Source organism: Ranitomeya imitator, chromosome 2 (assembly GCF_032444005.1).
Source record: "Ranitomeya imitator isolate aRanImi1 chromosome 2, aRanImi1.pri, whole genome shotgun sequence".
In the NCBI taxonomy this organism is placed as follows: Eukaryota; Metazoa; Chordata; class Amphibia; order Anura; family Dendrobatidae; genus Ranitomeya; species Ranitomeya imitator.
The window spans coordinates 273,948,275-274,020,363 of NC_091283.1; the positions used below are offsets into that span (position 1 = coordinate 273,948,275).

Below are 72,089 nucleotides of genomic sequence, written 5' to 3' on the forward strand. Positions count from 1 at the left end.
ATCTCCTCACTGTGGATTGTTTTAGAAATGTTCTTACCTCCCTTCTGAGTATGTTTTCCTGGGTCGTCTTTGTTCGAGTCTAATGTTTTTCTTCCCGTCCCCTCTTCTTCTAGTTTAACGCCCGCCTGATGAGTGTAGCGAGTCTTCTGGCGAATGTGTGTTTCCCAGGTTTGTTGAGGTGTAGTCCGTCTCTGGCGAGGAGTCCATCATACCAGTAATTCACACCGTGGTCCAGGAATCCAAATCCTTGTTGTCTGCACCATCGTCTTAGCCAGTTGTTTGCATCAAGGATCCTGTTCCATCTCCTGGTGCCATGCCCGTCTACTGGAAGGATAGAAGAAAAAACTACCTGTGCATCCAGTTCCTTTACTTTCTTCCCCAACTCTTCAAAGTCCTTGCAGATTGTCGGTAGGTCCTTCCTTGCCGTGTCATTGGTGCCAACATGTATCAGAAGAAATGGGTGGACGTCCTTGGAGCTGAAGAGCTTTGGTATCCTATCGGTCACATCCTTGATCATCGCACCTGGAAGGCAGCATACTTCTCTTGCAGTTATGTCCGGTCTGCAGATGGCTGCTTCGGTGCCTCTCAGTAGTGAGTCTCCCACCACCACCACTCTTCGTTGCTTCTTGGCTGTACTTTTTGCTGTCACTTGTTGCTGTGTGCCCTTTTCTTTTTTGCTTGCTGGTATTGCTTCATTCTTAGGTGTGCCATCTTCATCCTCTACAAAGATTTGATATCGGTTCTTCAGTTGTGTGGTTGGTGATTTCTCCATGGTCTTCTTGCTTCTTTTGGTCACATGCTTCCACTCATCTGCTTTTGGAGGTTCTCTGACACTTTTTGCACCTTCTGTGACCAGTAGAGATGCTTCTGTTCTGTCTAGAAAGTCTTCATTCTCTTTGATGAGTTTCAAAGTTGCTATTCTTTCTTCCAGACCCCGCTCCTTTTCTTCTAAAAGGGCCACTAGTCTACACTTCTGACAGGTGAAATTGGATTCTTCTTCTGGTCGATCTGTGAACATGTAGGATTTTTTATTTTTTTTTTACAGACTTGGAAATTTTTTTTTTACTTTTTTACTTTGTCCCGGTGGGGACAATACGTGAGCGTGGCCGATCGCGCTGGACGTAATATTCCGTCCTTGGGAATTAAGGCCCACCCCACATGGACGGAATATTACGTCCAATGGCAGAAAGGGGTTAATGATGTGTATGACCTGAGACTGAACACGCTGGGGGTGCAGCTGGCAAGTGTTGTGCAGGACATTGAATCTGTGCTGGAGGGCATGGGGCCCCTGGCGGAGACCTACAGGAACCGTGAGCGGTTCGCCTCCTATAAGCAGGACTGTGCTGTAGAGACCAGGACCCCTGATATTCAGGACGGGACCCCCCGGACACGGCCAGTGTTACAGGCTGCCTGCTTCTGCTTCCAGGAAGGGAAAAAACTGCAGCAGCAAGCAGCTGAGTGTGAACAGGAGCTTGCACTTCAGACTCCAACAGAGGCACCACAGGTCCCAGAATGCCCCACGCAGGAGCCTGACTGTATTTGTGAGACTGATTGTGCTGCTGAGGCAGCTGAGTGTGAACAAGAGCATACACTTCAGACTCCAGCAGAGGCACCACAGGTCCCAGAATGCTCCATGCAGGAACAGGACATTATATATGAGACTGTTTGTGCTGATGAGGCCGAGGCTGAGGCACAGGCTGGTGATGTTGTGCCCATGGGGTCGGGGGTTGGAGGGGTTTCACTTTCTGTTATGGACGTGGCACTGTCTGATAATGATGCTGCTAATGATAATGTGCATGATATGTGTGACTATCCCCCGTTACCATCTAGTCCACAAGGTATTGCAGTCCCCCTGCTGCAGACCCTCTCCCTGTCAGTCGGCCCAGTGTGACCCGGCAGGTGCCACCCAGAAATGCCTGGAGCCGCGGCGCCCCATCCTTCACTTCCAGCGCCAGGTATACCGGCCAGACATTTAAGCGCATTAATGTGGTGCGGTTTAAATACATAGGTGCCAAGGAGGATCTGCCACAGCACATGACATAGGGTATACGTGAGTTCCGTGACCTGGAAAAATTACCCCAACCCCCTTAAACAGACCTCTTAACAATCTAAAGAATAAACTTCTAACGTACTCAAAACAGCAGACGGAGACATATGTTGGATTTAATTGGCCACAGCAGCCATTTTATTAAATAAAAGATAACAGAACTTTTATAACAACCCAGAATAGGAGGGGCGGTCCTCGAAGCCCCAAAGTTATAAAACTCAGTATCCCAAAAACTCCACAATGTTCAGCCCAGGATGTTTACCCCCAGCCGTAAAGCACCAGCTCAGGGATAGATAACAACCAATCCTGGTCCACCGAACCCACCCCCATGCCAGGGGCCCATAAATCCACCTCACGCGGGATAACCGTACCGCGCCTTGTTAAATTCTCTCATGGGGTGTCCAGGACCTCTCAAGATCCCCACCCCATTGAACCACGATTTACCATTTCCACCGACTTCGAGGACCTCCACCCCCGCCACGAACACGAATGGCCTGACACCTTAGCCATTCATGTCCCTCCACACCTTCAAGCTTAATTCGATGCCACTACGGATAGCCAAACACCACATATCATTTCCCACCGCGTTCAGGTGCACGCCATCAGCTCTCCAGTAAGCTCCTTGACCAGATTCCAAGTCCACATGTCTCACGGCCAACGCGCCATTCCTCACCATAAACCGAGATATGGCCCTGTTTATTTTGATCCGGGCCCTGTGCACCCCCTTGTGTGATCTAGCCCCTCTCCATCTTTTACGCGGAATGATGTCGGACCACACCAACAACACTTTTGGAAACATGACCCAGAACCTCAGGATATCGAATTTAATATCCTTAATCAGCTCCCTACAAGACCGTTTAGCCAAATCATTCCCCCCTAAATGTATCACCACGATCTCCGGCACTCTATCCAGTCTAACCAAACGATGAAATTCAGGTAACCATTCCTTCCACACCATCCCCCTGTCACGATATGGTATGAAATATCATATAAGTTTAGTTGCTCTTCAGCTCCTGAGGGGGGCTAAACCCCCCCTTCCCTAGCTGACTCTCCTTGTTTCTCTCTGGGCTACAGACTGTATGCTAGAAGGGGGGTTTATTGCCCTGGGGTCGTAAATTCCAGGCTCGGACGAAAGTCCCTCACCCCTCCCACCTGCTCTGGTTAGAACTGGAAAAGTGGCTCCAAAAATTCATGAAAGATTCTTTGTTTAGTTTTTGTTAGATATTAGGCAAACGATTTAAGCTAGAAATACGAAAATATATATTCTTATTCTCACTCGGTGTATCTACACATCCCGCGAAACACGGGCTTCTAACTCCATCTGGTAAAGAAGTAGGGATTTCTCTGTAAATATGTATCCCAGATAGGACATATTTGATCTCATTAGAATGCCCACGTTAATCTGAGATGAATGATGAGTTTGTTAGAACTATGGCGTGTTTTGTAGTGAAGTTATAGAAATTAGAGAGAATAGTTTAAAGTTTAGGCAGAATGTAGAGAGAGGAGGGTCTGGATAAGCCAGCCTTTCTGTGATGTCACAGCCTTAATGTTTTAAGTGTCTGGCAGGCTCTGAGGAGTCACTTTCTGCTTGATTTCTTGTCTTCTCCTGGAAGAGCCCTGCTCACGTCCAAATGAGCTGGGACGTATGGGAAAAACTCCACTAGCCTGATTGCCTGTCATGCTTTGAACATGTAAGTGTTGCTTTTTTCTCATTTATTCCCTTTATGTTATAATTACCCTTGTACATATTTGCAATTGTCTCATTTATAACATCTTTATAAAATATTTTTGATAAAGCACTGCCTAATTTTTATGGGATATAATATTATATATTAGTCCGTTCTCCTGTTCTAAACCGTACCCTAAGTCTCTTGAAGGGAAAATACGCTACTGTTACTGTTGTGTTGGGTTAGCTTCGGACCCGTTTAATCAAAGCTGGTGGCAGCGAGAGTGTGCTGACTTTTGGGGGTTATGCTGAAGCGACTGCGGCATTGCTAATTATTGTTCCTGCTTGAGTGGGAGTAGTTATCGCGTCGCTGCAGCGTGCCCAATAGCCAGTACATAGCAGGCAGCCTTTCTGGCGACTAATTACCCAGGGTGCAGTACCTAATCTGACCTGAGAGTAAGGGGGCGCCAGAGAGCTGCAAGTGTTAAGTGGAACTGTAAGCGGGATATACATAAATCCCTGCAGTTTGTGGTATATTGAAAGCAGTGGGATACCTAGAATAAGCCCCTGCTGTAAGCTAAGAGGTCAATAGCCTTGTGTGTGGTTTTTCATCACATCGTGGAGTGGAGGGATAACTAAGATAAGCCCCCCTGCACATGTGATAGCCGTCTGTTGGCCTAAAGTCACCTCAATCCGTGACGTAGGGGTGACGGTCACGGTGTGAATCCTGACCCATTGGTGACAGCGGTCAGGGGAATCGTGACACCCCTTTTACCGATCCATCGTAAAGTCACTGTCTCTCGAGAAAGACCCAAATGACGACCGTCCGGATGAACCGCAGCACGCAACGCAGCCCATACAACAAACGAATGCCCCATGATCCAGACGAGCATCGGATCAGGCCCTGCAACACAGAAAGAAAGGCAACAAACCATTAACTTAACATAGCTTCTAACTCACAATAGGTTTGGGCGAACATACGACCGGAATCTTGAAGATTCCCACCTCCCAATTCTCCGAACCACATCCTCACCAAGGCCCCACCTAGCGGCCTCAGTCGCTGCCCCGATCCTGAAGGAATGACCACTATATTGTGTTGCAGGTAAGCCCGCTGCCGCCAAACATTTCCTAAAAACAGAAATAAACTGAAAACGGGACAAGAAAGACCCATTTTCGTGCACCAAGAATGGCTCGTCTAACACCCCGCCCTTTGCCATGTACTTCTTCAGGGATGCCACCGGGCACGCCGGGGATCCTTCAACATTGAACAACACCACTTTGCACCCTTTCCCATACACGTCCGTTTTTGAAGCCTTAATAAATACCACCACCTTATTCCCTTCGACATCCACGTTTTCTCTTAACAAAATACCTTTTTTACTAACGGGCGGGCTAACCAACTCACCTAACCGAAATGCCCCAAAGAAGGCCAAAGAAAAGGCTGCACGGAACAGAACCACTTCCCATTCGGAAAAACACACCTCCTGCAACTTCCACTCGATGGCTGAGAGCACCTCATAAGATACGGGTCGCCGACCGTCCGAAGCCTTCCAGCCTTTCTTCCAACCCCGAACAACTTGCCGAACCAAGAAGGATTTCGTTATATCCTTACCCCCCCTCCATTTAAGGTTGAAGGCTAGCCCCGCCAAAAACTTATTCAAACGTGTCACAGACCAACCTGCCTCCCAATGATGACCTAAAAACAACAACAAACCATACTCCTCCTCCATATCCTGATCCTTACTTGACATCCAGGATTCCCACAAGCTCCAAGCCTGATTATAATGAGACCAAGATGAATCCGCGAGCGATTTGGTAAATAACTCTGTTACGGCCTTCGCGGCAGGTTCCACAATTCCACTGGACAATCCCGGCCCGCGCTCTCCGCCTGTGGTGCCAAGTCCCGGAAAAGCTGCCACTGAAATTGAGAAAGAGCAACAACTATTGGATCAGGCGCTGACAAGCTAACTTCAGATACAATCCATAAGTTAAACTTAAGACCCAGGAAAACCAAGTGCTGCAAGACCTTCACTACTGCAGGCGTAGCCGCTGACAACGAGTTTACCGCCGTCACCGTTCCAACATGCTCACAATGAAAAGAAATCTTCAAATTCCTCAATTTGTCACCCCACAGGGCCAACGCAACTACCCTGGGGAACAAATGCAACAGTAGCCGGTTGTTTGTTAACCCCTCCTCCTTCCATTCTTCTGGCCAAGCCGCTGCTGACCAGCTACCATGAAAGAAAAGACCAAAGCCACTCATTTCAACGACATGCACCAAAATGCCCAAGGAAGTAGCATCTGCCACAGGCTGAATCCACAGAGATCTGCCATTGTACTCGTCAAGAAAATCCGCCCACATCTTCAAATCGTCCCGAAACTCTTTCTTTATCCTGATGAAATGCAAAGGGGACTTTACCCCTACTGTTGCCAAGGATAGGCGGCGGCAGAACGCTCGACCCATCGGCATGATCCTACATGCAAAGTTCAATTTCCCTAACAACGATTGCAAACTGCGCAAATTTATCTTCTTCAAACCGATCGTATTAACCACATCTTGGCGCAACGCGGTAAGCTTGTCTGCAGGTAGCCTACATTCCATTGCTACCGTGTCAATTTCAATGCCTAGGAAGCTTAACACTGTCACCGGACCAACTGTTTTATCCTCCGCTAAAGGCACCCCAAAGTTTTTTGCCACACTCTCCATTGTATGCAACAAAATCGAACAATCCGCTGACTCCGCTGGCCCTATAAACAAAAAGTCATCCAGATAGTGCGAACATGAGCGTATCCCAGACACATCTTTCACCACCCATTCTAGGAACGTGCTGAAGGCCTCAAAGTAAGCACATGAAATCGAGCAACCCATGGGAAGACAACGATCAACAAAAAAGCCGCCATCCCAAAAACAACTTTCACAGAAAGAAAAAATGTACAACCTTGGGTATAAATATTTTAGAACTCACAGAAAAAATCCCAAGAATTAAAAGTTTAACTTTTATTGATACTTCTTAAAAACACTAAATATACCAATACGTGCATAACTACACCATCACCAAAACAACAACATCCCATAGGAAAGGCCAAGATGGTGCCAATCCCTAAAATCACTAATAACACCCTACCTACCACCGGAGGTTGGCACCCTATAACACCTGCGCAATGGCGCCCCCGCTCGTCGTCGACTCTCCCTACTAGCCCTGATATGCCCTATTGGAACAGGGAACGGAAAAATGACAAACACTCAGTGCCCCTACAATGAAGATAGTGAGTCAGTGGCAATGACCCGGCATTACTATCTCGCTAGCTGCACTAGTACTTCCTATCAGCGGGGGTCGGCACCCTAGAAGCATGCAAATGGTGCCCCCGCTCAACGACGACTAACCTAGTCTGACCCTAAAATCTAAGGGTAGGCAGGATGTTACCTAGACTCATTAGAACACGTAAACAATCAAGAGGATAAACCCGATTTTAGTAATAAAGTGTCCTCTTCCTATATACAAATACCCATAGAATGTGCTGATCGTTCATACTCCACACAGCTTATAGTTATTATATTCACATATATATAAGAAGAAAATACCAAGATATTATGCGGGTAAAATAATCTCCCAGATCTAGACCAAGTTGATCAGAGCATAAACATATATCAAGAGGACACACTCCTCCCAAAGCAAAAAACCATTTAGTTATCACGGCATAACATTCAAATACACCAGGTGCTCCCTTCTCCAAACTCAACGCGTTTCCCCTCCTCACATAACAGGAGGTTCATCAGGAGTTTATCTGATACAAAAAAGGGTTACTTAGCTTCCTTCATGGATGGTGCAGATAAATCAAATGGTCTGTAACACCGTCGGGTCGATACCTCGTGGATATGGTGCTCCCAGACAAATGCCACAGTGTGTGCGTTTTAAAGGCAGGTAAATTGGCTTAGACACAAACAGCTGTTCTCCGGCGTGTGTATACAAAGCACTTCCGGTATCACAGTGCAGTGGAGGTCATGTGTAGTATAGCGTCTACGTCTTTTGCGCCGGCCCAAAATCGATATACGCCCCCTATTCTCAAGTGAGGGTTCGTAATTACCCATACCTATTACTGCGCACGCTCCAGAATCTCCAGCATCTCTTACGTATGTAGCGCCGGTGACAAACATACACGCCCCTTTCTCCTCAAGCAAGGGATCGTACTTATTCGTCAGTGTCACTGCGCACGCGCCAATTGTGTAGCGTCTCCTGTGCGTACTACGCCTGCGCCAAATCCACCCATCCCTTATTCTCAGACGAGTGTTCGTAGTTATACATACATGCCACTGCGCACGCGCCAGACATGACGCGGACAGCCCCCAGACGGATAACCCACATCATTATCTACACGGAGTGCCGCTTTGCAGCTGATTCACCGACGTGGGGACAAGTACGCATGCTCGATAGTCATATTACAAAAGAGTGCTACACAATTGTATTATCGCAGATATAGATTGAGCGCACACGCGCAGGGTACACATGCATAATAATAACCATAAAAATGATAATACCATGATCACATTTACAAATGAACAAAAAACCGGCGCTATAAACAAATACGTCCGGTACACAAGTCCTTCCGTTTTAGCAAGCTGTAAGGATACTGATGGTTTGTTATGCCTGCATAAAAATTGCAAAATGCAAAAAGGGAAGCCTGCTTTAAAATATGTACATATATACATGTCTCGCTAGAGCGGTACCCCATAACGACACCCCATGAGTGCCAAACATGGGCGTATAACAGTTGAGCATTAAGCAGATCCCTGATATGGACTCATCCAGAACTGCAGATACATAAATCCAAATATATCAATACAATCATTGTTTATGCCATAGATTGGCTAGTACACTTATATTTATGAAAATGCAAAATCAGGGAACATACATTTAAAGTGACCAAGCTGAAAGAACGCACACACTGACAGATTATTCCCGTGGACAAGATATTGTTCACAGGTACTAACAGATGCCTACTCCAAGAGATCAGGACAGATATTATAAACTAGACTTGACCCATTTGGGTCGATAAAACAGATTTTCTCATCGCCAAAAATTGAATCAACCGATAAAAGAGTCATAGATAGCAGCCAAAGTTCATTTGTTCGTTCAACCCTTTTGGGAAGACCGTATCCAGTCTATGGATCCATTTTAATTCCTTTTGTAAGATCTTCCGATCCCAATCACCGCCCCTGATAGAAGGGGCTACCACTTCAACGGCACAAAAAGTGAAGGACGCGAGATCACCCTGATGTACCATCCGAACATGCCTAGATATTGGGGTATCCCTGGCATGTCTAATGTCACCCAGGTGGTCCCCTATCCTTCTTCTCAGTTCCCTCCTTGTTTTCCCCACATAATTTAATGGGCAAGTACATTTAAACAAGTATATGACTCCACTCGTTTTACAATTTGCGAACTGTCTGCTCTCAAAAACCTGTCCTGTACTAGCACTGGAAAAACAATTTCCGGTGTCCAGATGTCCACAGAAGGAGCAGGTACCGCAGCGAAAAGTTCCAAATTGCCTCTTATCCAACCATGTACCACTCTTTTTAGGAGGAGAGAAAACACTGTGCACAAGTTGATCCTTAAGAGATCTCCCCTTTCTGTAGGTGATCATAGGTGTCTCAGGTATACAGTCCTTTATGTCTGTATCTGCCAATAGTATAGCCCAATATTTTTTGATGATATCTCTCACCTCATGGGAACAGTCATCAAACATACCGATGAGTCTCAGAGGAGGGTCCTCATCAACCTTATTTGCGGGATGTAGTAAGCTGGTTCTAGGGACTGTTTCAACCTGTTTAAAGGCCTCACGCAGTACCTTCATAGGGTAACCTCTCTCAAGAAATCTATTTTTTTTTTTTTTTAGATCCCGTGTCTCAGTATAAAACGAAGCATCAGATGAACAATTTCTTCTTGCTCTCGTGTACTGTCCTTTGGGTATCCCCCTCCTGAGCCCATATGGGTGATGACTGTTCCAATTCAATAAATTGTTTGTAGAGGTGGGTTTTCTGTAGATGGAGGTGGCTAGATGCCCATCCTCCTCCTTACTGATTGTGACGTCCAAAAAGTTGATCCTGTCACCATTAATCTCGGAGGTAAAACTGAGACCCATGTTGTTATTGTTTAAACTTTTGACAAAGATATTAAAGGATGCCACATCTCCTGACCACAAAATCAAAACGTCATCGATATAACGCCCCCAGAAAAGTATCTGGGGGCCCCATCTAGACAGATTCTCTTCACCAAAGACGACCGTGTCCTCCCACCAGCCCAGGAGCAAATTCGCATAGGTAGGGGCACATGGACTGCCCATAGCTGTGCCCCTGAGCTGGTGGTAGAACTTCCCCTCAAAGAGAAAGTATCCCAAAAACAACCCAATAAATGCAAACTGTCGGGATGAACTGGCAACAAGCGAAAGGCCGCTTCGATGTCGGTTTTTGCCAACTTAGCCCCCTTTCCACAAGCTCGAACCCACGCCATCGCTGAATCGAATGATAAGTACGACACCGAACTCAACCTGGGATCAATACCATCATTAACCGAAGATCCCTTCGGGAACGACAGGTGATGGATTAACCTAAATTTATTAGGTTCTTTCTTAGGGACCACGCCAAGAGGTGACACCCTCAGATTAGCAATCGGGGGGGGGCGACAAACGGGCCTGCCATTCTTCCCAGAGCAACTTCCTTATGCAACTTCTCCGACACGACCTCCGGGAATTGTAATGCCGATTTCAAATTTTTTCTTTTTAAACTAACATCCTGCTCAACATAAGGAATTTTGAAACCCTCCTTAAAACCGTCACGCAATAAAACTGCAGCTGACCTATCGGGGTATCTACTTAGAAAGGCCTGCATCACGGCCCACTGCACCGGAGTCACCCCTTTTGTCAGCTGAATCTCCAGCTTTTTGCCTGTTACCCCTGAAACATTTTGAAGCACTATGCACCCCCCCGCAGGATGAACACTCGTGCCTATATTTACACTTGCTCCCGAATCTGCATACTCCATCATTGAAGGCGAAACACAGTCCCTTCTGCAAAGCCGCCGAGTGTCCTGACTGCCCTGAACTCCCGGCGCCCCCGTGAAAAGGCTGGCTGGTCTGACCTAAACGGGACGGAACCATAACTCTCATCCACAACGCTATGTCCTTGTGATCCCACCTGATACTTGGCCTAAAAGCCTTACGCTGACGAAACTGTTCGTCATAGCGTAACCAACCCTGTCCCCCGTAGGTCCTGTAAGCCTCCCCTATGGCATCTAAGTAACAGAATAACGCCGAGCAATTTTCCGGGGCCTTCTCCCCGATTACGCTAGCCATAATAGCGAAAGCCTGCAGCCAGTTTGCAAATGATCTGGGAATCAGCCTATATCTCCGTTTCTCCTCACCTTCTTTTTTAGAGTCCTCCCTTCTAGGTCTATCCAAATTAAATCTCTCTAGGGGTAAAAGAGAAAATATTTCTATATACTCCCCTTTCCAGATTTTTTCCCTAACCTCCTGTTTTAAATGTGCCCCTAACGGGCCCTCGAAGCAAACATAGACCTCCCCCCTAGCCGCATCGTCTAGTTGTGGGACATCCTCCTTTTCCTTATCCTGCAAAGCTCCTTCACCTGATGCATCAATTCCTGACCCGGGCCCTGTGGATAGCGCTGGTGCTGTTCCGTCCTTTTCCCTTGATGAGCTCCCAGTGTTTGACGCAGGACCCGCACTGCTGGATGTACCCGTAACCTCAGACAACTGTCTGGACCCCTCAAACGACCCCGTATTTCCCAACCAAGCAGCTGACGGCAAAGACCCCCTGCTAAGACCAGACCCCCACAAGCCCGCTAGCTCCCCTAAACCTCTAAGGATTAAACCCATACCCCCGCTATCAACTCCCGAAGTAATGTCAGTATTCCTAGCTTCAGGGGAAACTATGCCTGGCATATTAAAGATAGGGAAAATGTTCTCACCTAGCTGCCTGGGTGCTGTGAGCCCAGCAGCCGAAGATCCAGCTCCCAGCCGAAGGTGTCCTGAATCCCGACCGGCTTGATCCGCGATGTTGCCCGCCGAACTCCTGGCGGCCGTATCCGCGTCCTGGCGACCCGGTGATGCCGTCGACTGCCCTGGTGCTGCGGAAGGGGAATAGGCCGAGCCGGCATCCTGCCGCCCGATGGAAGATGTGCGGCTCCTTGCCACGGATACGTTCCCGGCACTGCCTCCCGAAGCGACGGAATGTCGCCTGCCGGAATCTGGAAAATTTCCGACACCACCAGCAGAGGACACAGATCCAGGAAAGTTCCGGCCATCACCAGCAGAGGGCGCAGATCCAGGAAAATCCCGGCCATCACCAGCAGAGGGCGCTGCTGCAGGAAAATCCCGGCCAACACCAGCAGAGGGCGCTGAAGCTGTAATATCCAGGCCACCACCAGCAGAGGGCGCAGAACTTGCAATATCCAGGCCACCACCAGCAGAGGGCGCTGCTGCGTTGAAGACTCCAGAGCTGTGTGCTGCAGAAGGCCGCACGCTGATGCCAGGGCCAGCCGACTGCCGCCCGCATGATCCCCGGCGCTGAGGGGCCACCGCACCTGACCCCCGTCTCCTCGGCTGTCGCTGCCTCCCACGCTGAGCGGCGCCAGCGGGCGGCCGCAGTACCGGCTCCTGCTCCTGCCGCCCCACGTCGCCCGGACACAGAAGGAGGGGAGGAAGGATCCACCCCCCGTTGTAGGCCCCGCCGCACTGGAGGATTCCTCCCGGCGCCGCGCTGTGAGGTGGAGGGAACAGCGCTGCTTACCGGAGGGTCCGCAGAGGGGCTCCTATTTCGGCGCCGGGCCCTGGGGATGACGTCCGGGCTTAGGCGCGCCGGAGGCCTAGTCCTCCGCGGCCGGCGCCCGTCCTGCTGTGCCTGCGATGGTGCTCCCGTTGTCCCCTGGAGAAGGCTGTTGACAGATGCATTCAGCCAATCTGTCCCCTGGGAGCTGGCTGCCGTCCGGAGACGCTGGAGGATCGCTTCAACGTCCATTCTGGTAAGTGTGACAGAGATTCCTCACTTGTCACGCAGGCACCTAAAATGGATGCCTGCGTGAGGAGCGTGCCCCTTTTTATGTGCCCCCTCCCCGCAGTCCCCTAGTTCCACCCCTTACTTTCAAAAAATGCCCCTTAAGCCACCCCTCGAGTTCCCAGTTAACCCTTACAACTGTATCCCTTCTAACTGCTCCAGCTCCCCAGGTCCCACGTAACCCCGTCATGGCGGCCTCCCCTTACGTGCCGTGGGCCCCCAGTACGGCCTTTCTGGTATGTGGTGAGAGAGCTGCTATGCGGCCAGATGGGGTTTGTGGCAAACGAGATACTGGCGGTGTCCAATCTTCAGGACAGACAGGGCTATGAGGTCAGCTTCAAGCTACAGTGTGACCTGGACAGGTTCTGGGCCAATTACCCCAGGTTCAGAGACGCTGAAGGCTGGAATAAGTTTATATTGGTTCCTATCTCCAGGCCGGACACAGTCACAGTAAATATCACCTTCTGGAATGAGGCCGTTCCCCCACAGGACATCGAGGTGTGGCTCCGGAGACACTGTGACCTCGCCTCTGGACTCTCCAAGGTCAGAGATGAGGATGGTATCTGGACAATGGGGTGGAAAGCTGTGGTGAAACTTCGGCAATTTAATAACATTACTGCCCATTTACCCAACCTTCTTCATTGGGAGGGAGAAGGGAAGATGTTATTACCCCGGGCAGCCCAGAAAGTGCTTCAAATGTGGTGGGAAAGGTCATCTGGCCAACGCCTGTACTGTGGTGAAGTGCAGCCTGTGTGGGGATATCGACCATGTCGCTGTGGATTGCCTGGATGTTAGGTGCAACCTCTGCGGTAAGATGGGCCACCCTCACAGGGACTGTCCAGACGCCTGGCATAATATCTGCAGAGTCTTCCCTGATGAGGCTGTACTGGCAGGGGCAGAGGCTCAGGAGGATGAGGATGTGGTGGCAGGGGTGCATGAGAGGGAGGATTTATTGTCAGGAGAGATGGTGACCAACCCAGATGCACAACAGGAGTCCAGTCATGTAACACCAGAGAAGCAGGGTATAGAGGGTGCAGAAGGGAACATGGAGGTCGCTCCTCAGGTCCAGCAGCCTCAGGTAGCCCCCCCTTCAGCATCACTGTCTGAATCTGATGACTGGAGCATTAATCACAATAAAAGGAAGAAAAAGAGCACGTCCTCCCGTAAACCTGAGGCAGAATATAACACCGGTCAGAGTGCTACCAGGAAGGTTCAGAATTCTGCAGGAGTGATGGTTGTGTCCAACAAGTATGGAATTTTATCTGAGTCTAATGATGACAATTATGAGACAGAGTTGAGAAAAGTTGATGCAGAGTGTGACAGGGACGTAGAGGACCACCCTCCGTCAAAGCGGAAGCCTTTATCTGTGGACCCTCAGGTAGAGTCTGACATGGACACCGGTGGTGGACAGGACATCCCTGACTCATGATGATGGCAGTTACTGTGCTCCTTCTCTATTGTGTTGTGATGGCGGGGTTCTCATTAACACTAACATCAAGTAATGTCAATAGCATTAAGGCAAGGAGGACGAGACATGTGGTGTATGAACATCTGACACATCTGGACACCGATGTCATTTTCCTGCAGGAGACACGACTGACATCTCTGGGGCTTATGAGAGAGGCTGAGAGGGAATGGCGGTGCGGTCCTTCTTTCTGGTTACTGGCTGTGGAGCCTTACGCCGGAGTCGCTGCCTGTTTAACACCAATGATGTGACTGTGCATAGGATGACGGAGGTGGTCATGGGAAGATGTTTGGTCCTGGAAGTCACTATTCATGGGAGGCGACTCCGGCTTATTAACATCTATGGGCCACAGACAGTGACTGACAGGATTCAGCTATTTAATAACGTTAAGCCTTACCTCTTCACTTCTCTTCCGGTGGTGATGGCAGGGGACTTTAATGCCATACTGACGTCAGGTGACAGTTCCTCGGGCAGGACAGTGACCCGGGACGGTAAGGTCCTACATAATGTCATAATGCAGGCTGGACTGACTGACGTTTTCGCACAGGGAGGTCGACAGCCAAAATTCACATATTCATGTTCCAACAGGAGCAGTAGGATAGATTTTGCTTTTGTGAGTCCTACTGAGGCTGCCGACACCCTGAGTGAGAAGGTCGTCCCTTACTCTGATCACCTCGCCTTGTGCTTCTGTCTGGGGACCTCTAACCGTCCGGAGATCGGTAGAGGGTTGTGGAAGCTCAATTCCAGTCTCCTGGATGATGCTTATGTTCAGAGTCGTGTCTACTCCCTTATCCAGCTTCATCTAGATAGGGTTGACTTCTATGACAACATGACCGACTGGTGGGAGGACGTCAAGGAGGATATCAGATCCCTCTTAAAGAGACTGTCAGTTAATAAAGGGAGGAATAAGTACAGCCAGTACCTAAAGCTGCGTAAAGAATTGGAGTCACTATATTCGGCGGGCGGGGATGACAAAGTGAAGATAGACCGACTGAAATCTGAGATAAGGCAGTATCAGTATAGTAGGTATACCTCCCTGGTTCTTGAACGGGATTATGGGTCCTTAGGGGCCCCTGATCCCTTTGAGAATTGCAGGGAGAGGGTAGTCAAAAAAATGGTCACGGGTCTCACTGACTTCCAGGGTGTATTGCAGGATTCACGGGAGGGTATCCTGGAGGTGGTGAGATCTTACTATGCTGACTTGTTTCAGAGGAAAGTTTTGGATAAAGATAAGATGGCTCAATTCTTGGAGGCAACTCCTGCGCCTGATACTAATGATCTGGACTTTTCTCCTTTGACAGCAGAGTTAACGGTGGAGGAAGTTAAGGAGGCTATTGATAAATTACATCTGAAGAAGGCACCAGGTCTAGATGGCATAACAGCAGAATTTTATAGGAAATTCAGAGACCTCCTGGCTCCAATCCTCGTGGATGTGTATAAAAGTTGTCTAGAAAATCACCTGATGCCTCCATCCATGAGAGTGTCTTTGTTGATTCTGCTGTCTAAAGGTAAAGAGCCGAGCGACATCAAGAACTGGAGGCCGATTGCCCTCTTGAATGTGGACAGGAAGATTCTAGCAAAGATCCTGTTTGCTAGATTAGTCTGTTTGTCCCCAGCACTGTTGGCAGGCTCTCAGTTTGGCACAGTAAAATGGCGGAACATCTCTGGAGCAGTCATCTCGATACGGGAGATGTTTGAGAGATGTAAAGCCCTGCGGTGTGGGAAATATATTGTTAGTCTGGACCAGGCTAAAGCCTTTGACAGGGTTGATCATGACTATCTGTGGGCCACTTTGTCAAAGTACGGTATTCCGGAACAATTTGTGGATTGGCTGAAGACATTGTACAGAGAGGCAGTGAGCTTTCCTCTGATTAATGGTTGTCAGGGTGACACTTTTGGAGTTGGGGCAGGGGTGAGACAGGGTTGCCCACTGAGTCCGCTCCTGTATATTTTTGCCCTAGACCCGTTTCTGAGGTCACTGCAGGAGTGTGATTTTCAGGGGGTGCCGGTCCCCCATTGCTTGCCTCTGAATGTTGTTGCCTATGCGGATGATGTGACGTTGGTGATCTCTAATCCTCGAGAGGTGCAGATGTTATCTGCGTCTATCAGAAGTTACTCAGAGGCCTCCGGGTCTCTGGTCAACCTTGAGAAGAATCAAGCTCTGTGGACATTAGATACTGATCCCAGCTATGATCTGCGGCAGTTTGCCAAAGCCTCCACCCATATTGAGATCCTCGGGGTTAAATTTGGGAGGGATGATAATGCCACCCTAAATTGGGAGGAGAAATTGGAAGCCGGAAATGCAAAGGTTCAGCGATGGAAGAACTGGAGGCTGACCTACAGAGAAAGGGTCGCAATGCTGAAGACTTACCTGGTCCCTGTTTTCTTGTATGTCTCTGTCATTTTCCCTTTGCCAGAATCTTTCTCAGCGAGGCTCTTCAGCCTGTTCTTCCAGCTCTTGTGGGGGAATAGGTTGAACCTAATAAAGAGGGGAATAACGTACCTACGGCGGAGAGAGGGTGGGCTGGATATGTTGAATCCAAGGGTTTTCTTTGACTCCTTGTTTCTAAAGGTAAATTTTGGGAACATGGACTCAAACAGTAGCTCCCTGTGGGTAAATAGTATCAGGTACTGGATATTGCCTTTTGCAGAATCTTGGGTGCGAGGCGGCAGTCTCAAGAGGAGGAGATGGACAGGTGACCACCTCCCCCAGTATCTGGACTACGGTCTGAAGTTTGTTAGAAGGTGGGGACTGGATAAGTCTTACATTGAGAGCAGTACGAGAAGAGACCTATATGCTCATGTATGTAGGACTTTCTTCTACTCTCCACTGGCCCTGAGAGATTGTGTCACCACCACCCTGCAGGAAAGCCTTAGGTTCCTAAACGGGAAAAGACTTCCTCCTAAACTGTTTGACGTCACTTGGCTTTCGCTGCATAGTCGGCTCTTTGTCAGGGGGAACCTGAAACACTTGAGTGTCTCCGATCGGAATTGTCCCCTTGGTTGTCAGCAGGAGGAGACTATGGAGCACTTTATATGTGATTGCTGGGGAGGGAGGAAGATCTGGGAGGAAGTGTCTGATAATCTAAAAATCCCCAGACTGCGGACTCTAAAGTATTCTGACATAATCTATGGTGTCCCCTCCACTATTAGTAACATCGACAGAGAGACAATGTACATTATAATAAGTGTCATTAAATACTATCATTGGCACATGAGAACCCGGGTGTCACTGCACAATGAGCTGTTCGATCACACCTCTGCGGCTGGTCAGGTAATGTCAGAACTCCGGTGGATAAAATCGCTAGAAGTTGGAAGGAGTCCGAGAAATATTAAGTTATGGAGGAATGTAAAATTCAGTTAGAAAATATGATATGACTTTTTTTTGTTGTTTTTTTTTTTTTTTTGTTTAATTTTCTTTTACCTCTAGGTGTGGACACTTTAATTTATGTATCAATATGATTTGATTATTTAGTACTTGTGTATATATGACCAAAGTGAATTGTGTTTTGTAATTCTTGTAATTCTGGGTGATTTTTGTTTTTATTATAATTGTATTTATGTTTGGTTTTTATAATAAAAATTGCCCCCTATGTACAAGAATATAACTACTATAATACTGCTTCTATGTACAAGAATATAACTACTATAATACTGCCCCTATGTACAATATAACTATTATAACACTGCCCCTATGTACAAGAATATAACTACTATAATACTGCTCCTATGTATAAGAATATAACTACTATAATACTGCTCCTATGTACAGAAATATAACCACTATAATACTACCCCTATGTTCAAGAATATAACTACTATAATACTGCCTCCTATGTACAAGAATATAACTACTATAATTCTGCCCCATGTATAAGAATATAACTACTATAATACTGCCCCAATGTACAAGAATATAACTACTATAATACTGCCTCCTATGTACAAGAATATAACTACTATAATACTGCCCCTATGTACAAGAATATAACTACTATAATACTGCTCCTATGTACAGGAATATAACTACTATAATGCTGCCCCTATGTACAAGAATATAACTACTATAATGCTGCCCCTATGTACAAGAATATAACTACTATAATACTGCTCCTATGTACAAGAATATAACTACTATAATACTGCTCCTATGTACAAGAATATAACTACTATAATATTGCCCCTATGTATAAGAATATAACTACTATAATACTGCTCCTATTTACAAGAATATAACTACTATAATGCTGCCCCTATGTACAAGAGTATAACTACTATAATACTGCCCCTATATACAAGAATATAACTACTATAATACTGCCCTATGTACAAGAATATAACTACTATAATACTGCTCCTATGTACAAGAATATAACTACTATAATGCTGCCCCTATGTACAAGAATATAACTATTATAATACTGCCCCATGTACAAGAATATAACTACTATAATACTGCCCTATGTACAAGAATATAACCACTATAACGCTACCGTCACACTAGCAGTATTTGGTCAGTATTTTACATCAGTATTTCTCAGCCAAAACCAGGAGTGGGTGATAAATGCAGAAGTGGTGCATATATTTCTATTATACTTTTCCTCTAATTGTTCCACTCCTGGTTTTGGCTTACAAATACTGATGTAAAATACTGACCAAATACTGCTAGTGTGACGGCAGCCTAATACTGATCCTATGTACAAGAATATAACTACTATAATACTGCCCTAATGTACAAGAATATAACTACTATAATACTGCTACTATGTATAAGAATATATCTACTATAATACTGCCCCCTATGTACAAGAATATAACTACTATAATACTGCTCCTATGTACAAGAATAAAACTACTATAATACTGCTTCTATGTACAAGAATATAACTACTATAATACTGCCCCTATGTACAATATAACTACTATAACACTACCCCTATGTACAAGAATATAACTACTATAATACTGCTCCTATGTACAAGAATATAACTACTATAATACTGCCTCCTATGTACAAGAATATAACTACTATAATTCTGCCCCATGTATAAGAATATAACTACTATAATACTGCCCCAATGTACAAGAATATAACTACTATAATACTGCCTCCTATGTACAAGAATATAACTACTATAATACTGCTCCTATGTACAGGAATATAACTACTATAATGCTGCCCCTATGTACAAGAATATAACTACTATAATGCTGCCCCTATGTACAAGAATATAACTACTATAATACTGCTCCTATGTACAAGAATATAACTACTATAATACTGCTCCTATGTACAAGAATATAACTACTATAATATTGCCCCTATGTATAAGAATATAACTACTATAATACTGCTCCTATTTACAAGAATATAACTACTATAATGCTGCCCCTATGTACAAGAATATAACTACTATAATACTGCCCCTATATACAAGAATATAACTACTATAATACTGCCCTATGTACAAGAATATAACTACTATAATACTGCTCCTATGTACAAGAATATAACTACTATAATGCTGCCCCTATGTACAAGAATATAACTATTACAATACTGCCCCATGTACAAGAATATAACTACTATTATACTGCCCCTATGTACAAGAATATAACTACTATAATACTGCTCCTATGTACAAGAGTATAACTACTATAATACTGCTCCTATGTACAGAAATATAGCTACTATAATACTACCCCTATGTACAAGAATATAACTACTATAATACTGCCTCCTATGTACAAGAATATAACTACTACAATTCTGCCCCTATGTACAAGAATATAACTACTATAATACTGCTCCTATGTACAAGAATATAACTACTATAATACTGCCCCTATGTACAAGAATATAACTACTATAATACTGCTCCTATGTACAGGAATATAACTACTATAATACTGCTCCTATGTACAGGAATATAACTACTATAATGCTGCCCCTATGTATAAGAATATAACTACTATAATACTGCCCCTATATACAAGAATATAACTACTATAATACTGCTCCTATGTACAGGAATATAATTACTATAATGCTGCCCCTATGTACAAGAATATAACTACTATAATACTGCTCCTCTATACAAGAATATAACTACTATAATACTGCTCCTATGTACAGGAATATAACTACTATAATGCTGCCCCTATGTAAAAGAATATAACTACTATAATACTGCCCCTATGTACAAGAATATAACTGCTATAATACTGCCCCTATGTATAAGAATATAACTACTATAATACTGCCGCTATGTACAACAATATGACTACTATAATACTGCTCCTATGTACAAGAATACAGTTATATGAAAAAGTTTGGGCACCCCTATTAATCTTAGGCTTAATGTTTTATAAAAAAAATTTTTTTGCAACAGCTATTTCAGTTTCATATATCTAATAACTGTTGGACACAGTAATGTTTCTGCCTTGAAATGAGGTTTATTGTACTAACAGAAAATGTGCAATCTGCATTCAAACAAAATTTGACAGGTGCATAAGTATGGGCACCCCACCAGAAAAGTGACATTAATATTTAGTAGATCCTCCTTTTGCAAAAATAACAGCCTCTAGTCGCTTCCTGTAGCTTTTAATGAGTTTCTGGATCCTGGATGAAGGTATTTTTGACCATTTCTCTTTACAAAACAATTCCAGTTCAGTTAATTTTGATGGTCCCCGAGCATGGACAGCCCTCTTTAAATGATCCCACAGATGTTCAATGATATTCAGGTCTGGGGACTGGGATGGCCATTCCAGAACATTGTAATTGTTCCTCTGCATGAATGCCTGAGTAGATTTGGAGCAGTGTTTTGGATCATTGTCTTGCTGAAAGATCCATCAACTGCGTAACTTCAACTTCGTCACTGATTCATGAACATTATTGTCAAGAATCTGCTGATACTGAGAGGAATCCATGCGTCCCTCAACTTTAACAAGATTCCCGGTGCCGGCATTGGCCACACAGCCCCCAAAGCATGATGGAACCTCCACCAAATTTTACTGTGGGTAGCAAGTGTTTTTCTTGGAATGCTGTGTTTTTTGGCCACCATGCATAACACCTTTTTGTATGACCAAACAACTCAATCTTGGTTTCATCAGTCCACAGGACCTTCTTCCAAAAAGAAATTGGCTTCTCCAAATGTGCTTTTGCATACCTCAGCCAACTGTGTTTGTGGCGTGCTTGTAGAAATGGCTTCTTTCGCATCACTCTCCCATACAGCGTCTCCTTGTGCAAAGTGCGTTGTATAGTTGACTGTTGTGAATTCTGTGGCCAGGCTCCCTCCTGTGGTCGTGAGTGGTACTGCGGCTGGTTCCGTCTATAAGCTTCCTTTGGTGGATGAGAGTGGTACTGCGGCTTCTGAGTTTCCTTCCTCAGGTGATGAGGTTAAGTCGTTAGGTGCTGCTCTATTTAACTCCACCTGGTGCTTTGATCCTGGCCTCCAGTCAATGTTCTAGTATTGGTCTTGCTTCCTCCTGGATCGTTCCTGTGGCCTCTCTATCCTGCATAAGCTAAGTTCTGCTTGTGTTATTTTTGTTTGCTATATTTTCTGTCCAGCTTGCTATATTGGTTTTTTCTTGCTTGCTGGAAGCTCTGAGACGCAGAGGGAGCACCTCCGTACCGTTAGTCGGTGCGGAGGGTCTTTTTGCCCCTCTGCGTGGTTGTTTGTAGGTTTTTGTGTTGACCGCAAAGCTATCTTTCCTATCCTCGGTCTATTCAGTAAGTCGGGCCTCACTTTGCTAAATCTATTTCATCTCTGTGTTTGTATTTCATCTTTACTCACAGTCATTATATGTGGGGGGCTGCCTTTTCCTTTGGGGAATTTCTCTGAGGCAAGGTAGGCTTATTTTTCTATCTTCAGGGCTAGTTAGTTTCTCAGGCTGTGCCGAGTTGCATAGGGAGCGTTAGGCGCAATCCACGGCTACCACTAGTGTGGTGGGTTAGGATTAGGGATTGCGGTCAGCAGAGTTTCCACGTCTCAGAGCTTGTCCTATGTTTTTGGTAAATGTCAGGTCACCTTGTGTGCTCTGAACTTCAAGGTCCATTGTGGTTCTGAATTACCTGTTCATAACAGTTGACCGATGCACAGTGACACCATCTGCAGCAAGTTGATGCTGCAGCTCTCTGGAGGTGGTCTGAGGATTGTCCTTGACTGATCTCACCATTCTTCTTGTCTGCCTTTCTGATGTTTTTCTTGGCCTGCCACTTCTGGCCTTAACAAGAACTGTACCTGTGTTCTTCCATTTCCTTACTATGTCCCTCACAGTGGAAATTGACAGGTTAAATCTCTGAGACTGCTTTTTGTATCCTTCCCCTGAACAACTATGATGAATAATCTTTGTTTTTAGATCATTAGACAGTTGTTTTGAGGAGCCCATGATGCCACTCTTCAGAGGAGATTCAAACAGGAGAACAACTTGCAAGTGGCCACTGTAAGTAGCTTTTCTCATGATTGCATACACCTGGCTATGAAGTTCAAAGCTCAATGAGGTTAGAAAACCCCCAAAAAAGTGCTTTAGTAAGTCAGTAAAAAGTAGGTAGGAGTATTTAAAACAAGAAAATGATAAGGGTGCCTGTTGTGAATTCTGTTGTCGGGCTCCCTCCTGTGGTCATGAATGGTACTTCGGCTGGTTCTGTCCATGGACTTCCTCTGGTGGGTGTTTCTGAGTTTCCTTTCACAGGTGACGAGGTTAATTTGTTAGCTGCTGCTCTATTTAACTCCACTTAGATCTTTGCTCCAGGCCACCTGTCAATGTTCCAGTATTGGTCTAGTTCACTCCTGGATCGTTCTTGTGACCTGTCTTCCCATCTGAAGCTAAGTTCCAGCTTGTATTTCTTTGGTTTGCTATTTTTCTGTCCAGCTTGCTATTTAATTTGTTTTCTTGCTTGCTGGAAGCTCTGGGACGCAGAGGGAGCGCCTCCGCACCGTGAGTCGGTGCGGAGGGTCTTTTTGCGCCCTCTGCGTGGTCTTTTTGTAGGTTTTTGTGCTGACCGCAAAGTAACCTTTCCTATCCTCGGCCTGTTCAGTAAGTCGGGCCTCACTTTGCTTAATCTATTTAATCTCTGTGTTTGTATTTTCATCTTTACTCACAGTCATTATATGTGGGGGGCTGCCTTTTCCTTTGGGGAATTTCTCTGAGGCAAGGTAGGCTTTATTTTTCTATCTTCAGGGCTAGCTAGTTTCTTAGGCTGTGCCGAGTTGCATAGGGAGCGTTAGGCGCAATCCACGGCTATTTCTAGTGTGGTTGATAGGTTTAGGGTTTGCGGTCAGCAGAGTTCCCACGTCCCAGAGCTCGTCCTTTATTATCAGTAACTATCAGGTCAATCCGTGTGCTCTTAACCACCAGGTCCATTATTGTCCTGACCACCAGGTCATAACAGGTGCCCATACTTATGCACCTGTCAAATTTTGTTTGAATGCAGATTGCACATTTTCTGTTAGTACAATAAACCTCATTTCAAGGCAGAAACATTACTGTGTCCAACAGTTATTAGATATATGAAACTGAAATAGCTGTTGCAAAAAAAACAATTTTTATAAAATATTAAGCTTAAGATTAATAAGGGTGCCCAAACTTTTTCATATAACTGTATAACTACTATAATACTGCCCCCTATGTACAGGAAAATAACTACTATAATACTGCCCTCTATGTGCAGGAATATAACTACTATAATACTGCCCCTATGTACCGTCCTATAAGTACACAACCATTACGCAGGTGTTATCACACACTGGTTTATGCTGGTGTACACATTGCTCCATAGATTACACATTAGTAATCTTTGTCTGATCTTCGGAGCAGTGTTTTGACCTGCGGCTAGTCAGGGAAGTTGTAGTGTGAGGTCTCTTACCTGATCCATCAGGTTTTTCAGGGCAGACATAACTTATAACTGTCTTGGTGGGCAAAGGGTTAACAGCCTACGTTTCGATTGCGGTCAGGGTGTGTACTATTTGACTAGCCATACCAGGAAAAGAAAAATCACAACTAAAAGCGCGGCCACCACTTTACACGTAGACTTCGCAGAGCTTGGCACCATGAATTTGCTTAAATTCACCGGCAGATGTGCGGCCATACTCATTATTGCCATCCTATTTGACTTAGTCGGGATCATTTTCCTCATTTTGGGACTTTCTGCCGGTTTTGACTTTTTTGATTTCTTCATTTACACGGGGGCGATCATCATTGCGCTGAGTCTCATCTTCTGGGTTTTGTGGTACACCTTCAACACGGAAATATCTCACAAGGAGCTGGAATTGTCTTTCTGACCTGAAAGCTGAGAACGTTCAACAACCAAAAAAAAAAAACCTTTAGAAAGATTTTAGACTTTTTTTTCCCTTGTAATTCAAAGCATTTTTTACTTCTCCTGTTGTCCTCACTGGTGAAGCTGCACCCTCTGTAAGGCAGGAGGGGTCCGGACACGGTGGACTGGCCGGAGGGTGAAGGTATTGTATCTGAGCTCGGGGGCATGAAATATTCTCACTTTCCACCTTGCGAAATGACCCGAAGACGTAGCGGTCTCGCGAGACCGCTACGTCACCTGGGGTCATTGCCGCGATCCATTACTGGGAACGGGAGCATCGCGAGCGTCACAAGCATCGGGAAGGCCGCGGTGGACGCCGGAAGTTGAGAATATCAAGATTTTTTATTATTTTTAACATTATATCTTGTTACTATTGATGCTGCATAGGCAGCACCAATAGTAAAAAGAGAGAGAGCGAGCAAGAGAGAATTTCCCTGCGTGGAAATTCTTCCGTGCATGCTCATTTTCAAAACACGGCATCCGTCTTCGGATTCCTGCTTTTGACAGTTCGCGACTGCGTTCATAGGCTTCCATTATAGCCAATGACAGACGGTGCACGATTTTCCGACGTGCTCAAAAAAGTTCATCTGTGCGCTGTCTCCGCCCAACGGACAGCGATTTTACGACGGATCCAGTGCACGACGGATGAAACATGAGGCAATCCGTCACTAATACAAGTCTATGAGAAAAAAAACGGATCCGGCAGAAACATTTGCTGGATCCGTTTTTTTTTTCACAAAACGACGCATTGTCAGGGAAAAAGAAAGACGGAGGTGTGAAAGAGACCTCGGCTCATTGCTGACTTTTGGTCATGAAAATATTGTGATAACCCCTCCGTCACCACCATCGACACTCCGAGAGGGTGAAAGACGTCTGTGTCAGAAGTGTAGAAAGTAACAATCCTAACACTTCAGGATTCTTACCATTGTCTCTACTCTTTCACCATAATGATACTAAAGCCAGGCAGCATACTAAATACCACGGAGAGGATAGAGCACTAAATAGTGCCACACTGCCCCTCACCCGAAAGGAAACCCAACTCCATACAAACCATAGAGAATAGGAGTACACCAGGAGCATATAGGTAATTAGAAAAATGTAATATTTTATTAAATCACATATAATTTCATATAATTTACATATAAGTTTAGAAAGACAGGTAATATACAAGACATATAATAGAATATAAAGCTAAAGGATGGTAAAAACGTGAGTGGGCATCCCCCGGTGTACACCGTCATAAGAGCCAACATGCATACAAAAGGGTGAAAGAGACCTACTGCTGACGACTGCCTGTCACACTGTCCATGTGTAATGCCAAGAGTGGCGTAAGGTGACAGGTAAATAGAAGCGGCTCTTAAGAGCAGTCACTGTGTACATACATTACATTAATGATCCTGAGTTACATCCTGTATTATACTCCAGAGCTGCACTCACTATTCTGCTGGTGCAGTCACTGTGTACATACATTACTGATCCTGAGTTACACCCTGTATTATATTCCAGAGCTGCACTCACTATACTGCTGGTGCAGTCACTGTGTACATACATTACTGATCCTGAGTTACACCCTGTATTATATTCCAGAGCTGCACTCACTATTCTGCTGCTGCTGCAGTCACTGTATACATACATTACATTACTGATCCTGAGTTACATCCTGCTTTATACCCAAGAGCTGCACTCACTATTCTGCTGGTGCAGTCACTCTGTACATACATTACATTACTGATCCTGAGTTACCTCCTGCTGGTGCAGAATAGTGAGTGCAGCTCTGGAGAATATTACAGGATGTAACTCAGGATCAGTAATGTAATGTATGTACACAGTGACTGCACCAGCAGAATAGTGAGTGCAGCTCTGGGGTATAATACAGGATGAAACTCAGGATCAGTAATGTAATGTAAGTACACAGTGATTGCACCAGCAGAACAGTGAGTGCAGCTCTGGAGTATAATACAGGATGTAACTCAGGATCAGTAATGTATGTACACAGTGGCTGCACCAGCAGAATAGCGAGTGCAGCTCTGGGGTATAATACAGGATGTATCTCAGGACCAGTAATGTAATGTATGTACGCAGTGACTGGACCAGCAGAATAGTGAGTGCAGCTCTGGGGTATAACACAGGATGTAACCCAGGATCAGTAATGTAATGTATGTACACAGTGACTGCACCAGCAGAATAGTGAGTGCAGCTCTGGGGTATAATACAGGATGTAACTCGGGAACAGTAATGTATGTACACAGTGACTGCACCAGCAGAATAGTGAGTGCAGCTCTGGGGTATAACACAGGATGTAACCCAGGATCAGTAATGTAATGTATGTACACAGTGACTGCACCAGCAGAATAGTGAGTGCAGCTCTGGAGTATAATACAGGATGTAACTCGGGAACAGTAATGTATGTACACAGTGACTGCACCAGCAGAATAGTGAGTGCAGCTCTGGGGTATAACACAGGATGTAACCCAGGATCAGTAATGTAATGTATGTACACAGTGACTGCACCAGCAGAATAGTGAGTGCAGCTCTGGGGTATAACACAGGATGTAACCCAGGATCAGTAATGTAATGTATGTACACAGTGACTGCACCAGCAGAATAGTGAGTGCAGCTCTGGAGTATAATACAGGATGTAACTCAGGATCAATAATGTAATGTATGTACACGGTGGCTGCACCAGCAGAATAGTGAGTGCAGCTCTGGGGTATAATACAGGATGTAACTCAGGATCAGTAATGTAATGTATGTATACAGTGAGTGCACCAGCAGAATAGTGAGTGCAGCTCTCGGGTATAATACAGGATGTTACTCAGGATCAGTAATGTAATGTATGTACACAGTGACTGCACCAGCAGAATAGTGAGTGCAGCTCTGGGGTATAATACAGGATGTAACTCGGGAACAGTAATGTAATGTATGTATGTACACAGTGACTGCACCAGCAGAATAGTGAGTGCAGCTCTGGGGTATAATACAGGATGTAACTCAGGATCAGTAATGTAATGTATGTACATAGTGACTGCAACAGCAGAATAGCGAGTGCAGCTCTTGAGTTCAGACCTGTATAAGTCATTTTATTGATTTCTGCAATAACCTAACAAGCCCCATCTTACAGACAGGTCATGTGTGGAGCTATTATAGGAAAACCACATTGGTTTACAACCGGAGATGAAAGTTTCCTTTTATGTCAAAAGAATGAACTTAAAAACAAATCTGATGTTCTTTACTTTTATCTTGGTTGATGGAAATTTCATCAGGGCACTGCCACAAGTCCTTTAATGCAGCATTAATGGGATCTGATAGGTGCTGCATTATCAAACCTTGTAATTGTGAAGCCATGGAAAAGTCAATAAGAAAACCTTCCGGATTCCTCCTGGGCTCCCTCGGCTCCTCCTTCTGTTCTATGGTGTATATTGTGGTGTCGTGCTGGACTATCAGGAAATACCAGATTACGGCAGGTGAACAATGGTGCCATCCAAAGTGCTGTCGAGAGTTGTCAGGTAGTTGTCGGACAGTTGTCAGGCAGTACGCTCTGCTGCATCAGGTTTGTAATGAACACGTTTCCAGGATGGAGCAGCACCAACCAGTAAGCTTCATTCATGGATTTCTCTGGGTCCATTTTTCATCCTTACGTTTAATTTTTGCACAAATTTCGTCCGTTCGTCCATTTTTCACATTTGCCAAAAAAAGTACCCAATTCAGATTCCTGTGTCCCTCTTTGCATTGAAGCTCCGTAAAGAGAGGTCCATGTTTATGCATTATTCATTGATTTTGGTTTATCCGAAATCCATCGCGTTGAGAAGTCTCCGCGGATCTTCAAGTCTTCGAAGCAATTTTCATGACCTCACTTCCACCATAATCACTTTGCCGAACATCAAATATTTTTATTAAATCGTTTTGAACATTCCTGGAAAGATCATTAATGCGGCAAATCACAGCACAGGATGCACTGTACTGCAGGAGAACTTCCACCTGGACTCCTTCCACCACCCACACCCAAGCCAGGACAATGAAAGGAACACTGAGGACCTGCTTCAATGCGATTGTTTTCGGACAGCTTCCCAATCCCGAGCCACCCCAAAACTCAAGATCAGCAAAGGTGACATCTCTTCGTTGCAGTTCCAGTTTTTACCACCCTCATTTTGATCAATCTCTATAGATGCCAATGAAACAGCGCCCTCATAAACTTTTTGGATCTTTGGAGCACTGTCAAGTGCGAAATGACACAAAATCCAAAACTCACAACGTAATTGCATCTTATACAAAACTTCTATAACATATCTACACCACCGGAAATAGGATGTGCTACCATCCCTGTAAATCTCCGGCTATATCATTGGTTGACACATTGTGAACTCTGGGTTATTACTCAGACTCCAATTCTCTTACCCGTCTTGAACTAGATGGTTGGAAGACTCATGTTTACCAGAAATAGTCTTAGTTTAGGGTTATCCAGATCAGCAGCACTCTCAAATTATTACTGTAGAGCTATGACTACTTGATAGTGCACACTGGCCAGTCTGATATTGACCATCCCAAGGACAAACCATCTGTTACTCATTATTCCCAGCTCCTACGGCAATTCTGGTATCTGCCATGGCTCTGACCAACAGCTGCATCCAGTTGCCCAACAACCAGGCATCCTGCTGGGTCTTCTGTCACGGTATTGCTGCCCCCGCTATTCCACTGCCTCTGCTTTCTCAATGAAACATTGGATCTGGTGACTTATTTAAAGGAGACTCGCTGGCATCGATATTGCCTTTTTTATCTTTACTGACTCTGGTCTCTGATCTTGGCCATGCTTTCTGACTATTCAACGGTTTTGTCCTCAAGATTCGACACCCAGTACTTGTAGTATTACTCCTACTCCTGACTATTCTTAACACTCCTGACTTATCCTCTTCTTACCCCACCTGGTACTTAGTACCAGGTACGTAGCGCTTTGACTGGTTCTTGACACCTAACTGTGGTCTTTGTACTTGTTGCTACTTGTGGTCTTGCCCCGCTACATGTCCCTGACATCACTGCTGCCTCATCTTTTCGCCTGTTGAATCTTGACTTTCCTGGTGGCAACTGTTGGCCTTATTGCTGCAACACCTGACTCCAATGGAGCCCTCCGTTGCCAATTAATGACTTTTATGAGGGTTGTGACCCAGGAGTCCAAACCTGAAAATTAATTACCAGTTTATCCAACATCAAACAGATCGTGTCTTAGAGTCCACATCTCCCTTAGGTGTTCATAATACCATAGAGATACCTCCAGGACAGCAAGAACAGAAGAATTGTTCCAACATATTAAGGTGATAGAGTCATGACTTTTGGCTTGAAACTTCACCATGAACCTAAGACCTAAAGTTGGCCATATGCTTTTCGAAACATAATCCTGTCTGTGATGCTGTTACATACCGGTCCCGGGTATCCCAGGCTCCATTTTCTTCTCCTGGGTCCACTGCCTTCTGCTGTGCTCCACATCTGATTTTGTAGGTTGTACAAGGTGGACCAATGAGATTATCTCATTAGACCTATTTAAGGCCCATTTATACACACACCAGTGTCTTGAGATTGAGATCTGGTCCTATATTTGGTGTACTCCATCATCCGTATTTTGGGTTTTTTATTGACTTCCTTCCATGCTGGGTTCCACTTCACCTGTCCTGCTGCTCCTGAGATTCCTGAACATGCCTAGTCCTATATACCCATGTGTTTTCCTGCTTGCTGCATTAACGTTTGGAGTCCGTGTGCCCACCTAGACCTGAGACTTAGAGGATCCACCTTACCTGGTGAGCCTAACATGTGCCAACCAGATCATTCTGAAGTACAAGATGAAGAGCAATGGACAAGTTGGGTTTTCACTGATCTGATACTTTGGCGGAGAAGTATTGATTGTGTTGGGCATCCACCTGGGATCACTTCAAAACAAGGGTCATATAACATGAGGACAAAGAGGATGGGTAAAAAAAAATACTCTGATGTAAACATCAGCGATGAGTAAGTCCTTCAGTATAGTCACAATTCATTATTCACAATACATTGAAAATAAGTCAAGTTCCTCAAATTCACATTTTTGTCATTTTTTTCTTCTTTTTATTAAGGCCAGTAAATTCCTTTCCGGTAAACCATAGCTCGTTAAATCCATAACCCAATGTGATGTTCTTCCAACACGTTGCTGAAGCCTGACCACGGGACTTTAGTTTGTTTTTCACCTTGAGTCAGCCGACGGGCATTCGAACACTGACATAACCAAGTTTAGTCTGAACATGCCGGGTGTCATAGCTCACGAACAAATCACATGCTCCTGCTTAAATAGACCGGATTACTGGCTGACTTGTTATTATTTTCATCTATCACAGACTCTTCGGTTCCTGAAAGCCAAGGAGGACCATGGATTTCTCCACAATCGCCGGTCGATGTGCCTTCCTTCTGTACTTAGCCATCTTGGTTGATATCATCGGAATCATTCTCCTTCTCTTAGGAATTTTTGCCAACTTCAGTTATTGGGACTTCTTAATCTATACCGGGGCGGCCGCCCTTTTCCTCAGTGCCGTTTTGTGGATATTTTGGTACACGTTCAATGTGGAAGTTTCGTTAGATGAGTGGGAATTGGATTTCTGATCCATTCCCTTCTATTTTCTGGCAGGTGGGGACTGGCTGGCTAAGCCCCGTGTTGTGCCAGAGTCTTAGGAGAAAGCGTACATGACTTTTTTGTATTTATATCATTTATTTATCTATATCCACATATTTTTTACATTTCGAGACGTATCTGAATGGTGCTGGTTTTCCCAAATCTTACATGAAAGTCTACAATGGATGTGGAAAGATACCGGAAAATGAAGGTATTTTACATGTTTCAAGCTATTTTTTTGATTTCTAAACATAAATGTACCTTTGTCTTTTTTCCTCACTATCGGTCACACTGTGTATCCAGTTTCACGGTGTTGAATGGCTGGTCTTATTCTTATCTGCTAAAACTATACTTCCTAGTAGCACCTTTCTTCTCCCCAGTGCTTCATGCCCCTTTCTTTGCTCTCCTCAGTGCACCAGATACAGACAGATTGCAAAATCCTCAATTTTTATTGATGTGGATGAAGTCACCATTGATAATTTTGAATGTTGACTGTAACTCACTATTTGACCAATATTCATTACCATTTACAAACTCCACATTTCATTGATGGCGCATGAGATCTTCGGATCACGATCCCACTTTTCCTTGAATGCATAGCTGGGCTGGGCATAGAATAGCTGAGCTGTATTACAATATGGCTGTCAGGGCAATGAGGATGCTGCTAAGGGGATGTTTTATTAGACAGGGTCATAGGTGTATCTGATTTTCATTAATTACACAGGGTCATTAGGTGAATCTCAGCAAGCTTGTTGACTGGAGTATGCATCTAGTGGCAATGGAGGGTAAAGAGAGCCCTAGAGCGGTATCATTAGGGGTGTGATAGTAGCAAAGTAGGTCACAAATTCATAATTCTGTATATTAAAAAACTGAGATCACATAATGAGGTTGGGAGTTACCTTTTAAGACCAGGATTAGGAAAATATTTTGCTCATAGGTTCTGGACGAAATCTTATGACTGCCTATCCTGCCGCCGATGCCAAAGGTTTTGACTAGGCACGGATCAGTTTCCTAAAATGACCCTTTTGTCCTCTTTTGAGCCCCTGAATTGCCAATATTCAAGAAGGCAGAAGCAATTGTTAACCACTTCTGCCTTCTCAACCATTATACCCACAGTGCCAAATGAGAAGTCAATTACTTGACTAGTTGTGGACGTCACATGACGGAACGTTCATACTGTTTTCATTGTTAGAGGAGTGTGCATGGAGATCACAGGATGGAAATAAAACTATACACAGATTCTATTGGTGTGATTGGGAGCTAAGCATCAGTACCTGAAAATGTCCCTGACACTGTGTAGGACCTGCCAGTGATTTCATATTGATAACCTATCGAAAGGACCGGCATCCAATCTGGTCCTCTGCGGCAGCCACTTTTCACATCTCAGTCAATATTTTTTGTTTTGGACAACCCCTTTAAGAAAAAAACACATTCTTCCCCTATGGGCCGCATTTAAAGGACTGCAAATCAAAAGGACCGAATAACGTCCTGACCAACATGACACCATTACATCTCCTCAAGAACGTGGAGGTCCTGTTGAGCGTAAATGGTCATTTTAGGCCATTGGATAACTACTTTGTCCAGTTTCTTTGAAGACATAAAAGATCTATACTACAAACCAGTTGTGAATATTGACAGAACTGATAGCAGCAAACATGGATGAAGACCCAAATGGAAAGCTCTATATATTTTGCAAATGAGCTCACAAATAGCCTAAAAATAGAGGAAGACAATGATGGATGGTTTACATTCCTGTACTGGTCTTCTCACATCACCCTCCATGTGGTATTTGAATACAGCATAGTGTGATGTCCCATAATGCTTTGCTGTGGGGGGGTGTCCAAGAGGCCCATGCCTAAAGCAGCTACGCAGGAAAGGGCGGCAGCACTGCACTGTCGGGGCTTTTCCTGAGAAATAATTGGTGCTGTGGTTTATACAAATTGGGGTATCCATAAAGTGGTGGCCCAGTCTCTCAGAATGATATTGGAGGGTTTTCATTTTAAGGTCACCCCTTCCCCTGCTAAACTCTGTGGATTGGCTGGTGGGGAGGGGGGGGGGGGGGCTCACAATTTTCTGGCACTGTGGGAAGTGGTTAATTAGTAGTTGTCTGATTGGTAACGGCAGCTAACCACCGGACTGGGATCCAAATAGTTAACACGTTCATCAATCAACGGCCCAGAAGGTCGACCAGTGGATCAATATTTGAACAGTCGACTTTGTTCAAGTTGCTCATAATTTCCATTGGTGCAGATGTTAACAGTGAAACGTGAGGCATCAATAATAGAATATCCGGGACATTACTGAGACACAAGGGCAGGTGCTGCGTGCACAAAGGGAGCTAAAAAGAAAAACACATCTGAATTTGATCAGCACTGCCTGGGGAAGCTACAGTGATGCCACTGTCCATATATGATCGGTGATGTCACTGTCCATATAGGGTCGGTGATGTCACTGTCCACATAGGGTTGGTGATGTCACTGTCCATATATGATCGGTGATGTCACTGACCACATAGGGTCGGTGATGTCACTGTCCATATAGGGTCGGTGATGTCACTGTCCATATATGATCGGTGATGTCACTGTCCACATAGGGTCGGTGATGCCACTGTCCATATAGGGTCGGTGATGTCACTGTCCATATATGATCGGTGATGTCACTGTCCATATATGATCGGTGATGTCACTGTCCATATAGGGTCGGTGATGTCATTCTCCAAATATGATCAGTGATGTCACTGTCCATATATATGATCGATGATGTCACTGTCCATATATATGGTTGGTGATGTCACTGTCCATATATGATTGGTGATGTTATTGTCCATATAGGGTCAGTGATGTCATTGTCCATATAGGGTCGGTGATGTCATTCTCCAAATATGATCAGTGATGTCACTGTCCATATATATGATCGGTGATGTCACTGTCCATATATATGATCGGTGATGTCACTGTCCATATATGGTCGGTGATGACTGTCCATATATGATCGGTGATGTCACATTCCATATATGATCGGTGATGTCACAGTCCATATATGATCGATGTCACATTCCATATATGATCGGTGATGTCACTATCCATATATGGTCGGTGATGTCACAGTCCATATACTGTATGGTCGGTGATGTCACTGTCCATATATGGTTGTGATATCACTGTCCATATATGATCGGTGATGTCACAGTCCATATATGGTCGGTGATGTCACTGTCCATATATGGTCGGTGATGTCACTGTCCATATATGGTCGATGATGTCACTGTCCATATATATGATCTCTGATGTCATTTTCCATATATGGTTTGTGATGTCACTGTAGATTCCCCAGTGGTGAGATATGAAGCATCCAGGACCTCCAGGAGCTTTGAAGGTCTTGTCAAAAGTGTTGAAAGGAGACAGTTTTGTCTTATGTGTACTAACTGTGGGCTAGAGCTGGCAGAGGGGTGAACACCTCACTTCTGGCAGTCATTGTGGGACACTCAAGACATCAGGGAGACTCTTGATGTGTATGTTTAATGGAGTCTTGTGATGTTTGACAGCCAGCAATTGGACAAACGCATAGTTTTTTTTTTTTTACAGGCTCCATACCTTTCTTTCGTTCCTATTGTAAAAATAGGTTGGGACCTTTTCGGCATTCATTCGAGAACAAGGTGTGAACACTGAATAGCGCAAAAACGCAGTCAGTTTTTCCTAGATTATTGGACAGTCCTGATGCTGATCAGCAGAGCAATCAGTGTGCAGAGACTGAACAAGCAGAGAGAGCTAAGAGAGGCTGAGTGGGCAGCCAGTGGTGAAGTTGACTTGGGTACCACAGTCTACAAAAGTTGACCTAACCCCTTTCTCACGCCCCAAGCACTGTGAAGTGATCGCCCATTCATTGCCCACCTGGAGCAGCTTATGTAGAGCACCACAGGTGAATTTAGTTTGTCAGTGGGTTAGGGCTAGTGTTAGACTTACAGCTGGGGATAGATTTATGGTTAGGTATTGAGTTAAGGCTAGGGTTAGACTTAGGGCTAGATTTATGTCTAGGGACAGAGTTATGGCTAGATTTATGGCTAGGAATTGAGTTAGGGCTATGGTTAGGTTTATGGCTACAAAATGAGTTAGGGCTAGGGTTAGATTTACAGCTAGGCACTGAGTTAGGGCTAGGGTTAGATTTACAGCTAGGGACTGAGTTAGGGCTAGGGTTAGATTTATGGCTAGGGACTGAGTTAGGGCGAGGGTTAGAGTTACGGCTAGAGATTGAGTTAGGGCTAGGGTTAGATTTACAGCTAGAGATTGAGTTAGGGCTAGGGCTAGATTTATGGCTAGGGATTAAGTTAGGGCTAGGGTTAGATTTTCGGCTAGGGACTGAGTTAGGGCTAGGGTTAGATTTATGGCTAGGGACTGAGTTAGGGCGAGGGTTAGATTTATGGCTAGAGATTGAGTTAGGGCTAGGGTTAGATTTACGGCTAGGGATTGAGTTAGGGCTAGGGTTAGATTTATGGCTAGGAACTGAGTTAGGGCGAGGGTTAGATTTATGGCTAGAGATTGAGTTAGGGCTAGGGTTAGATTTACGGCTAGAGATTGAGTTAGGGCTAGGGTTAGATTTACGGCTAGGGATTGAGTTAGGGCTAGGGTTAGATTTTCGGCTAGGGATTGAGTTAAGGTTATGGTTAGACTTAGGGCTACATTTATGTCTAGGGATAGAGTTAGGGATAGGGTTAGATTTATGGCTAGGGATAGAGTTAGGGCTATGGTTAGATTTATGGCTAGGGATAGAGTTAGGGATAGGGTTAGATTTATGGCTAGAGATAGAGTTAGGGCTAGGGTTAGATTTATGTCTAGGGATAGAGTTAGGGCTAGATTTACAGCTAGAAATTTAGCTAGGGCTAGGGTTAGATTTATGGCTAGGGATTGAGTTAAGGCTATGGTTAGGTTTATGGCTAGGAAATGAGTTAGGGCTAGGGTTAGATTTACAGCTAGGGACTGAGTTAGGGCTAGGGTTAGATTTACGGCTAGGGACTGAGTTAGGGCTAGGGTTAGATTTACAGCTAGGGACTGAGTTAGGGCTAGGGTTAGATTTATGGCTAGGGACTGAGTTAGGGCGAGGGTTAGAGTTACGGCTAGGGATTGAGTTAGGGCTAGGGTTATATTTATGGCTAGGGACTGAGTTAGGGCTAGGGTTAGATTTACGGCTAGAGATTGAGTTAGGGCTAGGGTTAGATTTACGGCTAGAGATTGAGTTAGGGCTAGGGTTAGATTTACGGCTAGGGATTGAGTTAGGGCTAGGGTTAGATTTTCGGCTAGGGATTGAGTTAGGGCTAGGGTTAGATTTATGGCTAGGGACTGAGTTAGGGCAAGGGTTAGATTTATGGCTAGAGATTGAGTTAGGGCTAGGGTTAGATTTACGGCTAGGGATTGAGTTAGGGCTAGGGTTAGATTTATGGCTAGGGACTGAGTTAGGGCAAGGGTTAGATTTACGGCTAGAGATTGAGTTAGGGCTAGGGTTGGATTTACGGCTAGAGATTGAGTTAGGACTAGGGTTAGATTTTCAGCTAGGGATTGAGTTAAGGTTATGGTTAGACTTAGGGCTACATTTATGTCTAGGGATAGAGTTAGGGATAGGGTTAGATTTATGGCTAGGGATAGAGTTAGGGCTAGGGTTAGATTTATGGCTAGGGATAGAGTTAGGGATAGGGTTAGATTTATGGCTAGGGATAGAGTTAGGGCTAGATTTACGGCTAGAAATTTAGCTAGGGCTAGGGTTAGATTTATGGCTAGGGATTGAGTTAAGGCTATGGTTAGACTTAGGGCCAGATTTATGTCTAGGCATAGAGTTAGGGCTAAACATATGGCTAGAAATTGTGTTAGGGCTAGGGATAAAGTTAGGGCTAGGAATTGAGTTAGGGCTAGGGTTAGATTTATGGCTAGGGACTGAGTTAGGGCAAGGGTTAGATTTACGGCTAGAGATTGAGTTAGGGCTAGGGTTGGATTTACGGCTAGAGATTGAGTTAGGACTAGGGTTAGATTTTCAGCTAGGGATTGAGTTAAGGTTATGGTTAGACTTAGGGCTACATTTATGTCTAGGGATAGAGTTAGGGATAGGGTTAGATTTATGGCTAGGGATAGAGTTAGGGCTAGGGTTAGATTTATGGCTAGGGATAGAGTTAGGGATAGGGTTAGATTTATGGCTAGGGATAGAGTTAGGGCTAGGGTTAGATTTATGGCTAGGGATAGAGTTAGGGCTAGATTTACGGCTAGAAATTTAGCTAGGGCTAGGGTTAGATTTATGGCTAGGGATTGAGTTAAGGCTATGGTTAGACTTAGGGCCAGATTTATGTCTAGGCATAGAGTTAGGGCTAAACATATGGCTAGAAATTGTGTTAGGGCTAGGGATAAAGTTAGGGCTAGGAATTGAGTTAGGGCTAGGGTTAGATTTATGGCTAGGGATTGAGTTAGGGCTAACGTTAGATTTATGTCTAGGGTTAGACTTAGAACTAGATTTATAGCTAGGGTTAGACATAGAACTAAATGTATGTCAAGGGTAAAGTTAAGGCTAGGGATAGATTTATGGCTAGGGATTAAGTTAGGGCTAAGGTTTGAGTTATGGCTAGGGTTAGTCTTAGAACTAGATTTATAGCTAGGGTTAGATTATGGCTAGGGATTGAGATAAGTCTATGGTTATACTTAGGGCTAGATTTAAGTCTAGTGTTAGAGTTAGGGTTAGATTTATGACTAGGGATTTAGTTAGGGCTATGGTTAGATTTATGGCTAGGGTTAGACTTAGAACTAAATTTATAGCTAGGGTTAGACTTAAAACTAGATTTATTTCTAGGGTAGAGTTATGGTTAGATGTATGGATAGAGACTGAGTTAAAGGGAATCTGTGACCCCAAAATTTGCCTATAAGCTAAGGCCACTGGCAACAGGGGCTTATCTACAGCATTCTATAACGCTGTAGATAAGCCCCCCCGATGTAACATGAAAGAGAAGAAAAACAAGTTAGATTATACTCACCCAGGGGCAGTCCCGCTGCGGTCCGGTCCAATGGGCATCATGGTCCAGGTCCAGCGCCTCCCATCTTCTTTTCTTCCTACCGCGGCTCCTGCGCAGGTGTAATTTATATTCCCTATTGAGGGCAGAGCAAAGTACTGCAGTGCGCAGTAAGGTCAGAGAGGAGCCGCGGCAAGAAGCAAAGAAGAGTACGTCATGGTATGAAGGTGGGAGGCTCTGGACCCGGATCGCGAGGCCCATCAGACAGGACAGCAGCGGGACCGCCCCTGGGTGAGTATAATCTAACTTGTTTTTCTCCCTCTTTCAGGTTACATCGGGGGCTTATCTACAGCATTACAGCATGCTGTATATAATCCCCTGATGCCGGTGGCCTCAGCTTATAGGTGAATTTTGGGGTGACAGATTCCCTTTAAGGCTAGGGATAGATTATATATTAGAATTATAGCCAGTGGGCTAGATTTAATGGTTAGGTATTGGATCAGAAGTAAGGAAATAAAATTACGACATAAAAAAAAATAGAGTTAAAAAAATTTAAAAGTAACAATGTACACTTTTTTTTATAAAATATTAGCAAAAAGCTGAAAACAAAAGTAGGAAGTCAAAGTGCAAACTATAATTACATCATAATTTTCCTCACATTATAAAACATGTGCTTGTGGGAAAAGGGATTAAATAAGGAGCCCCGTGAGTACTAATGGTTCGCAGGTGTACATACTTTCATTGCCCCGGGCTCTACAGTACTTTGTGAGCAGCACTTCTAGCACAGAGCAGTAATGCTCCTGACTTCATCATGTCCTGTACAAATCCAGATAGCCATTACGTAACGCTGAGTGTATGAATAATGCAGATTACAATGTCCCGCTAGTATTTGTCTTCTAATCGTACACGTGTCTGCAAACATATGTAGTGGCCCAGCGCTCGCTCCAGGCAGGCACAGAAACATCCCAGCGCAGGGTGAGGATCTGTCCACATACTTATTGATCTGCAGCTATGACATCTGTATTACTCGGACAAATACATTCACTCGCACATCGTCTTATTTAAAGGGGTTGTCCAGGATATCAATTTTTAATGTAAAAAATACCTAAATTAGCTGGAGCGCTAGTTCTCTAGTCAACCCCCCAATTTCTATTACCTGCAGCAAATATCTACTCAAGTGGCCTCTGCAGTCAATCAATGGCCTCAACGTTATGCATTGTTAGGACAGAGGGCTTTGGAGAGGTCAACGGTCTGAACAGAACAGGGTTCTAGAGAGAAGAAGGGGGTCTGGAGAGGACAGAGGAGTCTTGAGAAGACAAAGTAGTCTGGAGAGCACAGAAGGATCTGGAGAGAACAGAGGGATCTGTAGAGTACAGGAATCTGGAAAGGACAAGAGGGTCTGAAGAGGACAGAAGTCTTGAGAAGATAGAGTGGTCTGGCAACACAAGGGACTGGAGAGGGCAAGGGAGCCTGGAGAAGACAGAACGGTCTGAAGAGGATAGAGGAGTCTGGAGACCATAGAGAAGTCTTGAGAGGATAGAGGCGTCTGGAGAGGTCAGAGGGGTCTGGAGAGAACAGAAGAGTCTGGAGAAGACAGAAGGATCTAGAGAGAACAAAGGTGTCTGGAGAGGACAGGAATCTGGAAAGTAAGAGCACAGAAGTTTTGAAAAGATGAGCTGTCTGGAGACTGAGGGGTTTGGAGAGGACAGAGGGGTCTGGAGAGTGCAGAAGAGTCTGGAGAGGATAGTGGGGTCTGGAGAGGACAAAAATAGTCTTTAGAGGACAGAGGGGTCTTGAGACAATAGAGGTGTTTGGTGAGGGCAGAAGAGTATGGAGAGGATAGAAGGATCTGGAGATGATATAGGGACCTGAAGAAGACAGAGGAATCTGCAAATGACAGAAGAATATGGAGAGGATAGAGAAGTCTGGTAGCGACAGAGGAGTCTGGAGAGGATAGTAGGGTAAGAGGAAGGACAGAAGAATATGGGGAGGATAGAGGGGTATGAAGATGATAGAGGAGAGGATGGAGAAGTTTGGAGAGGACAGAAGAGTATGGAAAGGATAGAGAAGTCTGGAGAGGACAGAGGGGTCTGGAGATGACAGAGGGGTCTGGAGATGACAGAGGCGTCTGTAGAAGATAGAGGGGTCTAGAGATGACAGAGGAGTCTGGAGAGGACAGAAGAGTCTGGGGACGGCAGAGGGGTCTGGAGAGGATAGAGGAGTCTGGAGAAAACAGAGGTGTCCAGAGATGACAGATGAGTCTGGAGAAGACAGAAGAGTTTGGGAAGGAAAGAGGGGTCTGGAGAGGATAGAGAGGTCTGGAGAGGATAGAGGAGTCTGGAGAAAACAGAGGTGTCCGGAGATGACAGATGAGTCTGGAGAGGACAGAAGAGTCTGGGGACGGCAGAGGGGTCTGGAGAAGACAGAAGAGTCTGGGGGGACAGAGGGGTCTGGAGACAAAAGAGGAGTCTAGAAAAGACAGAGGAGTCTAGCACTGGCTTACTCAAATCTTCCTATTGAAAACAAATAAATGTACTTAGAAGGTTAAGGAGAGATAGCTGTTTGACCGACATTTAATTAAGGTGTTTGGGAGCTTTCCTGTACGGGGTGCGGGAGAGATGGAGAAATGTAAACAATTAAAATGTTGCATAGCCCTTTAAAGTAGCCGGATCAACAGTGATGTGGGGATCTGACCCCCACTGATCTGGAATTCATAGGACCGGCCACCAATATTGTGATCTCACAAAACCCGTCTGATGTATGCTAACAGTCACTGGAGCTCAGCTTTTCCTAAACAGGGCTCCAAATCCTCTGCATAGAGTATAGTGATAAAATCTTGCCGGCCTGCAACCTCCACTAGTGGGAGCTCACTATATACTGGGTTATTATGGAGGGTGATATCCTGTATAACTTATTATTACTAATTGCTATTTTTACTGTGGCTCTGATACTATTTTATATTCTCTCTCTCCAGGATTCGGCATATAAAGCACTTTACTGTAACAAAGAGTCACTTACATTTTACAAAAGACCAGAGATGTGATCTAAAAACTACTATTGAAACGTCTGAGGACCACTGCTGGGATTTCTGAGGACCACTGCTGGGTCTTCAGAAGACCACTGCTGTGACTTCTAAAAACTACTGCTGAATATCTGAGGACTACAGCTGGGACTTCTGATGACCACTGCTAGAACTTCTAAAGACTACTGTTGGGACGTCTGAAGATTACCACTGGGACTTCTGAGGACTACTGCCGAGTCTTCTGAAAACTTATGCTGGTACTACTGAAGAATACCACTGGGACTTGTGAGGACTAACATTGTGACTTCTGAGGACTACTGCTGGTACTTCTGAGAACTACTGCTAGTACTTCTGATGACCACTGCTGGGACTTTTGAGGACCACTGCTGGTGCTTCTGAGTACTACTGGGATGTCTAAGGACTACTATTGGGACTTTTGAGGTCTATTTTTTGAACTAACTCTTGTAAAAACTAGAAGGTGGTGATTTTGATTCTTGACACCATCCTAGGGTCAGTCAAGGCTTCTGTTGCACAGTTTCCTCTTTATCTCTTGAAGCCTTCAAGTCAAGACTCATGGAAGTTAAGAGCGGAGGACTGAATCTGGTCCTGACTGGGACATTAATTATTGAGACTTTTGTTCTATATTTCAACGTGGCTGATTCTTTGCCTCGAATGAAGGATGCTCAGAAGAAAAACACAAATAAACCTCACAATCCACTTATCTACCTCATTGTATCACATGTACATCTGCAAACCTTCCATGCGAAGTGTCAGTCAGGGGTTTAGAAGAAGGGACGTGCACTGTCACAACTCCTAAAAGGAGCTGATCTCCAGGGGAGTGTCTAAAAATTATCTCTGAAAATAATTCCTACCCTGCTGACTCTTTACCACCAGGAAGTGTTCTGGAGGAGACAAGGGACCAGGGAGAGTGACACCTCCTGCCTTTACAGAATGGTTGAGGGGGTCTCACAAGAAGATAAATATTTTAAAACCCTTGATGGGAATCCATTGATACAGGAGACTGTCCTATTTGTTGTCTGAGCTCTGCCTGCGGTCCAATCTTTCAATACTTTGACAAAAATGATGAACCGACTCATACGGTAGTTTTTCCCTTCTTGGCCATGGGACTACTAGATGAGGATTTCCGTCTTTTTATCTATAGGCTTTAAAGATGAAGTTACTGTTAAATGGGTAAAATTGCAAAGTGCTTGTAAAAAGGTTCTCAAGGTTTTTCATCCTATAGTTTACTGCTTGTTGCCTAAGTTACTGGCCACCTCTGTAGTCTATAAGAGGTGGACAGTTTTCTTGGAAGACAAGCATTACAAACTGTTGGCTATAGAGAATGTAAAGACTTCCATGAAGCTTGCATCATGGGGGAGAACACAGTTTGGACCAATGGCAAGTGGTGCAAATCCAAAATGTCAATGATCAGGAGCACACTGTTTCCCAGAGAAGAAGAAGAGCAGTGTGCTCCTGAAGAAAGAAGATACAACAACTCTTTTACTTTGTAGACTGGTTTCCATTTCAAGAGTAGGGATTATTTCCAAAAGACCCTCGAGCTTCGAAAAATTTCTGATGTATCACCAGGGCTGTGGAGTCAGTAAGCCAAACCTACGACTCCTCAGTTTCCATAACACCGACTCTGACTCCACCAAAATGGGCTCCGACTCCACAGGCCTATATCACAGGGATGTGCATCTCTTCTGACTCCTCCATAGACTTGGCTGAGCAGCAGTTTTTCCATCGGGGTAGTGGAGTAAGGCTGGTTTCACACTTGCGTTTTGATCTGCAGCGTTTTAAACGCAAACGCATTTGGTGCAAAAACGCGTTTAAACGCTGCGTTTTTTAGGTGCATGCGTTTTTGCATGTTTTAACGCAAATGCTGCGTTTTGACTCGTTTACAAGCATTTTTTCCTGCGTTTGCGTTTTTGAAACGCATGATGAGAAGTGTGTGACAGCTGCCAATCATCAAAATCAACTAGAAAACCCACTATAAACAGAAATACCTAGGGGTTAGGGTTAGGATCCCTAGTAACCCTAGGGATCCTAACCCTAACCCTAAAACACAAACTCTAACCCTAACCCAAACTCTAACCCTAACACAAACTCTAACACAAACTCTAACCCTAACCCACACTCTAACCCTAACTCTAACCCTAACCCTAAAACACAAACTCTAACCCTAACCCAAACTCTAACCCTAACACAAACTCTAACACAAACTCTAACCCTAATCCTAAAACACAAACTTTAACCCTAACCCAAACTCTAACCCTAACCCTAAAACACAAACTCTAACCCTAACCCTTACCCAAACTCTAACCCTAACACAAACTCTAACACAAACTCTAACCCTAACCCTAACACAAACTCTAACACAAACTCTAACCCTAAAACACAAACTCTAACCCTAACCCTAACCCAAACTCTAACCCTAACCCTAAACCAAACTCTAACCCTAACACAAACTCTAACACAAACTCTAACCCTAACCCTAAAACACAAACTCTAACCCTAACCCTAAAACACAAACTCTAACCCTAACACAAACTCTAACCCAAACTCTAACCCTAGCCCTAGGGATCCTAACCCTAACTCTTATGGTTAGGATCCCTTAGGGTTAGCGTTAGGGTTTGGGGGTGGCTTATCAGTGTGTATTCTTGTGTTTTTCTAGAAAAACGCATGCACTTAAAAACGCATGTGTTTACATAGACATCAATAGGTTTTTTTTACCGCATAAAAAGCCGCTAAAATTACTACATGTTGCATTTCTGCAACACAACGCATGCAGAGAAAAAATGCATGCGTTGCAAAAACGCATCAAAACGCATGCAAAAAAAGCATGCGTTTTTAATGTTAAGTATAGGGAAAAAAACGCAAAAAAAAACACGCAAATGTGAAACCAGCCTAAGCAGATGCCAGACGGTGTCTGCTTAGCTCTCGGGATGAAAATAAAGCACTGGGTGATTTGACCAACTTTAATTTAACATGTATAGAAGCGTTTAGAGTGAGCAACCATTTCTGAGAATGAAGGATATGTTTATTAAGGCTGGAGTGAGCAGATGTTTTGCAATTCCTCAACATTTTTTTTAAATCTCTGCTTTGTATCAACCTCTGAATATGAGCCTGATTGTTTACTACTGCATGACATCAAGCAGATGATGTTCAAATGAGCAGACATTACAGTCAGGCATGTGTTTGGACTGATCTTATTACAATGATGCAATAAATATCTGTTACTCGTTCATCAATGACTAAGAATATTCATTATGGTTTCCCCATCATCCAGCTCTTGTAATTTTTGCATCTCCCTCACCCTTCAATCTTCATACTTTGGTTTTCTATATGTGATCATTACCAACAAGTCTTCATTTCTAGGTATGGGCCGATCTTTACACTCTAGGGGCACTATGTATAGGTCACTGTCTGGAGACACTGTGTATGGGTCACTCTCTGAGGGCACTGTGTATAGGTCACTCTCTGAGGGCACTGTGTATAGGTCACTCTCTGAGGGCTCTGTGTATAGGTAACTTTCTGGGGACAGTGAGACACTGTCTACGGCGTTACTCTCTGGGGGCACACTGTATGTGTGGGTCACTCTCTGAGGGCACTGTGTATAGGTCACTTTCTAGGGGTGCTGTGTATGGGTCACTCTCTGTAGGCACTGTGTATAGGTCACTCTCTGGGGGAATTGTGCATGGGTCACTCTTTAGAGGTACCATGTATGGGTCACTCTCTGGGGCACTGTGTATGGTTCACTCTCTGAAGGCATGTGTATGGGTCACTTTCTGGAGGCACTGTGTATGGGTCACCCTCTTGGGACACTGTGCATGGGTCACTCTTTGGAATCACTGTGCATGGGTCACTCTTTCGAGGCACCATGTATGGGTCACTTTCTGAAGGCACTGTGTATGGGTCACTCTCTGGGGGCGTTGTGCATAAGTCACTCTCTGGGGGCACTGTGCATGAATCACTCTTTGGAGGCACCACATATGGGCACTCTCTGAAGGCACTGTGTATAGATCACTATCTGGGGGCACTGTGGATGAGTCACTCTTTGGAGGATCCATGTATGGGTCACTCTCTGAAGGCACTGTGTATAGGTCAATCTCTGGGGGCATTGTGCATAAGTCACTCTCTGGTGGCACTGTGTATGGTTCTATGGTTCACTCTCTGGAGGCACTGTGTATGGGTCACTCTCTGGAGGCACTGTGCATGAGTCACTCTCTGGAGGCACTGTGCATGAGTCACTCTCTGGAGGATCCGTGTATGGGTCAGTTTCTGAAGGCACTGTGTATAGGTCACTCTCTGGGGGCACTGTGCATGAGTCACTCTCTGGGGGCACCATGTATGGGCACTTTCTGAAGGCACTGTGTATAGGTCACTCTGGGGGCACTGTGCATGAGTCACTCTCTGGGGGCACTGTGCATGAATCACTCTTTGGAGGCACCACATATGGGCACTCTCTGAAGGCACTGTGTATAAATCACTATCTGGGGACACTGTGGATGAGTCACTCTTTGGAGGATCCATGTATGGGTCACTCTTTGAAGGCACTGTGTATAGGTCACTCTCTGGGGGCATTGTGCATAAGTCACTCTCTGGTGGCACTGTGTATGGTTCTATGGTTCACTCTCTGGAGGCACTGTGTATGGGTCACTCTCTGGAGGCACTGTGCATGAGTCACTCTTTGGAGGATCCATGTATGGGTCACTCTCTGAAGGCACTGTGTGTAGGTCACTCTCTGGGGGCATTGTGCATAAGTCACTCTGGTGGCACTGTGTATGGTTCTATGGTTCACTCTCTGGAGGGACTGTGTATGGGTCACTCTCTGGTGGCATTGTGTATGGTTCTATGGTTCACTCTCTGGAGGCACTGTGTATGGGTCACTCTCTGGAGGCACTGTGCATGAGTCACTCTCTGGAAGCACTGTGCATGAGTCACTCTTTGGAGGATCCATGTATGGGTCACTCTCTGAAGGCACTGTGTATAGGTCACTCTCTGGGGGCATTGTGCATAAGTCACTCTCTGGTGGCACTGTGTATGGTTCTATGGTTCACTCTGGAGGCACTGTGTATGGGTCACTCTCTGGAGGCACTGTGTATGGTTCACTCTCTGGAGGCACTGTGCATGAGTCACTCTCTGGAGGATCCGTGTATGGGTCAGTTTCTGAAGGCACTGTGTATAGGTCACTCTCTGGGGGCATTGTGCATAAGTCACTCTCTGGGGGCACTGTGCATGAGTCACTCTTTGGAAGCACCATGTATGGGCACTTTCTGAAGGCACTGTGTATAGGTCACTCTCTGGGGGCACTGTGCATGAGTCACTCTCTGGGGGCACTGTGCATGAATCACTCTTTGGAGGCACCACATATGGGCACTCTCTGAAGGCACTGTGTATAGGTCACTCTCTGGGGGCAATGTGCATGAGTCACTCTCTGGAGGCACCATGTATGGGCACTCTCTGAAGGCACTGTGTATAGGTCACTCTCTGGGGGCACTGTGCATGAGTCACTCTCTGGAGGCACCATGTATGGGCACTCTCTAGAGCCACTGTGTATTGAGATCTGTATGGAGACAATGTGTGTAGGCCACTCTGTTAGGCACTGTATATAGGGTCACTCTGACAAGCAGTACATATGAAGGCACTTTGGAGCCAGTATGCTTGAAGGCTCTCTCAGGTATGGGCTCTTTCTGAGAGGCAGTTTATATGGGGCATCCTCAGGCAGGCATTACATATTGGGGGGTTCTATGGTAAGCACTGCTTATGGAGGCACTTTCTTGGGGGTACTGTGTATAGGACACTCTCAAGGCACAGTTTATGGTATAGTCTCTGGAGGCATGTCTCTGGAGGCATTATTATTATTATACATTTTTTATAGCACCATTTATTCCATGGCACTTTACATGTGAAAAGGGGGCAAATATAGACAAGTACAATAAACATGAGCAATACAAGGCACACACAAGTACAGAAGGAGAGATGACCCAAGGGCTCACAGGCTACAGGGGATGGGTGAGGATACACTAGAAGAGGGTAGAGCTGGCCATGCAGCGGTTCGGGAGGTTGAGGATCACTGCAGGCTTGTCGTAAGAGGTGAGTCTTCAGGTTCTTTTTGAAGGTTTCTGAGGCATTGAGTATTGACGCACTCTCTGGAGGCACCATGTATTGGTCAGAACATTGGCTCAGTGATTAGCACTGTAGCCTTGAAGTGCTGGGGTCCTGCGTTCAAATCACACGTAAGACAACATCTGTAAGTCGTCTGTATGTACCCCCTGTGTTTGCGAGGATTTCTTTTGGGTTCTCCAGTTTCTTCCCATTCTTCAAAACACACTGATAGGGAATATTGATTGTGAACCCCGATTGGGACAGTGATGACCTCTGTATAAAACAGCTGTGACAATTATAATTGGTGCTATAAATTAGTAAAATAAATATTGGGTACTTCATAGCAGGCACAGTGTAAGCGGCACTGTATAAGGGACAACTCTGACAGGCATTATTTATGGGGATGAGACCCTGTGCATTGGAAAAGTCTTTGCAGGCAACATGTAAGAAGCACACTACTGAATATAGGGCCTCATGCTATCTGACATTTTATCGGCATGATCACAGCTAGAATAATCCAGAAATTGATTCTGGAACATAGTCACATTCTGAAATACTGATTTTGGCACAAGGTCTAATAAAACTTGTAAACCACGGATTTCCCGAAACGCTCCAGCTGCAAAGAACAGACTGTAGTATGTTTACTCTCAGCTTGTCTGACAGATCACATCCAGGGTGGAGACGGGGCAGTCTATCATATACCCCTGGGCAGGACTCCTGTAGACCTCAGGCAGGATTAGAAGGCACTTGGTAGGTGACAGGTGAAGGCACAAATATGGCCGATCATGTGGTGTAAAATACGTTAGGGTGTGTGCAGATTCCTAAAATGCTCTGTGTGTCATGTGATCTGCATAGCTCAACCTGATCATCAAGACAAATGAGTTACATAAACACTAAGTCCTGAGCTCACCGAGGAGTCACATTGCATCTGTATATGTGGATGGAGTATCACACATCACAGGCTTAGATACATCACGTGTGTTATGGTGAAGGAACCGTACTATAACAACATATATTGCCCATGCAGGGATAGGTCTGGAGTCAGCAACCTCCGGCTCTCCATCTGAAGCCACAACTCCCAAGATTGTCCAATGGCTTGTACACTCCTAGGTCTGGACCTATCTAGGTCTAACAACTGCATGAAGCCCCGCATTAAAAAATGCTAAATAAAATCCTGAGTGACCAATTGCCTCCATAAGTCACATAATTAGTACACTGAGTCCACCTAGGTGTAATTTCTTCTCAGTATAACTATAGCCGTTCTGTGAAGGCCTCAGAGGTTTGTGTGAGAATATTAGAGATCAAACAGCATCAGGAGCCCACCAGACAGGTCAGGGATAAAGTTGTGAGGAAGAATAAAGCAAGGTTACGTTATAAAAAAAAATAGTCCAAGCTCTGAACATTTTGCACTGCTCAATCTATCATCCAAAAATGGATGTAGTATGCCACAAATGCAAAGACATAGCTGTCCACCTAATTTGACATCCCAAGGAAGGAGAGCACTAATTAGAGAAGCAGCCAAGAATCCCATGGTCACTCTGGAGAAGCTACAGAGATCCACAGCTCAGGGGGAGAATCTGTCTACAGGACAACTATTAATCGAATGCTGTCACCAGGTTTGGCCAATTTGGCTTAAATGCAAAATGCTATATGTGGCAGAATACTAACACTGCACATCAACCTATAAACACCAACCCCACCATCACACATGTTGGTGGCAGCATCCTGCTGTGGGGAAACTTTTCTTCAGAAGGGATAGAGAAGCTAGTCAGAGTTGATGAGAAAATGGATGGCGTTAAATACAGGGCAATCTTGGAGGAAAATCTGTTAGAAGCTGCAAAAGATTTTAACTTCAGGGTTGATTCACCTTGCAGCAGGACAATGACCCTAAACATCCTACCAGAGCTACAATGGATGGTTTAGATCAAAGCATGTTCATATGTGTGAAAAGCCCAGTCACAGTCCAGACCCAAATCCCATTCAGAATCTGAGACATGACTTGAAAATTGCTGTTCAGACGCCATCTAATCTCACTGAGCGAGTGTGCAAAGAAGAACAGTCAAAACTATCACTTCTAGATGTGCAAAGCTTCTAGAGACACACCCCAAAAAGGCAGAAGGCAGCAGTAATTGAAAGGTGGTCCTACAAATTATTGATTCAGGGGGGTTGAATACAAATGCAACTCCTATTTTTTAAATTTATATCTTTAAAATATTTAGAAAACCATGTATCATTTCCTTTACAAGTCGCAAATACTTGCTTGCTAAGTTTCTGGGTGTGAAGTGAGAGCGAGTGGAAAAGTTCACGGAGTGTAAATACTTTTTCAAGGTACTGTGAATTCACTGCTGGTATATACTTATGTATACGACTTATTCACTGCTGGTATATATCTATGTATACGATTTATTCACTGCTGATACAGAAGGGAAAATAAATATTTGATACACCGCTGATTTTGCAAGTTTTCCCACCTATAAAGAATGGAGAAGTCTGTAATTTTTATCGTAGGTACACTTTAACTGTGAGAGACAGAATCTAAAAAAAGAATCCAGAAGATCACATTGTATAATATTGACTAGTGGCCTACTACTCCTCCCATCATTGGCTTCTGTAGGACCAAATCCTTCATGCAGCCCCTCTCCCTCTCTGCGAATTTCCACCCCCTTCCCTTAAGGCAAATGGTCAGTGTGGAATGCGAGTTTTATGGCCTGCTAGGACTAGAAGAGCTGAATGTGTTTGCCCCAAAGATCCCTGTCTTATAAGCAAAGTACTCAAGGACAATGTAAGGATTCCGGACTTTCCTGGTGACTCTTTGCCCTGATCCAAGATGGAGTCTTGGATCTCGCCCTGTCATGGAACTTCCTGTCTGTCCTGACTATTTAAGTCTGGGTCTTGTGTTCACCTGTGCCTATTTTGTGCTGCTGGCTCTTGAGCATCTGCCTGTTTGCTGGTTAACTCCCTGCTTCTGCTGCTCTCTACTCGGTGGTCTGCCTCACCCCATTCAGCTACCTCTCTCCTCTGGAACTGCTGCGACGGGCTGCGCACCAGTGGAATGATCTCCTTTGTTTACAAAACTTTTCCCAGTGTTGTGCCTCTTTGCACAACCACACCATTGTTGTGCCTCTTTGCACACTCATCCACTACACTTAGATAGCACTCTCCCTCTTTCTCCCCTTGTCCTCTCTTTTCTAGGACGTCATTCACATGACGCATCATTTGTGAACAATTGGTCTTCTACTAAGGCCGGTTTCACACGTCAGTGGCTCTGGTACGTGAGGTGACAGTTTCCTCACGTACCGGAGCCACTGACACACGTAGACACATTGAAATCAATGCATCTGTGCAGATGTCATTGATTGTTTGCGGACCGTGTATCCGTGTGCCAAACACGGAGACATGTCAGTGTTCGTGGGAGCGCACGGATTACACGGACCCATTAAAGTCAATGGGTCCGTGTAAAACACGTACCGCACACAGACGTTGTCCGTGTGCAGTCCGTGTGCTGTGCAGGAGACAGCGCTACAGTAAGCGCTGTCCCCCCCACTGGTGCTGAAGCCCCATTCATATCTTCCCTGCAGCAGCGTTTGCTGTAAAGAAGATATGAATAATCCTTTTTTTTGTTGTTTCTCGTGTTTAAAATAAAGGTCCCACTGGGTACCACACGCACCGTGCAAGAGACAACGCTAAAGTTTAGTGCTGTCCCCTGCATCTGGTGCTGAAGCCGCGATTTATATCTTCCCTGCAGCAGTGTTTGCTGTAAAGAAGATATGAATAATCCTTTTTTTTGTTGTTTCTCATGTTTAAAATAAAGGTCCATGTCCCCACCCTCCTCCCACCCCGTGCGCCCGCCCGCTGTTCTTAAAATACTCACCTGGCTCCCTAGCTGGCTGGCGCTGCTTCCTGTCCTGGCCGCACTGAGGTGGAGCCGCATATTCATGACTGTAATCGGCGGCCCCACGTGACCGCTCATACAGTAGAAGGTGCGGCAATTACATAGGTCAGACGTTTCCTATAGTTCTTGACCATGTTTGCACACACTGCAGTAGGGATTTTGGCCCCCTCCTCCATACAGCTCTTCTCCACCATATCTTTCAGGTTTGAGACTGTCACTGGGCAACATTGAGTTTCAGCTCCTCCAAAGATTTTCTATTGGGTTCAGGTCTAGAGACTGGTTAGGCAACTCCAGGACCTTGAAGTGCTTGTTACAGAGCCACTCCATAGTTGCCCTGGCTGTGTATTTTGGGTCATTGTTATGCTGGAAGATTCATCCACCACTCATCTTAAATGCTCTTACTGAGGGAAGGAGGTTTTTGACCTAAATCTCATGATACCTGACCCCATCCGTCATCCCTTCAATACAGTGCAGTTGTCCTGTCTCCATTGCAAAAAAGCACCTCAAAATGTTTCCCCACCATGCTGCAAACATGGGATGGTTTTCTTGGGGTTGTACTCATCCTTCTTCTTCCTCCAAACATAGTTAGTAGAGTTGAAACCAAAAGGTTTTATTTTGTTCTCATCTGACCACATGACCTTTTCTCATGTCACCTCTGGATCATCCAGATGGTCATTGGCGAACTTCAAATGGGCCTTCTGACCAAGCAGCTTGCCTATTGTCCTGTAGCCCATCCCAGCCATGTGCAGGTCTACAATTTTGTCCCTGGTGTCCTTAGACAGCTCTTTGGTCTTGGCCATTGTGGAGAGGTTGGAGTGTGATTGAGTGAGTGGACAGGTGTCTTTTATACAGATAACAAGTTCAAACAGGTGCAATTAATAAACGTAATGAGTGCAGAAGAGGAGAACTTCTTGTTGGTTGGTAGGTGATCAAATACTTATTTCAGGCAACAAGATGCAAATTAATTATTTAAAAATTATACAATGTGATTTTCTTTTTTTTTTTTAATTATCACATTATGTCTCTCACAGAAGTGTACTTACCATAAAAATTACAGACCTCTCCATTCTTTGTAGGTGGGAAAACTTGCAAAATTGGCAGTGTATCAAATACTTATTTTCCTCACTCTGTATATTTCTGTGTGTGGTTTATTCATTCACTGCTGGTATATATTTCTGCATATGGTTTATTCATTGCTTGTATATATTTCTGTATATGGTTTATTCACTGTTCGTATATATTTATGTAAACTGTTTATTCAATGCTGGTATATATTTCGGTATATGGTTTATTCACTGCTGGTATATGTTTCTGTATACGGTTTATTCACTGTTGGTATATATTTTGGTATATGGTTTATTCACTGTTGGTATATATTTCGGTATATGGTTTATTCACTGTTGGTATAGATTTCTGTATACTGTTTATTCACTGCTGGTATATATTTTGGTATGCTGTTTATTCACTGTTAGTATATATTTAGGCACACAGTTTATTCACTGCTGGTATATATTTCTGCATATGGTTTATTCATTGCTGGTATATATTTCTGTGTATGGTTTATTCACTGTTCATATATGTTTATGTAGACGGTTTATTCACTGCTGGTATACATTGATGTATATGGTTTATTCACTGTTGGTATATATTTCGGTATATGGTTTATTCACTGCTGGTATGTTTCTGTATACGGTTTATTCACTGTTGGTATATATTTTGGTATATGGTTTATTCACTGTTGGTATATATTTCGGTATATGGTTTATTCACTGTTGGTATACATTTCTGTATACTGTTTATTCAGTGCTGGTATATATTTTGGTATGCTGTTCACTGTTAGTATATATTTAGGCACACAGTTTATTCACTGTTGGTATATATTTCTGCATATGGTTTATTCATTGCTAGTATATATTTCTGTATACGATTTATTCATTGTTCATATATATTTATGTAGACAGTTTATTCACTGCTGGTATATATTGATGTATACAGTTTATTCACTGTTGGTATATATTTCAGTATATGGTTTATTCACTGCTGGAATATGTTTCTGTATACGGTTTATTCACTGTTGGTATATATTTTGGTATATGGTTTATTCACTGTTGGTATATATTTTGGTATATGGTTTATTCACTGTTGGTATCCATTTCTGTATACTGTTTATTCACTGCTGGTATATATTTTGGTATGCTGTTTATTCACTGTATATATTTAGGCACACAGTTTATTCACTGCTGGTGTATATTTTGGTATATGGTTTATTCACTACTGGTATATATTTCGGTATACGGTTTATTCAATGTTGGTATATATATCTGTATATGATTTATTCACTGTTGGTATATATTTATGTATACGGTTTATTCACTGCTGGTATATATTTTTAGATATCGTTTATTCACTGTTGGTATATATTTCTGTATATGGTTTATTCACTGTTGGTATATATTTCGGTACATGGTTTATTCACTGTTGGTATACATTGCTGTATACTGTTTATTTCATGCTGGCATATATTTTGGTATGCTGTTTATTCACTGTTAGTATATATTTAGGCACAGTTTATTCACTGCTGGTATATATTTCTGCATATGGTTTATTCATTGATGGTATATATTTCGGTACATGGTTTATTCACTGTTGGTATACATTTCTGTATACTGTCTATTTAATGCTGGTATATATTTTGATATGCTGTTTATTCACTGTTAGTATATATTTAGACACACAGTTTATTCACTGCTGGTATATATTTCTGCATATGGTTTATTCATTGCTGGTATATATTTCTGTATTTTGTTTATTCACTGTTTGTATATATTTATGTAGACGGTTTATTCACTGCTGATATATATTGATGTATACGGTTTATTCACTGTTGGTATATATTTCGGTATATGGTTAATGTAATTGTCTATATTTGCCCCGTATTCACATGTAAAGCGCCATGGAATAAATGGCGCTATAAAAATGTATAATAATAATAATAATAATAATATTCACTGCTGGTATATGTTTCTGTATAGTTTATTCACTGTTGGTATATATTTTGGTATATGGTTTATTAACTGTTGGTATATATTTCGGTATATGGTTTATTCACTGTTGGTATACATTTCTGTATACTGTTTATTCACTGCTGGTATATATTTTGGCATGCTGCTTATTCACTGTTAGTATATGTTTAGGCACACAGTTTTTTTCACTGCTGGTATATATTTCGGCATATGGTTTATTCAATGTTGGTATATATATCTGTATATGGTTTATTCACTGTTGGTATATATTTATGTATACCGTTTATTCACTGCTGGTATATATTTTTGGATATGGTTTATTCACTGTTGGTATATATTTATGTATATGGTTTATTCACTGCTGGTATATATTTCTGTATATGGTTTATTCACTGTTGGTATATATTTCTGTATATGGTTTACTCACTGTTGGTATATATTTCTTTATATGGTTTATTCACTGCTGGCATATATTTATACATATGGTTTATTCACTGCTGGTATATATTTCTGTATATGGTTAATTCACTGTTGGTATATATTTCTGTATATGGTTTATTCACTGTTGGTATATATTTATGTATACGGTTTATTCACTGCTGGTATATATTTCTGTATATGGTTTGTTCACTGTTGGTATATATTTCTGTATATGGTTTATTCACTGCTGGCATATATTTATATATATGGTTTATTCACTGCTGGTATATATTTTTGGATATGGTTTGTTCACTGCTGATGTATACAGTATTTTCACATCTAGATATTTTATTTATGACAATGGTGAAAGGTCATATGGAATCCTGGCTACGTGAGTGCATGGGGCCCAGAAATATCTGACGGAAGCCCTGATATAAGGTATTATGTTGTGGCGCTCATTATAACATCGTTTGCAGGGAGGAGACCCCTTCCCCGACATCTCTATTATTCATCATATTTGCACTTTGCCTAATGATACATTAATTTAACAATTCCGACTAGATCTTTTTCGCTCTCTTCGCAGAATGCATCGATATGAATTATTTATGCCTAGAGATATTAAACATGATTTATCTTTGTCCAACAAGCCAAGAATCCTAATGGCGGTGTCATGTGCTCGGGCTTTGAGGAGCTCTACTATTCCCACTACGCCTCCGAGACTTCAGAAATACGAGATACACAATTAACGCTGCCGTTGTTCTGCCATTAACGTCAATTAGCTTCAAAGTTGTCACTTGCTGAATTATTGATAAGGGTCTGATTTGCGTAGAAGGGAAAGTCAGAAACAGTTGCGTTGAGCTTGTAGGCAGCCTGAGATGGTAAACTATTTACTGGATCAGATTTCAAATCTAATTTCAGTGTACATTAAAAATGTGAAAACTGTCTTTTAATATCTTATTCTTAGGCTGAGATATGGTCAATTACAGTTACAGGCCCTGAGCCTGAGGCTGCACTACTGATGACATCATGCTTCCTGTCGTTCTTGCCAGGCGGTGTTGTCGTGTGTGGAACCAATCATTATTTGCATCTGATGTGTGAGGTCACCGATGTATTTGGTTATTTAGATGAAGTGGACATGATATTAGCAGAATACTTCAGTAGTGCAGCCTCAGGCTTTGGGCCTTTACCTATAAATGATCTTATCTTAATTTTGGAAAAAGATATTTAAAATCCGTTTTCACATATGTCATGTGAACTGAAGGGGCTTTTTAATTTCTTTAATTGACTTGTTATGTGTCACAGTCAACTCCTTTTTATTTACTCTGTCAGGGGACATATAACAAATACAGAGGGTCTCTATAGTTAGAGTTAAGAGTTAAGGAAGAAAACCGTTACAAAACCTAGATTTTCAATTGACGCCTTTGTCGATTTTCCTTTATTGTCCTGAAATGGAAAAATAGAACAATTTTAAAACAGATTTTGATTTAAAAAAAACACAAACCATTATTTTGTTTTTACAGCTCCTACACAGACAAAGTGTCTCCATGGTAAGGAGCAGTAAAGACGTTTTGTGTAAGGTAGATAAGCGAAAAGAAGGGGACATATAGAAGGGAGTATGAAGGCAGGATCAGACTACACAGGGTCTGTTTGCTGTCTGTTACCGTGGAGACAGAATGATGGAACATTTTTAATTACCACTGCTGCAAAGTTACTTGATTTCATGATTTTTTCTTAAAGAAAATGTGAAAATGAACATTACCTTTAAATTAAGTAAGTCTAAAATGAGCTGCCCACTGATATACAAGTAGGCTGAAAGTAATACTATATATGAATGGGCAATGCTAACGAATTACATCTAAGGTCAGTCTTGATGAATTGGGGCCTTAGTATTTTTTATATATTTTTTGAACATTTTTTAACTATTCTTCACACTGTCTTAGTACTTGAACCTGTGACAGGAGGAATCGCTCCTGTCAAACCAATCTGATCAGTTTTTATGAAGAGGTAAGCTATAGGCTGGACCATGGTGAGTCATTGGACGTGGTATATCTTGATTTTTCCAACGCATTTGATACCGTGCCCCATAAGAGGTTGGTACACAAAATGAGAATGCTTGGTCTGGGGGAAAATGTGTGTAAATGGGTTAGTAACTGGCTTAGTGATAGAAAGCAGAGGGTGGTTATAAATGGTATATTCTCTAACTTGGTCGCTGTGACCAGTGGGGTACCACAGGGGTCCTTGTTGGGACCTGTTCTCTTCAACATATTTATTAACGATCTGGTAGAAGATTTACACAGTAAAATATCGATATTTGCAGATGATACAAAACTATGTAAAGCAGTCAATACAAGAGAAGATAGTATTCTGCTACAAATGGATCTGGATAAGTTGGAAACTTGGGCCGAGAGCTGGCAGATGCGGTTTAACAATGATAAATGTAAGGTTATATACATGGGAAGAAGGAATCAATATCACCATTACACACTGAACGGGAAACCACCGGGCAAAATCTGACAGGGAGAAGGACTTGGGGATCCTAGTTAATGATAAACTTAACCTGGAGCAGGCAGTGCCAGGCAGCGGCCGCCGAGGCAAACAGGATCATGGGGAGCATTACAAGAGGTCTGGATACACATGATGAGAGCATTATACTGCCTCTGTACAAATTAGTATTATTATTTATTTATATAGCACCATTGATTCCATGGTGCTGTACATGAGAAGGGGTTACATACAGGGTTATAGATATCACTTACAGTAAACAAACTAACAATGACAGACTGATACAGAGGGGCGAGGACCCTGCCCTTGCGGGCTTACATTCTACAGGATTATGGTGAAGGAGACAGTAGGTTGAGGGTTGCAGGAGCTCCGGTGTTGGTGAGGCGGTAGCTTCAGTAGTGATGAGGAGGCAGCGGGGTCAGTGCAGGCTGTAGGATTTTCTCAAGAGATGGGTTTTCAGGTTCCATCTGAAGGATCCGTGGTTAGACCGCACATGGAGTACTGTGTACAGTTTTGTTTTATAATGGAACTAGAGCGAGTACAAAGGAGGGCAACAAAATTAATAAAGGGGATGGGGGAATTTAGCAAAATTAGGATTATTTAGTCTAGAAAAAAGATGACCGAGGGGCGATCTAATAACCATGCATAAGTATATAAGGGGACAATACAAATATCTCTCCAAGGATCTGTTTATACCATGGAAGATGGCGGTCACAAGGGGCATTCTCTGCATCTGGAGGAGAGAAGGTTTTTTCACCAACATAGAAGAGGATTCTTTACTGTTAGGGCAGTGAGAATCTGGAATTCCTTGATTGAGGAGGTGGTGATGGCAAACTCTGTTGAGGGGTTCAAGAGAGGCCTGGATGTCTTCCTGGAGCGTAACAATATTGTATCTTACAGTTATTAGGTTCTTTAGAAGGACGTAGATCTGGGGATTTATTCTGACGGAATATAGGCTGAACTGGATGGACAAATGGCTTTTTTCGGCCTTGCTATCTATGTTACTATGCTTGGATAAGAATATCTTCCCAATCCCTGTCCAAGCAATGGGACTATTATTGATCCTGAGAACAAGGGCGAAATGGAGAATGAATGGAGCAGCAGTGATCATGATCGACCTCTTCAGAGCCCCAGTCCTCTAAACTTGAGAGTACCCTTTTAGACCCCCAGGTGTCAAGAAAATCCATCAGCACCTCGGTTAGAACTGCTTAAATGTCACCTTCAGGACAAGAAGGTGGTGGGGTTAAACAGTAGCAATGGGGGTTAGCTCAGATCACTGCTATTGGAGTTGGCTTACGGCTGTATAACACAGCTGCCACCTGTCGTGTGGGGCTCAGCACCTGCCCCCGATATGTGATGTACATGGACAACACATGTAGGGAAGAAATTAATGCAGTTCTATAGTGGATGCGTTGGATTATCAGGATTTCTGGATGATTAGATTTGGATTATTACTGTTTTCTATTAGGATTTCTGAATTATTTGTTGGTGGATTGCTGCAATTTTCTAGCAGAACACCCAGATTACTTGGTATTGGATTATTAAAGTTCTATAATGGAAAAAAAATGTCGCATTATCAGACTTTCTGGAATATTCGATGTTGGATTATTGCAGTTTCCTATCAGAATTTCTGAATTATTCTATGAAGGATTGCGCCAGTTTTCGAGCAGAATTTCTGGATTACTCTAAATTGGATAATTGTAGTTTCCTATCAGACTTTCTGGATTATTCGATGTTGGATTATTGTAGTTTCCTATCAGATTTTCTGGATTATTCGATATTGGATTACTGCAGTTTACTATCAGACTTTCTAGATTATTAAATGTTAGTTTAATATCATAATAATAATAATAATAATATCAGACTTTCTGGATTATTCGATGTTGGATTATTGTGGTTTCCCATCAGACTTTCAGGATTATTCAATGTTGGATTATTACAGTTTCCTATCAGACTTTCTGGATTATTCAATTTTGTATTATTGTAGTTTCCAATCAGACTTTCTAGATTATTTGATGTTGGATTATTGCAGTTTCCGACCAGACTTTCTGAATTATATGATGTTGGACTATTGCAGTTTCTTTTAGAAAATTTCTGGATTATTCGATGTTGGATTATTACAGTTTCCTATCAGGCTTTCAAGATTATTTAGTGCTGGATTATCAGAGGAAATATATGTTGGATTATCGGGATTTCTAGATTATTAGATGCAGGATTTATCCAGTTCTATAATGGATATATGTTTTGGATTATCAGAACGTCAGGGTTATTACATGTCGAATTAGAAGATCCTCGCTGTATGGAGGACGTCATACGATCAGGCTGGCGGAGACCTTGTCTGGCAGATGTAAGTAAAGTGAAAATTAGATGAGGATCGGAAGCAAAGGATAATAATGTGATTTACAGGAATGCGTTCGCTGTAATGACTTGTATTAGTGTAAAAGGATCATTATGTACATCACGTATCGCTCCATTATATGCACATCTCATCCTCGCGGGGGATTATGGACAATTCTGCAAGAAAAGAAATAAAACACAGATCCCAGTAGTCAAATGCAAAAAAACATGAGGAGCTTCCTGGAACCCATCAGGGCTCCTCAAATCAGCTTGTTTAGATCAATTTTTCTTCTATTTTGTGTTTCAATAGCTCGCCATTTTTGAGATCTCTGTTTGCTGTCAGTGACATGATAATGTTCTCCATGGCCCAAACCCAAGCAAGCTTTGCTCCTTACTATACAGGAGGCTAAAATTAATGCCACTCTGCTTGTCTCAATGGCTCCATCTACTGGTGGAGTGTGGAACTGGTAGAGCAAATACATTCGCCCGTGGTCGAAATGCTTCCCTAAACTACGACTAGATTTCTAATGTTTCTCATAGAAAATTATCGCAAAAAAACCCATTATTATTAACACAGATTGCAGTTAGCATATGTCCATTGTGCAGAAGTCAGTGCTGAAATCTCCCAGCATTCTCTTCGCACTAGATTGGGTGGGTTTCTGTTTTCATTTCTTCCTCCCCTTCTTCCAACTTTTTTTTTAACTTTTCCATCGACATCGTCATACGAGGGCTTGTTTAAAACAATTCAGAGAACTTTGTAAAAAATAGAAACTTGGTTTACGTCATCCTTTTCCAAAAACTGTAACTTTATTTTTTTGTTGGTAGAGCTTGTGGCTCTGCATGATGATGTTTTTTATATACAATCTTGGCGCACGTGGAGTGTTTTGATTGATTTTTATCGTGTTTTCGGCCTAGTGTGTTATCATTAAATGTCTTTCAGATGTACTGTATTTTTTTTCAGACTATAAGACACACCGGACCATAAGATGAACCCCAAATTGTGGCGTGGAAAATAGGGGAAAAAATAGAATTACACTTACTGGTAATTTAGTTTCTAAGACGCTCCACGACAGCACACAGGAGGTTGCCTCCCCATCCTAATTATGGACATGAAACAAGAGGTTTAAGTAGTCCTCCCCTTCCCTCTAAATTCTGCTTTTCTATCGTCCTTTGGGTTGACACAAAAGGAAGGTAGAATTATTTCTTGGGACATGTGCAAGTCAGAAGATACCTTCGGAAGGATCATAAGGTCTAGTCGAAAGATTAATCTGTCCAGAATTTTCAAATATGGTTCCCTAATGGATAGGGCATGTATCTCACCCACCCTTCTTGCTGTTGTAATGGCCACTAATAGGGCCGCCTTCCAGGGTAGTTTGTCTATTTTGACCTGGTCTAATATGCTCAAAGGGTAGTATAGTTATCTATCGGAGGTCTGCCAGGTTTCAAAGTAGGGGCTCAGAGCCAACAACTGGACTTTCAAGGTACTAGGTCTTAGTCCTTTTAACAAGCCGGCCTGTAGAGAGTCTAGTATTTTAGCCATGTCAAGGTGTAAAGGATCGATGGGAGTGGATCCTTACCATGCCGAGAAGTTCTTCCATATCCTTGAGTAGATAGCATTAGTGACCTGTTTCCTGCTTTTTTGGAAGGTACTTATGATGGCATCTGAGAGGCCTCTGGCTTTCAGGACTGCGGCTTCAGAAGCCAGGCTGCCAAGTGTAAAGGTACCTTCACACATAACGATATTGTTAACGATATCGTTGCATTTTGTGACGTAGCAACGATATCGTTAATGAAATCGTTATGTGTGACAGCGACCAACGATCAGGCCCCTGCTGGGAGATCGTTGGTCGCTGAAGAAAGTCCAGAACTTTATTTCGTCGCTGGATCTCCCGCGGACATCGCTGGATCGGCGTGTGTGACACCGATCCAGCGATGTCTTCACTGGTAACCAGGGTAAACATCGGGTAACTAAGCGCAGGGCCGCGCTTAGTAACCCGATGTTTACCCTGGTTACCAGCGTAAAAGTAAAAAAACAAACAGTACATACTTACCTACCGCTGTCTGTCCCCGGCGCTGTGCTCTGCACTCCTCCTGTACTCGCTGTGAGCGTCGGTCAGCCGGAAAGCAGAGCGGTGACGTCACCGCTCTGCTTTCCGGCCGCTGTGCTCACACAGACAGTACAGGAGGAGTGCAGAGAAGCAGAGCGCCGGGGACAGACAGCATTAGGTAAGTATGTACTGTTTGTTTTTTTTACTTTTAGGATGGTAACCAGGGTAAACATCGGGTTACTAAGCGCGGCCCTGCGCTTAGTTACCCGATGTTTACCCTGGTTACCGGCATCGTTGGTCGCTGGAGAGCGGTCTGTGTGACAGCTCTCCAGCGACCAAACAGCGACGCTGCAGCGATCCGGATCGTTGTCGGTATCGCTGCAGCGTCGCTTAATGTGAAGGGGCCTTAAGCTGTGTGGAGCTGGATGGTAAATGGAACCTTGATGTAGAAGGTCGCGGTCTAGTGGCAGGGTAAGAGGTTCCTCTGAGTTTAGGAGTTTCAGAGCCCCACACCAGCTCCTCTTTGGTCAAAGAGGGGCGATCAGAATGATTTTGACCCTGTCTGTTCTGACCTTTTGTAACATCCTTGGCAATAATAGAATTTGAGGGAAAGCATAGGCCAAACTGAAATACCATGGGTGAGAGGAGGCATCCATCTTTGATTGGGTTTTGTTTAGACCTATGGAGGTAATGCTTTACTTTCATGTTCTGCTGATTCGCAAACAGGTCCACATCTGCGCAACCCCATTTCTTGGTTATTGACCGGAACACTCTCATACTAAGGCTCCATTCCTCTAACTCTGTCCTGCTCAGGAAGTCTGCTTCGATATTGTCAGATCTCTTTAGAGGAAAGGCCAACAAGGACAGAAGATGCTGTTCTGCCCAAAGGAAAATTCTTGCTGAGACCTGTTGCAGGCTCTCGAATCTTGTGCTGCCCTGATGACATAGATGGGCCACAGTGGTCATATTGTCAGAGTAGATTCAGACATGGGTTTCCTGGAGTATCGATTTTGCTGCTCTCAGGGCTTCCTCTACCGCTCTTAATTCCTTGACATTGGAAGATCAGTTGTCCATCTTTTTGGGCCAGGTTTCCTGAAAGAATTCTCGTGTTGTCACTGCTTCCCAACCTCGTTTGCTGGTATCTGTTTTTACTGAAGAGACCTAGTGGTAGATCCAAGGTAGTCTCTTCACCAGATTTTCTTGGCTGAGCCACCAGTTGAGGGATATTTTATGTGGTGAGGAAGGAGGAGTCTTGTACCCAGCGCTTCTGGAGTTTTGTCCTAGAGAGAGGATTGATTTTTGAAGGATCCTCATATGAGCCTGGGCCCAGGGAACAGCCTGAAAACATGCTGTCATTGATCGCACGACCAACATGGAAAATCTTTAGGACATCTTCTTTTGTTTTTTTAGGATCCGAACCCTTGATCTTATATTTAGCTGTTTAGTGATCGGAAGAGAGGATCTCTAGTTTTGAGAATCTAAGAGGATCCCTAAAAAGACTCTCTTGGTTGATGGGGTCAGATCTGATTTTTTCTGATTTATGATCCAACCTAAAGATGTTAAGGTATGTAGGACTGATTGGAGATGTGCCCTCAGAATGACAATAGGAAGAGCCATGATGAGAAAGTCGTCCAGGTAGGGAACAATGCAGATGTTTTCCTCCCTGATAAAGGCTACCACCATGATCTTTGTGAATGTTGGGGGAGCAGGAGATATGCTGAAGGAAAGGACCCTGAACTGGAAGTGACTCACCTCGTGGCCTTGAGTGACTGCAAACCTCAGATATCAATGATAGCTTGGATAAATGGGTACATGGTAGTATGCATCCTGGAGGTCTATGGTGGCCATGGCGAAGTCCTTCCCGATTAATGGGACTGTAGACTTTACAGATTTTGAATCGTTGGTATACAATGTAATGATTCAGCTGTTTCAATTTGATTTTAACATGGTGGGTTCCACTTGTTTTTTTTCATAAGGAACACACGGGAGTAAAGACCTTGGCCCAGCACTGCTTCTAGAACTGGAGAGATTACCGCAGAGGATAACATTTGTTGAGCTCTGTGTTCAGGATGTTCTGTAATCTTGTTGGCTGAAGAGATGTTATTTCTAATCTCTGTGGGGGAAAGGAAAACTCTATCTTCATTCCCCTCCTGACTGAGTCCAGGATTTCACAGTCTGATGTTATTTCCCATTTTGGGAAGATGTCTGAAATCCTGCCCCCTACCTGTTTGGCATCATTGCCTATTTGAATGTGGGTTTTGAAAAATACTTCTTCCTCTACCTGCTTTCGGGTAGCTCTAACGTTCAGATTTACCTTTCCCTCTGAATTGAGAGTTTTGCGTCCGGGGTGGACAAAATGGCCTCTTTTTGGAGATTTTGATTTTTGGCATCGCCACACTTAAGGCTACGTTCACATTTGCGTTGTGCGGTGCTGCGTCGGCGACGCAATGCACAACGCAAACCAAAACGCATGCAAAACGCATTGTTTTGTGACGCATGCGTCCTTTTTTGGCATGATTTTGGACGCAAAAAAAATGCAACTTGCTGCGTCCTCTGCGCTCTGACGCGTGTGCCAAAAAAGACGCATGCGTCACAAAACGCAATGCAACGCATGTCCATGCACCCCCATGTTAAATATAGGGGCGCATGACGAATGCGTCGCCGCGGCTGCGCCCGACGCAGTCCGGCAGAACGCAAATGTGAACGTAGCCTAAGCCTCCACCGGCTCCCTGAGGAAGGGACTCTGCTCCACTACCACAGTAACCCCAAAGTGAGCCTGCATTCGTACTATAAGACGCACCCACCCCATTTTCCTCCCAAATTTTTTGGGGAAAAAAATGCATCATAGTCTGAAAAATATGGTAGTTTCCGAACAACTAAGCCTCTGGACAAGGTCTTCAAATTGAGGAAACATTTCACTGGTGACTAACATACAGCTGGTACATACTTGTTTTTTTCAGTGGTAACATACATATGCAAAACTTGGACAATAAAGAAAAAAGACCGAAGAAGAATCTACGCCTTTGAGATGTGGTGCTGGAGAAGGATGTTATCAATACCATGGATGTCAAGAACAAACAAATCAATTTTGGAACAAATCAAGCCAGACATGTCACTTGAAGCAAGGATCACCAAACTATGGCTTGCCTACTTTGGACATATCATATGAAGAGAGCAATCACTGGAGAAGGACATCATGGTCGAAAGAATGGAATGAACAAGGTGAAGAGGAAGACCAGCAAACAGATGGATTGATAGTATCAAGATATTGGCGAAGAAGACCCTGGTGGACCAAACTAGGCTGCACAAGATCGATCTTCCTACAGATTGTTCATCCATCAAGTCAACATGGCTCAAGATAAAGCCGAAGGCCATTAAATAATAATAATAATAATAATAATAGAAAATCTCAGGTTGCAAGCAGTCATTTCCCTTGTTTTACCCATAGGTGGCAGGATAGAGCCATGCAAATATCGACTGCACATCAGAAAGATGATCTATGGCTGCAATAATAATCTTTATTTTTATATAGCGCTAACATATTCCGCAGCGCTTTACAGTTTGCACACATTATCATCGCTGTCCCCGATGGGGCTCACAATTTAAATTCCCTATCAGTATGTCTTTGGGATGTGGGAGGAAACCGGAGGAAACCCACGCAAACACGGAGAGAACATACAAACTCCTTGCAGATGTTGTCCTTGGTGGGATTTGAACCCAGGCAATCACTGTGCATCATCTATAGCAGCTTGTGATGGTGACAGGAGAGAGGGTTGGACCCTGTATGCATGCAAACACTAGACATACTGCAGGTGAAGGGAGGGATATTGTATTCCAAAATGTATATAAGATCACCGAACAACATACAGGCCAGAGACACTGGATAGAAAAAAGTATTGGGACACCTTCACATTGCGCCCTGGGGTGGAGGCAAAAGCTCTTCCACCAAACTCCCCCTCCATGTCTGTACATGTTTGTGCACTGAGCACAGTCATGGGGAACGGAAAAGGGTCTCCTCCAAACTGCTATCACAAAGCTGAAGCTACAAGTGTCCACAATGTCTGGTGCTGAACGTTAAGATCTCCCATCAGTGGAACTAAAAGATCAAGTCCTGATAATAGAGCCATAGAATTATCCTCCTCGACCAAACTGTACAGCAGGCACAATGCAGGTAATGTCCTCCTGGAATCACCAAACCCAGACTCGTCCACCAGACACCAGATGCAAAAGTGTGATCCATCACTGCACAGAACACGTCTCCTCCAGAGTCCAGTCGTGGCGGCTTTACACCATTCCATACAACGCTCAGCATTGTGCTTGGTGATGTATGGCTGCATGCAGCTGCTCTGCGGGGGGCTCAGTGTTTGTGCAGATGTTAATACCAGAGGGGATCTGCAATCTGCAGTTATGGAGTCAGCAGAGTGGTGGTGACTTTCCTTCTGCTCAGCTCACTCTGTGATATTAGGGGGTCCCCACTTTGTGGCTGAGCTGCTGCGCTTCCTTCCACTTCTTAATAATATCACCGTCAGGTGAAAGGGAAAGGTTTAAGAGGAAGAAATGCCACGAACGGACTTAGCTTCTATTACAGGACTGCGCTGAAATCAGTGACCACCAGCTGTTCTGTCATATGTTAGTAAAGGCAGACGGCATTGCGGGGGGCCAGATGATTTTGAATGGGAGGCAATGGGCTGGATGTTATACACCGAGGGGCAACTTGACTGAGTAAGACACATTAATTCAATTATTAAGATGTGCGACCCAATACTTTTCTCCAGAATTTATGCAGTGTATGGAGTTGGGAGCACTTGGTAAGGCTACGTTCACACTAGCGTTATGCTAGTTTGCGTCGGGCGACGCAGCGGCGACGCATGCGTCATGCGCCCCTATATTTAACATGGGGGACGCATGCGTTTTTGTTTGTTGCGTTGTGCGACGCATGCGTCTTTTTTGCCGCAAGCGTCGGACCAAGAAAACGCAACAAGTTGCATTTTTCTTGCGTCCAAATTTCGGCAAAAAACGACGCATGCGTCGCAAAACGCAGCGTTTTTGCGTGCGTTTGGGTGCGTTTTTGCGTGCGTTGTGCGTTGCGTCGCCGACGCAGCGGCGCACAACGCTAATGTGAACGTAGCCTAAATAATGCTGAGGAGCACATCCTGCTTTCAATGAGTGGGGGGGGGGGGGGGAGGTTGTGCTCTGTTATATACAGTCCCAGTTATCTGATAATCAAAAGAGTCTGATTATAAGGCCGAGTCACATTACCATAGAAAACATTGCATAGCATTCGGTCCAGTTTTAATCAATTGAGCAGCTCACATCACCATTTATTTTCTCAGGCGTATTCGACGTGCCTTTAAAATGACAGCATGCTGCGATTGTCACTGAGACTCAGCCGAGACTCTCCAATGCAAACCTATGGGTGTGAGAAAAAAAATCGCACTGCACTCGGAACATGCGAGTGCTGTCCGATTTTTTACGCACCGGTGTTCTTTGAAAAGCCGAAAGTTCATGTGCCACATACAGTAAACTCACCCTGACAGGTTAGAATAGATTAGATAGATATAAACATATAGAATAGATAGATCTATAGATGTCAGTGACACACATATATACAGTATATGCATAAATATTACATAGATAGAAGAAAAGCCAGCAATTCAGCACCTGCATAGTGTAAAATCACTGCAGGAGCTGACAAGATAGAACACAGTAAACACACAGTAAATGCATATAGAATAGGTAGAATACAGATGTCAGTGACAAATATAATTAGTACAGTATGTTTGCAGCTTACTGTATATGTATTTAATAAAAGATAGATTTTCTGAAAAAAAATGGCGTGGGCTCCCGCGTAATTTGCTTAACTAACAGAGAGAAAGCCAACGGCTGGGGGCTGATGTTTATAGCCTGGGAAGGGGGTAGTAACCATGGAGCTTCCCATGCTATTAATATCAAATCACAGCTTTATACTTAGCTTCTACTGGCTATTAAAATGAGGGACCCTAAAAAAAATTACATAGGGTCCCCCTATAAATAATAACCAGCGAAGGCTATGCAGGCAGCTTGGGGCTGATATTAATAACCTAGGAAGGTGCCATGGATACTGGCCCCCCAGGCTAAAAACATCAGCACTCAGCTGCCCCAGAAAAGGCGCATCTCTAAGATGCGCTAATTCTGGCACTTAGCCTCGCTCTTCCCACATACCCTGTAACGGTGGCAAGTGGGGTGTTAGTTCCTTTAAAAGTTCATGTGGTTTTATTGCTTCATAAACCCCAGAAGCCACAGCCTTTAGATCAGGCAAAACAAAATACAAAATATCCATAGCAGGGCTCTGCTCCGTCAGGCCCGTGGGCACACAGGCTGGGTTAGTGTCTAGTACTCAGGATCGGTCTGGAGCCAAAAAACAGGAGGCCTTCTCCCTCCCAACACAGACCATGTGCCAAACAACATCCTCCATTATATAGGCTGTTAACCACACCCAGAGGAGAGGTGAGGTATGTGGATAGCTAGACCCACCGATCTCTCACAGCTACCTGCAACTCGGTCCCAGGTGCAACAAATTAACCTCTTAGTGCTATTATGCAATAGAGAAAATACTCTGGGTTACATCACAGAGACAAGCCACATATACCTCTCATCGACTATGCGACCATTAGCCACACTACATACCTCCCCCTCTGCCTAAAGCTGTGGGGCTTGGCATTTTCTCCTTCCAGACAAGGGATTCTCAAGAGCGCATCAGCATTACCATGTAGCTTCCCTGCTCTATATGAAAGTTGAAATCTTGTAGGGCTAAGAACCAACGGGTGACCCTAGGATTTTTCCCCTTTGTTTCCCTCATCCATCTGAGTGGGGCATGGTCGGATATCAATCTAAACTTACATCCCACCAGATAGTACCGTAATATGTCTACCGCCCACTTTATGGCCAAAGACACCTTCTCTACGATCGAATAATTCCTCTCACGAGGATAGCTTCCTGCTCAGGTAGAGAACAGGGTGCTCCTCCCTGTGTATCGCCTGGGAAAGGACTGCTCCTAAACCGACATCTGAGACGTCTGTTTGGAGTATAAACTTTTAAAGTCAGGGGCCACCAGAATCAGTTGCTTACACAGAGCCCCTTTCATTTCTTGAAAGGCTGTCTCTGCCTCTTCAGTCCATTTGACCATTACTGATTTTGTCCCCTTAAGGAGGTCAGTCAGGGGCGCGGCCATCATGGCGGAGTTCGGGATGAACTTCCTGTAGTATCCCACGATCCCCGGTAAGGTTTGTTTTTTGACAGCGATCTCGGCCATGTTTGAACTGTCTCCACTTTACTGATTTGGGGTTTGATCTCGCCTCTACCCACTACATATCCCAGGTATTTGGCTTCTTCTTTCCCCATGGCACACTTCTTCGAGTTTATTGAAAACCCCGCCTTCCTTAGAGCATCAAACACCGCCTGGAACTTTTCCAGATGACTCTCCCTTTCCGGGCTAAAGACGACAACATCGTCCAGGTATGCAGCGGTGTATTGCTTATGGGGTGCAAGGATTCTATCTATAGCTATCTGGAAGGTCACAGGGGCCCCCTGCAGTCCAAACGGCATCTAGACATACTGGAAGCATCTATCCGGCATAGAAAACAAAGTCTTCTCCTTAGCTCCCTGTGCCTTGGGGATCTGCCAATAAGCCTTCGTCAAATCCAAGATGGTTATGTACCTTACGGGCCAAGTCTCTCGATTAGCTCATCGACGTGTGGCATGAGACATGCGTCGAACTTGGAGACCTCGTTCAACTTCCGATACTCGTTGCAGAACCTCCATTCACCATCAGGCTTCGGGACCAGGACAATCGGTCTCGACCAACCACTCTTGCACTGCTCAATGACCCTGAACGTTAACATATGCTCTACCTCAGTGTTCCCCAACTTCGGTCCTCAAGAGCCACCAACAGGTCATGTTTTCAGGATTTCCTTAGTATTGCACAAATGATAATTGCATCACCTGGACAGACAAGCATTCAATCACCTGTGCAATACTAAGGAAATCCTGAAAACATGACCTATTGGTGGCTCTTGAGGACTGGAGTTGGGGAACACTGCTCTACCTCCTTGGAGTATAATAAAATTGGAAATTTGTGGATAAAACCGCGCCGCTGAATAAGATGTAGGATCAGAAGTATTTGAAATAAAAGTAATTTTATTCAACGCATTTCAAAGTTCAGATGACTTCTTCCTCAGGACAAACCACATACAGTTGTATGTAATAATTTTACTTACTTGATAAGGACACCTGCTGACCCGTGAATCTGCTGCAGCTGATGTCTCTACTACGATCTATACGCCTTTGTGAATAGGTCTATCAGGTTAGTATAATCTGAGCACATTTTCTCAATATCCATCAGATAAGACCCTATTTGAGCTGATCTCAAGGGCAGGGTCCTCTCCCCTGTGTATCAGTCTGTCATTGTTAGTTTGCTTACTGCAAGTGATGTCTGTAATTTGTATGTAACCCCTCCTCATGTACAGCACCATGGAATTAATGGTGCTATATACATAAATAACAATAATAATAGTAAATAATAATCTCTCCTACAGGTTTTTCGTTGGCTACCTTCTTGGAGATCAATTCTCGACGGTCCTGCGGAATTCGACAGGACTTTACGTTTACACGCACATGTGGCTCAGTCAAAACTTCATGTTCTACGGCCCTTGTGAACTCGATAATTCTGAGAACAGGTCCCTGTTCCTCTGGAGCTACTCCTGGCATTGCTATTTCTGGGCCTTCAATAGCGTCTCTGCTATGGCGACACCTACAACCTCGCCTTCTGACTTGCCCAGCAAGCACAAAGTTTCAGCTAGCCCTCTGTCTAGCCATGGCTTGATGAGGTTGATATGGTAGATCTGATATGGATTCCGTCTTCCTGGTTGATGAATCTTATAGTTTACATCACCAAGCTTCTTGACCACCTCATACGGCCCTTGCCATTTGGCTAAGAACTTGCTCTCCATAGTAAGTTTTAGAACAAGAACTCGGTCTCCCGGACTGAACTCCCTCACTCTGGCTGACCGGTTGGAGACCATGGCCTGAGCCTTTTGTGCCGGAAGGAGATGTCCTTTTACAATGGGCAGCACCTTCGCAATCCTCTGCTGCATCAGTGCCATGTGCTGTATGACGCTTCTGTGGAGCGTGACTTCGGCTTCCCATGTTTCCTTGGCTATATCCAGGAGACCTCACAGATGTCGGCCATACAAAAGTTCGAAGGGCGAGAACCCCGTAGAGGCCTGTGGAACCTCACAGATGGAGAACAGCAGATACGGTAAGAGACATTCCCATTTTCTACCGTCTTTTTCTATGGCTTTCCTCAGCATGCTGTTCAGTGTTTTATTAAACCTTCCTACAAGGCCATCTGTCTGAGGATGGTACATTGAAATCCTCAACTGGGAGATTTGCAGGGCCTTGTAATACTCCCTCATCACTTTACTCATAAAAGGTATTTCCTGGCCGGTCAGGATCTCCTTTGGTAAACCTGTCCAGGAAAACACATGGACCAATTCGCGGGCTATACTCTTCGTGGAGTTTCTCAGGGGAATGGTTTCCGGATAGCATGTGGCATAGTCCAGAATGACCAGTATGTATTGATGCCCATGAGCAGACTTAACCAGGGGAACGACCAAGTCCATAACAATTCTCTTGAACAGCACTTCATGGGCAATGGCACCAGGAGTCTTCGAAAATTAAAGGTGGGCCGGTTAACTGACACGTGGGGCAGGCCCTGCAATAGTTTAATATTTCCTCGTGACACCTGGGCCAATAGAATGCACGATCCGTTCCTGCATTTTTTCCACTCCCAGATGTCCCAAGATGTGTGAATGGGCCATGTCCAACACCTTCCGTCTATAGGGGCCCGGCACTATTAAATGTTCCACAAGCTCCACCCTCACTTAAGGTGACTCGATACAACTCCCCACTCATCATAAAATAGGGCAACCTTGCGCCAGCCCCCCCCCCCCCCCCCCGACTCTTGTGCAACCCCAATTATGACAGTGACATTATTAAAGGCTTTCTTCAGAGTTAGGTCCCTATGTTGGGCAGACCCAAAATTCTCACTGGTCACGCCTAACTCTGGAATGTCAGACTCAGGGGACACTTCCTCCTCATCCCCACAAGGACACAAAAAGGAAATCTGTCTGCCTCTGGGTGTGGTGATACCTTATTAGGGTTCACTGGTTCACTATTCGTGCAAGCGAACCCAGAACCCTTCCCCCACAGATCCCAAAATAAACAAAAGTCCCAGCCTATAATAATAGCATGCAACAAGTCCCAAACGACGCCAACCTCATGGGACTCAGTACCGTGGGCCATTTCAATGTCCACTTTGGCCATAGGTTAGTCCTTAGCATCACCATGTATGCACAAATGCCGACTTTTCCCCCCGGTATCAGTTGGAGAGGAAAAGTGGCCCTCACAAGGGTCACCAGACTCCTGGAGTCTAGCTCCGGCCCGTTCACCTTCACGGGACACGCATGAGGCTCATCGCTGGGAGAATTCACACTGCAGGCCGGATATGCATAATGTGAACAACGGCATCC

At 44.1% G+C, this 72,089-nt stretch overlaps 1 long non-coding RNA gene across 1 annotated transcript; it reads left to right on the top strand.

Moving 5' to 3' along the window:
- The first annotated feature begins 24,146 nt into the window (after positions 1-24,146).
- On the top strand, positions 24,147-44,438 carry LOC138663127 (uncharacterized). Its single transcript, XR_011318122.1, has 2 exons — positions 24,147-24,704; positions 41,144-44,438. It is a non-coding gene; the product is annotated as an uncharacterized lncRNA (long non-coding RNA).
- The last annotated feature ends 27,651 nt before the right edge of the window (positions 44,439-72,089 follow it).